The 72089-nt window shown below is 37.8% G+C and overlaps 2 protein-coding genes and 2 gene segments (V, D, J or C); all 4 read right to left on the bottom strand.

Annotated features, from left to right (window-relative positions):
- Nucleotides 1–6128: 6128 nt before the first annotated feature.
- On the bottom strand, nt 6129–10158 carry LOC141381317 (immunoglobulin lambda-1 light chain-like). The segment is given in 4 exon segments: nt 6129–6530; nt 8945–8978; nt 9642–9964; nt 10043–10158. Coding segments are annotated over 4 exon segments (723 nt in total).
- Nucleotides 10159–22076: 11918 nt separating this feature from the next.
- On the bottom strand, nt 22077–25142 carry LOC141381316 (immunoglobulin lambda-1 light chain-like). The segment is given in 4 exon segments: nt 22077–22562; nt 24056–24089; nt 24615–24937; nt 25016–25142. Coding segments are annotated over 4 exon segments (723 nt in total).
- A 7991-nt stretch (nt 25143–33133) lies between these two features.
- On the bottom strand, nt 33134–37465 carry igl1c1 (immunoglobulin light 1 constant 1). The gene is made up of 4 exons (XM_021474765.3): nt 37337–37465; nt 36936–37258; nt 36241–36274; nt 33134–33623 (listed from the first exon to the last, which is right to left on the bottom strand). Exons 1-4 carry the CDS (start codon nt 37374–37376, stop codon nt 33298–33300), a joined length of 723 nt encoding a protein of 240 aa, XP_021330440.2. The 5' UTR covers nt 37377–37465; the 3' UTR covers nt 33134–33297.
- A 12483-nt stretch (nt 37466–49948) lies between these two features.
- Nucleotides 49949–59660, bottom strand: LOC141375070 (immunoglobulin lambda-1 light chain-like). The gene is made up of 4 exons (XM_073945198.1): nt 59525–59660; nt 59125–59446; nt 52865–52899; nt 49949–50433 (listed from the first exon to the last, which is right to left on the bottom strand). The coding sequence occupies exons 1-4, from the start codon at nt 59562–59564 to the stop codon at nt 50108–50110; spliced, it is 723 nt and encodes a 240-aa protein (XP_073801299.1). The 5' UTR covers nt 59565–59660; the 3' UTR covers nt 49949–50107.
- Between the last annotated feature and the right edge of the window lie 12429 nt (nt 59661–72089).

Here is a 72089-nt window from a genome sequence, read left to right as displayed (position 1 = left end):
CACAGATCTGCCCTTGTCTTCAGTCATTATGGAGGGTTTCTGAGTGAGCACTTTCGCACATCTGACACCTGTAAAATAATAATCAATAATATGAATGTGATGAATCTGTCGTCTCTGCTGAGAGATCGGCATGTCTGCAGTGAAATGTGTGACTTACATGACAGAAGAGTGAGGAGAGAGCAGTAGAAGATGATCAGCATGATCTGGCCTGTGAGGAGCAGTTTGAGTTTAGAGACATGAAGACGATCAGAGAGAAGGAGACGCTCATATAGAGAAGAGAAACTCTGACAGAGGGAGGAGCTCCACACTTCACACAATCACTCCATCAGCAAACACCAACTGCTTCATCTAATGTGTCGTATGCTTTATGTCAGAGTTAAATCAACACTAGTCAGTGTTATTCTGCTAACAGTATTATCACTGAAGCTGTGCTGAGCTTAGAAAGGTGGGTATCACTTTATTTTGATGGTCTCTTTAATGCATTTTAGAGACAAATTAATCAATATTTAACCTCATCCCAGTTCAGCCATTTAACTCAAAATCATTAGAGTATGAGTGCATGAATCAAAACAAACACAGTACAGAAGTCTGAATAGTTAATGTAAACTTAGTATTGCAGACACCAGAGAGTGTTGCTGTCTTTACTGTATCTTAAAACCTATAGTCAGATTTAATTGTTATTTTTTTTCTCGTGCTAGTTTTGGATGAAATGCTGAGGTCAGATTTCCTAATCCTGCATTTGTTGATGTTCATATAATGGCTGAGCAGTGTTACTCTGTTTGTGTTGTGCAGGACACTTTGAGGATGTTGGAGAGAGACGTGGCTTATACAGTCACTGGAATTTACATCATCAGACCTGAAGATGCAGAAGTCAATGACCCTCCAGACTTTTCCTTCATCTGTTCATTCTCAAAGTTAAGATGGGCGATTTGAGCATTGCCCAGCACATCAACCAGCAGGACGTGTCTGATGCCTCTTGTAGGGAGTCTCATAGACACTTTGAGTAAAAAAAAAAGTCTGAGCTAAATTCCAGAATATACCAGCATTACAAATGTGGGCACTCTTTTTGGGTATTTAATTGATGCTTTGGATGGTTGTACTGCGTAAATTACTTTTCAGGGGTAATTCAGGTATGGGCCATGATTGGCAAATCAAGAGGACCGGGAGTATTTCTGGGGCATGAGTGCTGGTGTCCCTATAGCTGACTGCACTGTCAACAGTTGTACTTTCTTTCTTTCTTTCTTTCTTTCTTTCTTTCTTTCTTTCTTTCTTTCTTTCTTTCATTCATTCATTTATTTATTTTCCACTCTTTTTAATTACTTTCTTGCAGCCTCATGAGCAGAATGCAGCCTGCAGGTTAATGATGACTCTTGTCCAGTTTGCTGTTAACAGTAAAGAGCCAGGCCCCGTAACGTTACCAAACACCAGTCATGAGCCCAACACACTAGAATGGGCAGGTAGTCATTGAGTGAATATAAGAATACGAATTATTAATATTAATATTATTAAATATTATACCTGCTTAATGAAAACTGCCTTGAGACAATTAATGAAATCAGATGATTCACTAAATTAATAAATCTGACTTAACTTGATCAGAAAGCTAAAAAGGGGAAAAAGATGAAGCCATTATTAGAAAGTAATACTGTGGTTAAAAATATCTGGCAGATAACAGTGCAATACTTGTTTTATTCTTTATTTGTGTTTAAAGACTGGATATCTAAACAATTTTGCACAGAATATATATTCAGATATTGCAGAAAAGGACATTGTGATGTTTTAAAGAATAGTGTTGGAGATTTATTCATTCATTCATTTTCTTGTCGGCTTACTCCCTTTATTAATGCAGGGTCGCCACAGCAGAATGAACCACCAACTTATCCAGCAAGTTTTTACGCAGCGGATGCCCTTCCAGCTGCAACCCATCTCTGGGAAACATCCACACACACACACTCATACACTATTTAGCCAACCCAATTCACCTGTACCACATGTCTTTGGACTGTGGGGGAAACCGGAGCACCCAGAGGAAACCCACGCGAGGGCAGGGAGAACACCAACTGAGCCGAGGTTCAAACCAGTGACCCAGCGACCTTCTAGCTGTGAAGCGAATGTGCTTCCCACTGCGCCTCTGCCTCGCCCCTGTTGGAGATTTAGCTACCATTTAATGCTCTCATATTTATGAAAAACATTTGAAGTTCTAAAGTAGCTTCCTTGAAAAGGACGTGATAGTGTCAATAGAAAATTCAATACATTTAATCTTAATTTTTATTTTTTACATATAGCTTAATATATATTTGTATTTATTTGATATTTCTTCATTTTAAGGTTTGGATATTTATGAGCACTAACTCTTACAGAAAATAGATTCTGATACTGTTAAACATTACATTGTGTAACTGTTCAAATAAACCTTCACTGTGAAGTACTGAATTGGAAATGAGGTTACTTTAATATTGTCAGTCGTGAACTGAATTGGGCCGGTCTAAGGCTTGAAACTCCAGGGCTGAAAAGGAGTTCCACTCCAGCCCTGCATAACATTATATCTAATATTCGTGTGTGAATATGTGTGAACGAAAATAATAATGCCTTTAAACATCACATTTTAAAACATACACCTTTAGGATCGCTCTATTACCGAGTATAGATCATGTCTACTGTGCACAATATGCATTATTTCATAATACTCTAATCATTTTCAAAGCTGCATCCTGTGGCTTGCTCAAATATTACACTTTTCTACTAATTTTTCTTTAGTAGACTTGCTGTAAAGATTGTTAAATTGGTAAAATGATCTGAAAGAATAATATCAGAGTCTCCTATTTGTCTGCCAATCAAGCATTCAATAATGCTGTGCTTATAATATTCCATAACAATTTATATTAACTTATAGCAATGTTTTAGTTTAAATGTAAAACTGAATCTGCTTCATGTTTTTCATCTGTTCTCTGAAAAGCAGAAGTGAATGTGAGCATTGAGGAGGTTTTTGTCATGATGTGAATCACTGTGATACATACTCTCTAACAGAGCTGTCATATGTCTGACAGTAATACACTGCAGAATCACTCACATCCACATTACTGATGATCAGACTATAATCCGAATAAGATGAAGATGTTGATGTGAATTTAGGAGCAGAGAAACCAGATCCATAGCGAGGTGAACTCCAGCTGTGATAAAACACTGTCACATACTGAGGAGCTCCTGCTGGAGTCTGTTTGTACCATCCAGCAACATGAGTCACCGTCCCCAGATTACAGTCCAGTTGAGCGGTTTGTCCTTTACTGACTGTGATTACTGGACTCTGAGTCACTACAGTCACTCCACTGACACCTGCAGAACACAAACACACACACAAACACACACACACACACACACACACACACACACACACACACACACACACACACACACACACACACACACACCATTAATGCCACACAACTCTCACACTCGACAGTCGTATGTGCCTCTGGATCTGCAGTCTAGTGTCGTCTCACATGATAGAGTGATGATGAGGAGGATGAAGAGCGTCAGCATGTTGTGAGTGTGTGTGTGCTGTGAACAGACTGAAGAGGAGACTGATCAGAGAGCAGCTATAAGAGACTGAAGAGACGCTCGGTGACATCATCAGGCATCAGCAGCGCATCATCAGGAAGCAGCGCTGAATGATTGACAGGCGACAGATCGACAGAAGCTGATGAAGACGAAGTCTGACAGATGAAAAGAGCTCAGAGAAGCTGCTGATTTACATGGAGCTGATTAGAAGAGCAGGTGTTTCCTGTGCGTCCCCATGAAGAACATCTCCACACTTCACTGCGTCTGCTAGAAGACAAACTTCAGCATCAACTTCACAGCAGATCCACACGATGGCCGTCACATCTGGAGCATCTCCTCAGAGTTTCCATCAGAACTTTATTCAGACTCATTCATCTCCGCTGTGCTCTTCACTAATGATCTTCACTACACTGTGAGAAAAAAAAATGTTCAAATGTTTACAGAAAAACACTGTTATTATACAGACTTTTCCTAGATTATTAAGATCAAATCTGTTCAATAAAGTTACACACTAAGAGTTTTACAGAGAAACACTGTTATTTTACAGACTTTTCCTAGATTATTATGATCAAACACCATCAATAAAGTGACTGCACTAAAAGTTCAAGAGAAAACAATGTTATTTCAAAGAATTTTCCTTAAATCATTACGATTAAACACCTTTAATAAAATGCCAAGACATGCTCGTGATCATAATTTAACAGTTTAATTTTGGATCAAAAACTTTAGGAAAAAACAACAAACGAGATAAAACTGATTGAATTCTCACAACTTTAAAATTACAGTGTGTTAGATTTTATTGAATAGTGTTTGTGTAAAACATGTAGAGGTTTAAGCTGAATGAGGTTTAAGGTTTAAATGAAATGGAACTGTAACGTGAAGAGGACACTGATAAAGGAGTGCAGATCCAAATGCAGGTTTATTACACAGAGATGGTCAGGCAAACAACAGTCAACACTGGAGCAAACAAACGTAACATTATGCAGGGAATCCAGAGTCATGGTCAAATAACAGGCAAATGGTCAGTCCCGGCAGCAAATAATGTAAACAATTAACAAACAAAGTAAGGCAAAAGAAGAGGAACACGTAATAATGTTCACAGTAACAGTATAACAAGACTTTGTAATTGGTCTTTGCTGCTTTTAAAGTGCTTGTAATCAGTTCATAACGATCCTCCGGCTGTGTGTGTGCAATCAGCAGAATCTGGAAGAGGTGCATGTGAGCGCTCTTAGTGTGTAACTTTATTGAACGGATTTGTTCGTAATAATCTAGGAAAAGTCTGTAAAATAACAGTGTTTCTCTGTAAACATTTTAATTAAAATATCTGTAGATTTATCAGTTTTTGCACTTTATTTCAACAAAGACATTTTACCATAATTTTATGGTTTTTGTTTGGCAGCCGCAGCTGCCAGTCATTTGACCTTTTTTTACATTTTTTTTTTTTTTTACAGAGCAAGTAATTACAATTTTATACTTTAATTTTACGTAATTTAAAAAAAAAAAACATACTTAAAAAAACAGGAAAAACACTGTGTAAATAATACAGCCTGTTTATTGTATAAAACAGACAAATTGCTGTAATTTGTCATTACTTATATAGTTCATAAAATAACAGTCAATCTGTAAATTTACAGATAATTTTTTGTAATTTTTACGGATTTTTAATATAATTTAAAATAACAGAAAAAAATACTGTATAAATAATACTGTAATTTCCCTGTATAAAAACAAAAATGTCAGTAATTTGTCTTTAATGATAAAGTACCTAAAATAAAAGTCAAACTGTAAATTTAGAGAGATTGTTTGTCATTTTACTAAGTTCTACATATAATTTTAAATTACAAAACAATTACTGTAAAAAAATGTAGTGATATTTTCTGTAAAACTAGTTTTTTTTTTACAGTGTAGCAGTGACAGCAGTTTAGTTTGATGTTTGACCCTCAGATGAACAGAGCTTTCTTTGATTTTCAGTCTGAAGACTCGATTTGAGTGTTTGTATCGTCAGATTTTCATCCTTTATTCCCTCATGGATTATTAAAGTCAGTCTTGACTTCATCTTGACAGCAGTTCATACAGTTTAAAGGTTCAATCTCTTCATTCCTTTGCATAATATGTAATGTAATGTGTGTTTATATAGCACATTTGTTGTGTATGGCCAAACACACAAAGTACACATCTCCACACCATCACCAGTGTGCAGCATTCACTTGCATGATGCGACGGCAGCCACAGGACAACAGCGCCAGTGCGCTCACCACACACCAGCTATTGGTGGAGTGGACAGACAGTGATAGAACCAATTCAGTGGATGGGGATGATGATCGTAAGGGCCGATTGAGGAACTTTGCCCAGGATATCAGGGACCCCTACTCTTTACGAGAAGAGCCATGGGATTTTTAATAACCACAGAGAGTCAGAACCTCGCTTTAACATCTCATCGGAAAGACAGTAAGACAATAAACACAAAGACAAAGTTTGTTGAAGATGCAGTTTATTAAAACAGTTGTAAATCAACATTAAAGGCAAAAGATCATCAGCAGAAAATGAGGAGGCTTTATTTGAGCACTCTCTATATTGATGAGCCACTCCAGCAAGAGATATGATCAGCTCTGATAACAGTAGAACAGCACATCCGCTTCTCCAGGTTCAGTCGCTGCATTCAGATTTCCTGATGCTTGCTCTGCTGGTTTTGGAGGCCACAGTGGCTTCACATGTCAGCTCTCTGTCTTTGTCCCACTCGGAGCTCTGGATGGTTAAAGAACTGCTGCTCTTGAATTTGTGATCAGGCTGCTGTTCAGCAGAGCCGGTGAAGACGCCTTCGGTAACCGAGTTCCCGTTCACAAGCCAACGCACATCAGCGAAAGCCACAGACATGTGATTGATCAGACACAGCAGAGTGACTTTACTGGAGCTCAGCTCTTCTCTGGATGATGGACGGAGGATGGTGAGCACAGGAGGAGCAGCAGCAGCGTCTACAACACACACCAACATCAGCATCAGCACACACACACACACTTGTACAGCTATCTTTACGGGGACTCTCCATAAATGTAATGATTTTTATACTGTACAAACTGTATATTTGATCCCCTAAACACAACCCTTACAAGAGACAGTTTTTAAAATACTTTATTCTGTGTGATTTTTGAGCCGTTAACCTCATTAATGTCCCCACAACATCAAAAATGACTAAACACCATGTCCTTATAAAACAAGCAGTAATATACTGTATCATACAAAAATAAGACTGCTAATCGTACTACAGGAGTGAGAATGACTAAATTCTCTACAGCAATATCAGCACAATCTGTGCATTATAATAATCCTTTTATTTACTTTCCTTGACGATGAAGCAATGACGGTGAAATAACGGCATATTTATATTTTGCAGACTCTTCTGCTTGACGCCAGTGAAAATCGCTTGGGCTTTAATCTGACAAAACATCTCGTAAAATGCTGACGATAAACGCAAACGAAAAGGGTTCCAGTGTTTACAAGCCTTTAGGCTCACATAAAAAATAGTGTTTTGGATTGAAGATGAGAGTTTGATCAAAGGTTTACGAGAACTGAAAGGCTGCAGTGCTTCACGTTTTCTTCATGAATTTCTGATTAAAAACTGGACAAAAGGTGGATTATATTACTTACTGGTGAAAATTGCGATCTAATTACAAAATATAATATAAGTGGGATATATTTGTCATTTTAATACTGTATTTGCCTCTTTTTTTAAATTAGATTTTAACCAACAAGTAATGAAATAAATACATACTTGATTTTTGTTTTAACGTAAAGTTTTTCTGCTTTTAAGTTCAAATAAACATTATTTTATTGATTAATTAAATAAACTTGCATTCAAAATAATTCTGAAAGTTTCTTAAAATCATAATATAAGAATGGTTTAATAACGATGATGATGAAAATAATAATAATAATAATAATAATAATAATAATAATAATAAAGCTCATTTAACACACAATCAGTAAATTTAAGATTAAATCTGCAGTGATTTTTTTTTTATTCTTTTAAATGTTTATCCAAGCAACCTAATGGAAAAAAAAACATGACTAACAAAGTAAATTGAATTAAAAAATAAAAGATAATCTACAATGACTTGACCAGCCCAGTCGAGTGATCACTGATATAAAACACATCCAGACAGAAAACTCTTGTGGTTGAGAGTTAAACTTTAGGAGAAAGTATATTTCAGGGTTTGACGCTTGAGGAGCAAAAAATACTGAACTGAAATGTGTTTAACTCTAAATCTACAACATGCTTTCTTAACAGTCCACTAATAAAACTGACTATAGAGCACAGATCAATATATAAAACATGAAGCAGATGAAGAGTAATACAGTAGAGCGATGACTTGATTTTAGTTTACAACATAACTATTTAAAGTACAAATACACTTTTTAGGCTTTTAACTACAAATATACTAGACATTGTTGATTAACTGAATACACTTTTATACAAAATGATTTCTAAAGCTTCCTAAATCACAACATATTACAGGTGAATTTTAAATAAAAAATAATAAATAATAATAATAATATGACTAATAAAGCTCATTTAACAGTGTATTTCAGGGCAGTTGATGGAAAATAATTGTGACTGGCAAAGTAAACGGTCACTCTTTATTTTGATGGTCCTTTTGTTGCAATTAAGTTAGATTGCATCTGCATGCCAACTGATTCTCATTAGATTATAAGAAGACTTTTAGATTGGGGTTAGGGCTGGGGTTAAGAGTTATGGTTATAGTCAGTTAAATGTCTGTTGAAGGAGCGTACCAACAGATATTAAGCAGATCTACTAATACTCAATTGGACCATCTAAATAAAGTGTTAGCAAGTATAAAAACTGAGATAAAAACATAAATATATCTACAATGAGTTCACTATACAGTAACAGAATGAAAGCCCAGTAGAGTGATTATAGGGCCAGACAGAATCTACAGACATTTTTAGCTATTTCTGCACAGAATTTTGCAAAAAATCTGCAGTTTTATGCACTTTAAAAACAACCGATAGAATCTACTCAATAAAACTGAGGCAATAATTTGCACTCACTTCTTTAGGGGTAGATTCTATCATAAATATTCGGGTAAATAGTATCTAAATGTAACAGCGATAACAAACCAAAAGAAATTGGGTAAGATCTAATTAATAATTCTCATTAGTAAATACTTATTAAATTACTTTTAAAATTGAGTAACGGTTATTCTACTTTTAGCAGCAACAGTTCTTCCACTACATTAATGAAATGTGTTTAACTCTAAATCTACAACATGCTTTCTTAACAGTCCACTAATAAAACTGACTATAGAGCACAGATCAATATAATAAACATGAAGCAGATGAAGAGTAATACAGTAGAGCGATGACTTACCCGTCACAATGAGTTTAGTTCCTTGTCCGAATACCACAGTGAAAGATTTGATATGTTCAGCCGTACAAAAACCTCCTCAGTCTGTGAAGAGACACAAACAGAAGTGAAAGACTCACTCAAGCTCAGCTCACCGTGTGCTTTACACACTTCATTCATGGAGAAATGTTTCACACACACACTCACACACACACACACACACTCCTGCTGCTGCGTTACTCTTCATATCAGTGGTATCTGCTGTGTGTTCAAGTGCTTTAAACACAATCTCATTCATGCTTGTTGTTCTTCTGCAGCTGAGAGAGACTGTAGAGACTCCAAACAGCACAAAATCAGCGTAAAACAATAAGAGATGTGGATATATTCAAGCTCAAATCATATTGTATAACTAATATACTCCAGAGGAGAGTTTCCTTTATTATTAACAAGGTATTTTATGGCTTCATTAGTGTCAATCTCACATTAGTAACTACAGTTTCTGATCAGACTCTTATTGTTCAGTATATGGACCGATCAGTCTGGATGTTCTGTTTATTATTTCATGATGACAGACTTTACATTAATATATATTCAGTGATGGAGGGAAATTTCTGTGATGTGCTATTAATCTGTGAAGTTGAGCTCTGATCATCTGTTAACTAAAGCAGAAGTGAATGTTACAGTGAGGAGGTTTTTGTCATGATGTGAATCACTGTGATACATACTCTCTAACAGAGCTGTCCCATGTCTTACAGTAATACACTGCAGAATCACTTACATCCACATTACTGATGATCAGACTATAATCTGAATAAGATGAAGATGTTGATGTGAATTTAGGAGCAGAGAAACCAGATCCATAGCTAGGTGAACTCTTGCCATGAAGAAATCTTAACACATACTGAGGAACTTCTGCTGGAGTCTGTTTGTACCATTTAGCAGAATCATCAGTCGCCGTCCCCAGATTACAGTCCAGTTGAGCGGTTTGTCCTTTACTGACTGTGATTACTGGACTCTGAGTCACTACAGTCACTCCACTGACACCTGCAGAACAAACACAAGCTTTACATGAGATCATGTGTCCAACACTTTAAACTGTCCATCAGACATGAGGAAACTCACAGGTCAGAAGAGTGCAGACAGAGCAGAATATTGAGATCATCTTGTGATTTGGTGTCTGTGACGTGTAAAGATGAGCAGTGCTGTAGAATAAAGCTGAGATGATCAGAGAGAGAAACTTGAAGACTGTAGAGACACTAAAAGAGACGCCCGCCTCAGTTTCACAGTCATTTACATAAACCCTGCTGAGCTAGCAGGTGTCTCATGTGCGTGTGTGGTGTGTGTGCGTCCCTCACCACTAAAAGCCTGCAGTGCATCCCCAGACTCCCCTCACTCACCTTCCAGAAGCCTCCCTCCTGCAAGACTTACTTTTCTTCCTGCACTGCTTCTGGAACACTTGTAAATAAATCACCCTCCGGGGCTTTTGTGTACATCAGGCAACCCAGGCTCATTCTGAAAGCGTAGTCCCGTGGATGTTTTTGGAGGCCGCGAAATATGTCCCAGGAGGTATGTATTTTTGACATTTTTGTTTTAGCGAATCCGCGAGAGGCCGCTCTGTGCGTTTTATCATATCTTGAATGTCTCTCGCGAGTGCTGTTCGACCCCTTGTTCTCGCATAAACCCACAAGAGGCTGCTGTTGACCGACCGTCTGTCTGACTGACTGTCTGGGTAAAAGATTGACTGGGCGACCGGCCAATGTACTGACCCACCCACTTACTTCCCTAAACCCAACCAACGATTTCCAAAAGTCGTCCAGAAAAAGAAAAGCCCTCGTCTGATTTTTACCATGTTTTCAGATTTTACCACATTCTCACCCTGTTAATCACTCGATTGTTTTATTCTGTTTTTGTCTTACCTGATTTCTGGAACCGTTCTTCCCCGGACTCAAACCTGGTCGTCATTGTTGTGGTTAACTCCTCTCAGCGTCTCAAGTCCGCCGACGTACACGACGAGTTAACTGGAAAATCTAGTAGCAGTGGGAAAGCCCTCCACATGGAGGTAAGCGGTCAGCCAGTAAACGGCAAAAGGAACGGCGTCATACCGCCCCATAGTGTTTGCTTAAAAAATGAAATGCAGCCATACATTCCTCTGGCTACATAATTCACGGTCTCCAGAAACGTCCACAGGACTACGCTTTCAGAATGAGCCTGTGTTGACATCAGTCCACTCTTGCCTTGTGTTTTGTTCTTCTTCTCGCCACACATGATACTGGCTGAACCAATGACTGTAAAAAATATGGACGACGCGACAGCCCCTTTTCCCATTGAACGCCTTGAGGGCAAAACGCCTGCTTGACGGGCACAAACTGTCGCAAAAGACTGCTGAAATTGGAGCCTTGACATGCGCAGAAGGATTGTCTGATGGAGCCAGAGGAGGAGCCGTGAAAATGAGCGGAGTCGAGCTTCCAACCAAACGCTTTATGTAAAATCAACTACGCCCCCCGAACTTCTCAGCATGCGTTTGCTGTCATATCAACACAAATGGATGTAATAACGTTAACAAATATGAGGGTTTTATATATTCAATCGCGCCAGCTCCGGGCCGCAGCGCATAACCTACTCGCGGCGTCGCCGGCCGATTCCGGCTCGCATGCGGCAGCACCGGCTCGCTCGGACGCCACATCTGGCTCGATTGACTCGGGCTGGAATCGGGCAGTGAGTCCAGGCATCCGGAGTAGGTCCAGCAGAGGTAGTCAGTCTGAGCTCTGAGGGGTAAGTCTCTGGCAGGCGAGAATCTAGCAGGAACTGGCCCGAGTGTATTTTGCTATCTGCGTGTATCAGCAAACTAATAAAGCCCGAAAAAGCCTTGACCTTAGCGAATAAACAGTGTTCCACCAGATCATGTATGTCAGAAACTGTAGTTTACTGCTGAACTCATTTTGTCATGGTAAAATAACACAGAAATCGAATAATAACACTTCAGTCTCCTGCCGAAGCTCAGACGCGCTGCTTTGAGAAACTGTCAATCACAGCTGTCAATCACGATGACACGCCCAGCATTAAATTACTGCTAAAAACAAACTGTTTACAAAAATGAAGATCTGCACCTATTTCAGCACAAAAACCAGTGCCTTAATCTACCAGAGCCATCTTTCGGGACATTTTATTGCAAGTGTAATAATTTTTTTATTTGGGCTCAAGTCTCCTTCATTAACACGGAGGAGGCGGGCTTTATGACTTGTACTGCAGCCAGCCCCCAGGGGGCGATCTAACGGCCGAGACCTTCACTCAAACGCAGGCTTGCGGCACACTTGGGCTGAACAAATTCAGGAGTACGTGATTCGTTAACCAAACCTAACCAATCCAAACCAAACCAGTGTAATCAGTCTTTGTTGGTACCATGAAACTGATCATCAACATTCTCTGTTAACTCAGAATTTGATCCTGACTTCATGAAGCAAACCAGCCAATCACATTACAACCAAAATATTTAGTTCACAGCACCAAAGATTAAAAAATACAAAAACTTTGAGAACATTCATGAAAAAAAGGTTATAAAAAAGGTTGAAAAAGGTTATTTAACTAAAATTGCTTGTGTGTGATGGATTACAGATATAATTACTATATAAATCATCTATAGTATTATAAATACTCATTGTTACAATCTGAGAAATGTATGTGTAAATGTGTTTGACTTTTTAGTGAAACTCTGTCACTTTGCTTACAGTTAATTTGGTTTGTAAGGTCTCTAAACCAGGACATAATCAGGTCAGCCATAACCCGGGCATAACTCGGAGCATGTTAGCTCTACGGTGTAACATACCAGGGTGACAAAGAGTGAATAAAGCTGAGCAACATTTATGGTACCTAAACACAGGATTGATGCAAACTAAACTCAAACTTAACTCACTAGCTAGGAATGTAGCCAGAAGTCATAGTACAGGACCCAGTTCTTTATGAATCTGAGACGTGAATTTGATCATCTGTTAAAAGCAGAAGTGAATGTGAGCATTGAGGAGGTTTTTGTCATGATGTGAATCACTGTGATACATACTCTCTAACAGAGCTGTCCCATGTCTGACAGTAATACACTGCAGAATCACTCACAGCCACATTGCTGATGATCAGACTATAATCAATACTTGACTGAGCTTTAGATGTGAAGCGGCTGGAGGTAAAACCATCCCCATATCTATCAGGTGAGCTGAGAGAATGATAATATCTCAACACAAACTGAGGAGCTGCGTTTGGAGTCTGTTTATGCCAGCTGACATAATTCTCATCCTTCTCAACATTACAGTCCAGAGTCACAGATCTGCCCTTGTCTTCAGTCATTATGGAGGGTTTCTGAGTGAGCACTTTCGCACATCTGACACCTGTAAAATAATAATCAATAATATGAATGTGATGAATCTGTTGTCTCTGCTGAGAGATCGGCATGTCTGCAGTGAAATGTGTGACTTACATGACAGAAGAGTGAGGAGAGAGCAGTAGAAGATGATCAGCATGATCTGGCCTGTGAGGAGCAGTTTGAGTTTAGAGACATGAAGACGATCAGAGAGAAGGAGACGCTCATATAGAGAAGAGAAACTCTGACAGAGGGAGGAGCTCCACACTTCACACAATCACTCCATCAGCAAACACCAACTGCTTCATCTAATGTTCATATGCTTTTTGTCAGAGTTTACAGCCGAGTGTCTAGAGTTAAATCAACACTAGTCAGTGTTATTCTGCTGACAGTATTATCACTGAAGCAGTGCTGAGCTCTTTAATGCATTTTAGAGACAAATTAATCAATATTTAACCCCATCCCAGTTCAGACGTTTAACTCCAAAACATTAGCGGATGAGTGCAAGAATAAAAACAAACATAGTACAGAACTCTGAATAGTTCATTTAAACTTAGTATTGCAGGCATCAGTGACTGTTGCTGTCTTTACTGTATCTTAAAACCTATAGTCAGATTTAATTGTTATTATTTATTTATTCTTGCTATTTCTAGTTTTGGATGAAATGCTGAGATCAGATTTCCTAATCCTGCATTTGTTGATGCTCATATCATGACTGAGCAGTGTTACTCTAATTGTGTTGTGCAGGATACTTTGAGGATGTTGGAGAGAGACGTGGCTTATACAGTCACTGGAATTTACATCATCAGACCTGAAGATGCAGAAGTCAATGACCCTCCAGACTTTTCCTTTATCTGTTCATTCTCAAAGTTAAGATGGGCGATTTGAGCATTGCCCAGCACATCAACCAGCAGGACTTGTCTGATGCCTTATGTAGGGAGTCTCATAGACTCTTTAAGTAAAAAAAAACCCAAAAAGTCTGAGCTTAATTCCAGAAAATACCAGCATTACAAATGTGGGCACTCTTTAGGGTATTTAATTGTGGCTTTGGATGGTTGTACTGCTTAAATTGCTGTTTGGGGGTACTTCAGGTATGGACCATTTGAGCTCAGTGCCCTCCCATCCCACATCCTGCCAAATACACATAACATTATATCTATATTGATAAATGTGAACATTGAATCAAAACAACAATAATAACGTCTTTGAAACATCAAACTTTAAAACATACACCTTTATTATTGCTCCATTACCGAGTATAGATCATGTTTACTGTGTACAATATTCATATTTTCATAATACTCTAATAATTTACAGAGCTGTGTGTGGCTTGCTCAGATATTACACTTTTCTACTTGTTTTTCTCTGGTAAACTTACTGTAAAGATTGTTATTTGGTCACTGATCTGGAAGATCTTAAATCTCTCTGCCAATCAGAGTCTTATTGAGGCGAGTCAGAAGCTTTAACTTGATAACAGTTTATATAAAATCATAGCAATACGTCATTCACTTATGTTTTGGTTTCCATATTTTAATTTGAATGCAAAACTGAATCTGCTTCATGTTTTTTATCTGTTGTGTAAAAGCAGAAGTGAATGTGAGCATTGAGGAGGTTTTTGTCATGATATGAATCACTGTGATACCCACTCTTTAGCAGTGTCGTCCCATGTTGCACAGTAATACACTGCAGAATCACTCACATCCACATTACTGATGATCAGACTATAGTCAATACTTGACTGAGCTTTAGATGTGAAGCGGCTGGAGGTAAAACCATCCCCATATCTATCAGGTGAGCTGTGAGAATGATAATATCTCAACACAAACTGAGGAGCTGCGTTTGGAGTCTGTTTATACCAGCTGACATATTGACTTTCATCCTTCTCAATATTACAGTCCAGAGTCGCAGATCTGCCCTTGTCTTCAGTCATTATGGAGGGTTTCTGAGTAAAGACTTTCGCACATCTGACACCTGTAAAATAATAATCAATAATATGAATGTGATGAATCTGTTGTCTCTGCTGAGAGATCGGCATGTCTGCAGTGAAATGTGTGACTTACATGACAGAAGAGTGAGGAGAGAGCAGTAGAAGATGATCAGCATGATCTGGCCTGTGAGGAGCAGTTTGAGTTTAGAGACATGAAGACGATCAGAGAGAAGGAGACGCTCATATAGAGAAGAGAAACTCTGACAGAGGGAGGAGCTCCACACTTCACACAATCACTCCATCAGCAAACACCAACTGCTTCATCTAATGGGTCATATGCTTTATGTCAGAGTTAAATCAACACTAGTCAGTGTTATTCTGCTAACAGTATTATCACTGAAATTAAAAGGTGATTAAATGATTCATTGTTGACAGGGTTAAACTCACCCTCTAGATCAGCTCACTGTTACTCCCACACACACTGCACACTCCTGACTGACAGCTCACGGTTTGTCAGATATTTGTTACCGTTTGGTCCATTTCACCATATTGTATAACAAAAATAGGTTGTGTTTGAGAATTGCATGTCTGTTGAAATAGACCATTACAGGTTACTGAATTAATCAGAATCCAATCATTATCACTGACACACTGAAAACGCATATCTCAATCATTAATTATTATTTATTTAACTGCACATATGAATACATGAATGAAGCATGCCTACTGTATGTACAGTATCACACAAACCACTGATAAAGCTGACTACATCACATCAGTACCTGTTTTTGATCTTTTTGTTGTTGTCATTTGTCATTATATGGAAAGATCAGTCTGGATGTTCTGTTAATCAATGCATGCCAAATTAATCTTCATTTTAAGAGTTCACACTTAGCTGATGATTGATTATAAGCAAGTTTGGCATGCTGTCCCGGGAGAGAGCTTTGAGCCCAAAGGTTCTTGAGCCCTGGGTTCCCTCACGTTTATAGGGCGAGAGGGGAGCCTTGAGCTCAGGTAGATCTCGACAACTCCCTCTTGATAAAAACTGATGACTAAAAATTAAATGCTATGAAAAGATATGCTGCAGGGTGAGATATTAATTCACTTGTTGTGCACGTTTTTGGAATGTGGGAGGAAACTGGAGGACCCGGGGAAAACCCACTCAAGCACGGGAAGAACATGCAAACTACACACAGAAACGACCACTGGCCTGTTAAAGGACTAGAACTGGTGACGTTCTTGCTGTGAGGCGACAGTGCTAATCACTGGGCCACCGTGCCGCCCTATAGAAGGAAAGGTGAAGAGGTAGGAGTGGAAGGGGGGATTCTTCAAATCGAAGATGACTGTAGTGAAAAACCCTGACTCTTTATAGTGGGTTAGGAATGACCTGATTGGTGGATCATGCATGCTAATGCAGAACCAGCCGTGTTCAGTCATAATCACAAGATCCTCTCGATATTAGTTTATAAATAAACTTCACTAAAAGTAATTTAATGTTAATTTTAATGATTAAGTGAAATATAATGTAGTGAAAATGCAGAATCTGTGCTGTGTTATTAATCCTAGATGTGAAGTTGAGCTCTGATCATCTGTTGTGTAAAAGCAGAAGTGAATGTGAGCAGTGAGGAGGTTTTTGTCATGATGTGAATCACTGTGATACCCACTGTCTAACAGAGATGTCCAATGTCTTACAGTAATACACTGCAGAATCACTCACATCCACATTACTGATGATCAGACTATAATCTGATTTAGATGAATGTGTTGATGTGAATTTAGGAGCAGAGAAACCAGATCCATATTCAGGTGAACTCCAGTCATGATAATTGTATAACACATACTGAGGAACTCCTGCTGGAGTCTGTTTGTACCATACAGCAGGATAATCAGTCACAGTCCCCAGATTACAGTCCAGTTGAGCGGTTTGTCCTTTACTGACTGTGATTACTGGACTCTGAGTCACTACAGTCACTCCACTGACACCTGCAGAACAAACACAAGCTTTACATGAGATCGTGTGTCCAACACTTTAAACTGTCCATCAGACATGAGGAAACTCACAGGTCAGAAGAGTGCAGACAGAGCAGAATATTGAGATCATCTTGTGATTTGGTGTCTGTGACGTGTAAAGATGAGCAGTGCTGTAGAATAAAGCTGAGATGATCAGAGAGAGAAACTTGAAGACTGTAGAGACACTAAAAGAGACGCCCGCCTCAGTTTCACAGTCATTTACATAAACCTGCTGAGCTAACAGGTGTCTCCTGAGCGTGAGCATGTACAGTTATGTGAGTCAGGGTTCACTGCATCCACTTCAGGTCATAATTCACGTCTCTCTGCTCTTCATTGATGTGTGTTTTATGCAGATAAACATCAGGAAGAGCAGAAAACAGTCACTAATTCTAGAGCAATATCAGATGAATCCCACACACAATCCTCTCTAGCTGTGGTTTGTAATGAAGGTGTAAATGTTTTAGTGAGTTTGTTCTGTATCTGCAGGGCTGAAGATGTGCTGTGAGGATCTGACTTCAGTAAGGATCAGACCCGGGTCTCCTGTGCTCTGACTCTCAGCTCTTCTAAACTGAGCTTCACTTCACAATGACTGAATTCAGGAGCAGAAGATGAAGAAGCCGTCTAAAGCGGTCGAGTTCAGTAAAAGAAGAAACTAATTCTCCAATCAGAGACACAAAATAATAAATGAAGTTACACATGTGTGTTCAGAAGAGTCGAGTTATTGAGTCGTGTGCAGCAGTGTATGAAACAGACTTCATTTCTCAGCATTTCTCCACTAACAGAAGCTCAAAACTGAACTGATAAAGCTTTAGACAGGAGCTGCTCTTCTGCCACTAATAATTCACTGTGTTAAGCACTGATATTAGAGTTATATAAAGACATTTAAGGATGTAATTTGTGATGTCGCATGTTGAAATGTTGATAACACACTGTTAAAATTAACATCTGGAGCAAAAATTCACAAAAAATAAGAACAAATCTCATAAACTCATCATGAGGACTCAAAAAATCTCTATGAGCAGTTTCAGAGTTTCTACAGATTTCATCACATCAAGATTAAGACTTTTAAGACCTTTTTAAAACCATTATGAATGAAATTTTAGACTTAGACAAGGCTAAACACTAAGGATTGTGTCTAATGGCCCAGTTTAAAACATTTAAAACAAATGTTATTGTAAGGAAGATAATTACACCATATTAGTAAAAACAGTTCATAAATAAACTCTTATTGTGATGATTATTAGTGATTGGATGTGTATCAGCCCAATTAAATAGCTTTACATTACAAAATTAAGACCTGTTTAAATTGGTTTTAGTCCTACAACACAATATTTCAGTCAATTTAAGACTTTTTAAGGCCTAAAATTGAGTTTTTGAAATTTAAGACTTTTTAAGACTCACCAGTGAGATCCAGTTCAACACAGCATTAGAGAGTCACTGATATACTGCACTAGTCATGATCAGATATAGGAGCCTTAAAGGATGTTACACCTGTATTGTGTAGGACACACAGAGAGTGAGCAATGTTTGTACAGTCCTGTAATCATTATTAAGTGTTTGTATTCACTTTGATTGTCTGTCTTTGCAATAAAGAGCGAGTTGCTTTAATGTACAGATACTGCTATATAGACTGAGTCAGAAACTGTTCAGATCCAAACAGCACACAAATAAAGGCAAATTAAGAGATAAATTCAATTACAGGACTCAATATTAAAGACATGAAATTATCTGTTTGTCATTCACTGTTAATGTGAAGTCGAGCTCTTACAGTATTATCTGTTGGCCAAAAGCAGAAGTGAATGTGAGCATTGAGGAGGTTTTTGTCATGATGTGAATCACTGTGATACCCACTCTTTAGCAGTGTCGTCCCATGTTGCACAGTAATACACTGCAGAATCACTCACAGCCACATTACTGATTGACATATGACAGTCTGAATTGGTTGGATAAGATACTGAAAATTTAGAAGAGGAGAATCCAGATCCAAATTTTGGAGAGCTCCAGCCATGGTAAGAGTTTAACACAAACTGAGGTGTTCCTCCAGCGAGCTGTTTATACCAGCGTCCACCATCAGTAGAGCTGCCTGTGTTACAGAGCAACGAGACACTTTCTCCTTTACTGACTGAGATTACTGGAGGACTCTGAGTCACTACAGTCACTCCACTGACACCTGCAGAACAAACACACACACACACACACACACACACACACACACACACACACACACACACACACACACACTCACACACAGCATTAATGACACACAACACTCACACTCGACAGTCTGATGTGCCTCTGCATCTGCAGTCTAGTGTCGTCTCACATGATAGAGTGATGATGAGGAGGATGAAGAGCGTCAGCATGTTGTGAGTGTGTGTGTGATGTGAACAGACTGAAGAGGAGACTGATCAGAGAGCAGCTATAAGAGACTGAAGAGACGCTCGGTGACATCATCAGGCATCAGCAGCGCATCATCAGGAAGCAGCGCTGAATGATTGACAGGCGACAGATCGACAGAAGCTGATGAAGATGAAGTCTGACAGATGAAAAGAGCTCAGAGAAGCTGCTGATTTACATGGAGCTGATTAGAAGAGCAGGTGTTTCCTGTGCGTCCCCATGAAGAACATCTCCACACTTCACTGCGTCTGCTAGAAGACAAAATTCAGCATCAACTTCACAGCAGATCCACATGATGGCCGTCACATCTGGAGCATCTCCTCAGAGTTTCCATCAAAACTTTGTTCAGACTCAATTATCTCCGCTGTGCTCTTCACTAATGATCTTCACTACACTGTAAGAAAAAAAATGTTCAAATGTTTACAGAAAAACACTGTTATTATACAGACTTTTCCTAGATTATTACGATCAAATTCGTTTAATAAAGTAACACAATAAGAGTTTTACAGAGAAACACTGTTATTATACAGACCTTTCCTAGATTATTATGATCAAACACCATCAATAAAGTGACTGCACTAAAAGTTCAAGAGAAAACAATGTTATTAAAAAGAATTTTCCCTAAATCATTACGATTAAACACTTTTAATAAAATGCCAAGACATGCTCGTGATCATAATTTAACAGTTTTATTTTGGATCAAAAAATTTAGGAAAAAACAACAAACGAGATAAAACTGATTAAAATTCTCACAACTTTAAAATTACAGTTGTTACATTTTAATGAATAGTGTTTATGTAAAACATGTAGAGGTTTAAGTTGAATGAGGTTTAAGGTTTAAATGAAATGGAACTGTAACGTGAAGAGGACGCTGAGAAAGGAGTGCAGATCCAAATGCAGGTTTATTACACAGAGATGGTCAGGCAAACAACAGTCAACACAGAGGCAAACAGATGTAACATTATGCAGGGAATCCAGACTCATGGTCAAATAACAGGCAAATGGTCAGTCCCGGCAGCAAATAATGTAAACAATTAACAAACAAAGTAAGGCAAAAGAAGAGGAACACGTAATAATGTTCACAGTATAACAAGACTTGGTAATTGGTCTTTGCTGCTTTTAAAGTGCTTGTAATCAGTTCATAACGATCCTCCGGCTGTGTGTGTGCAATCAGCAGAATCTGGAAGAGGTGCATGTGAGCGCTCTTAGTGTGTAACTTTATTGAACGGATTTGTTCGTAATAATCTAGGAAAAGTCTGTAAAATAACAGTGTTTCTCTGTAAACATTTTAATTAAAATATCTGTAGATTTATCAGTTTTTGCACTTTATTTCAACAAAGACATTTTACCATAATTTTATGGTTTTTGTTTGGCAGCCGCAGCTGCCAGTCATTTGACCTTTTTTTACATTTTTTTTTTTTTTACAGAGCAAGTAATTACAATTTTATACTTTAATTTTACGTAATTTAAAAAAAAAAAACATACTTAAAAAAACAGGAAAAACACTGTGTAAATAATACGGCAATTTTATTGTATAAAACAGACAAATTGCTGTAATTTGTCATTACTTATATAGTACATAAAATAACAGTCAATCTGTAAATTTACAGATAATTTTTTGTAATTTTTACGGATTTTTAATATAATTTAAAATAACAGAAAAAAATACTGTATAAATAATACTGTAATTTCCCTGTATAAAAACAAAAATGTCAGTAATTTGTCTTTAATGATAAAGTACCTAAAATAAAAGTCAAACTGTAAATTTAGAGAGATTGTTTGTCATTTTACTAAGTTCTACATATAATTTTAAATTACAAAACAATTACTGTAAAAAAATGTAGTGATATTTTCTGTAAAACTAGTTTTTTTTTTACAGTGTAGCAGTGACAGCAGTTTAGTTTGATGTTTGACCCTCAGATGAACAGAGCTTTCTTTGATTTTCAGTCTGAAGACTCGATTTGAGTGTTTGTATCGTCAGATTTTCATCCTTTATTCCCTCATGGATTATTAAAGTCAGTCTTGACTTCATCTTGACAGCAGTTCATACAGTTTAAAGGTTCAATCTCTTCATTCCTTTGCACAATATGTAATGTAATGTGTGTTTATATAGCGCATTTGTTGTGTATGGCCAAACACACAAAGTACACATCTCCACACCACCACCAGTGTGCAGCATTCACTTGGATAATGCGACGGCAGCCACAGGACAACAGCGCCAGTGCGCTCACCACACACCAGCTATTGGTGGAGTGGACAGACAGTGAACCAATTGGGTGGATGGGGATGATTGGAAGGTCATGATGGTAAGAGCCGACTTAGGAACTTTGGGCAGGACACTGGGGATTACACCCCTACTCTTCACTAGAAGTGCCATGGGATTTTTAATAACCACAGAGAGTCAGGACCTTGCTTTAACATCTCATCCGACAGACAGTAAGACAATAAACACAAAGACAAAGTTTGTTGAAGATGCAGTTTATTAAAACAGTTGTAAATCAACATTAAAGGCGAAAGATCATCAGCAGAAAATGAGGAGGCTTTATTTGAGCACTCTCTATATTGATGAGCCACTCCAGCAAGAGATATGATCAGCTCTGATAACAGTAGAACAGCACATCCGCTTCTCCAGGTTCAGTCGCTGCATTCAGATTTCCTGATGCTTGCTCTGCTGGTTTTGGAGGCCACAGTGGCTTCACATGTCAGCTCTCTGTCTTTGTCCCACTCGGACCTCTGGATGGTTAAAGAACTGCTGCTCTTGAATTTGTGATCAGGCTGCTGTTCAGCAGAGCCGGTGAAGACGCCTTCGGTAACCGAGTTCCCGTTCACAAGCCAACGCACATCAGCGGAAGCCACAGACATGTGATTGATCAGACACAGCAGAGTGACTTTACTGGAGCTCAGCTCTTCTCTGGATGATGGACGGAGGATGGTGAGCACAGGAGGAGCAGCAGCAGCGTCTACAACACACACCAACATCAGCATCAGCACACACACACACTTGTACAGCTATCTTTACGGGGACTTTCTATAAATGTAATGATTTTTATACTGTGCAAATTGTATATTTGATCCCCTAAACACAACCCTTACAGGAGACAGTTTTCAAAATACTTTATTCTGTGTGATTTTTGAGCCGTTAACCTCATTAATGTCCCCACAACATCAAAAATGACTAAACACCATGTCCTTTAAAAAACAAGCAGTAATATACTGTATCATACAAAAATAAGACTGCTAATTGTACTACAGGAGTGAGAATGACTAAACTCTGTACAGGAATATCAGCACAATCTGTGCATTATAATAATCCTTTTATTTACTTTCCTTGACGATGAAGCAATGACGGTGAAATAACGGCATATTTATATTTTGCAGACTCTTCTGCTTGACGCCAGTGAAAATCGCTTGGGCTTTAATCTGACAAAACATCTCGTAAAATGCTGACGATAAACGCAAACGAAAAGGGTTCCGGTGTTTACGAGCCTTTAGGCTCACATAAAAAATAGTGTTTTGGATTGAAGATGAGAGTTTGATCAAAGGTTTACGAGAACTGAAAGGCTGCAGTGCTTCACGTTTTCTTCATGAATTTCTGATTAAAAACTGGACAAAAGGTGGATTATATTACTTACTGGTGAAAATGGCAATCTAATTACAAAATATAATATAAGTGGGATGTATTTTGACGAAATTCTGACTTAATTAATTTTGTTTGGAGTTTTTTGAGACACGGTGTAGCTGTGAGGACTCTTACGACATTTAAGAAATATTTATTAATTGCTCAAAAACTTAAAATATTTGTCATTTTAATACTGTATTTGCCTCTTTTTTAATATAAATATATATAAATACATACTTGGTTTTTGTTTTAACATAAAGATTTACTTCTTATAAGATAAACATTATTTTATTGATTAAATAAATAAACTTGCATTCAAAATAATTCAGAAGTTTCTTAAAATCATAATATAAGAATGGTTTAATAATAATGATGATGAAAATTATTATAATAATAATAATAATAATAATAATAATAATAATAATTAAGCTCATTTAACACACAATCAGTAAATTTAAGGTTAAATCTGCAGTGATTTTTTTTTTATTCTTTTAAAGGTTTTTCCAAGTAACCTAATGGGGAAAACATGACTAACAAAGCAAATTGAAATAAATAAAAGATAATCTACAATGACTTGACCAGCCCAGTCGAGTGATCGCTGATATAAAACACATCCAGACAGAAAACTCTTGTAGTTGAGAGTTAAACTTTAGGAGAAAGTATATTTCAGGGTTTGACGCTTGAGGAGCAAAAAAATACTGAACTGAAATGTGTTTAACTCTAAATCTACAACATGCTTTCTTAACAGTCCACTAATAAAACTGACTATAGAGCACAGATCAATATATTAAACATGAAGCAGATGAAGAGTAATACAGTAGAGCGATGACTTACCCGTCACAATGAGTTTAGTTCCTTGTCCGAATACCACAGTGAAAGATTTGATATGTTCAGCCGTACAAAAACCTCCTCAGTCTGTGAAGAGACACAAACAGAAGTGAAAGACTCACTCAAGCTCAGCTCACCGTGTGCTTTACACACTCAGCAGCTGAGAGAGACTGTAGAGACTCCAAACAGCACAAAATCAGCATAAAACAATAAGAGATGTGGATAAATTCAAGCACAAATTATATTTTATAACTAATATACTTCAGAGGAGAGTTTCCTTTATTATTAACAAGTTATTTTATGACTTCATTAGTGTCAATCTCACATTAGTAACTACAGTTTCTGATCAGACTCTTATTGTTCAGTATTTGGACCGATCAGTCTGGATGTTCTGTTTATTATATCATGATGACAGACTTTACATTAATAAATATTCAGTGATGGAGGGAAATTTCTGTGATGTGTTATTAATCTGTGAAGTTGAGCTCTGATCATCTGTTAACTAAAGCAGAAGTGAATGTGAGCAGTGAGGAGGTTTTTGTCATGATGTGAATCACTGTGATACATACTCTCTAACAGAGCTGTCCCATGTCTTACAGTAATACACTGCAGAATCACTCACATCCACATTACTGATGATCAGACTATAATCTGATCTAGATGAAGATGTTGATGTGAATTTAGGAGCAGAGAAACCAGATCCATAGCTAGGTGATCTCCAGTCATGACGAAATTGTAGCACATACTGAGGAACTCCTGCTGGAGTCTGTTTGTACCATACAGCAGGATAATCAGTCACCGTCCCCAGATTACAGTCCAGTTGAGCGGTTTGTCCTTTACTGACTGTGATTACTGGACTCTGAGTCACTACAGTCACTCCACTGACACCTGCAGAACAAACACAAGCTTTACATGAGATCGTGTGTCCAACACTTTAAACTGTCCATCAGACATGAGGAAACTCACAGGTCAGAAGAGTGCAGACAGAGCAGAATATTGAGATCATCTTGTGATTTGGTGTCTGTGACGTGTAAAGATGAGCAGTGCTGTAGAATAAAGCTGAGATGATCAGAGAGAGAAACTTGAAGACTGTAGAGACACTAAAAGAGACGCCCGCCTCAGTTTCACAGTCATTTACATAAACCTGCTGAGCTAACAGGTGTCTCCTGAGCGTGCGCATGTACAGTTATGTGAGTCAGGGTTCACTGCATCCACTTCAGGTCATAATTCACGTCTCTCTGCTCTTCATTGATGTGTGTTTTATGCAGATAAACATCAGGAAGAGCAGAAAACAGTCACTAATTCTAGAGCGATATCAGATGAATCCCACACATAATCCTCTCTAGCTGTGGTTTGTAATGAAGGTGTAAATGTTTTAGTGAGTTTGTTCTGTATCTGCAGGGCTGAAGATGTGCTGTGAGGATCTGACTTCAGTAAGGATCAGACCCGGGTCTCCTGTGCTCTGACTCTCAGCTCTTCTAAACTGAGCTTCACTTCACAATGACTGAATTCAGGAGCAGAAGATGAAGAAGCCGTCTAAAGCGGTCGAGTTCAGTAAAAGATGAAACTAATTCTTCACTCAGAGACACAAAATAATAAATGAAGTTACACATGTGTGTTCAGAAGAGTCGAGTTATTGAGTCGTGTGCAGCAGTGTATGAAACAGACTTCATTTCTCAGCATTTCTCCACTAACAGAAGCTCAAAACTGAACTGATAAAGCTTTAGACAGGAGCTGCTCTTCTGCCACTAATAATTCACTGTGGTAAGCACTGATATTAGAGTTATATAAAGACATTTAAGGATGTAATTTGTGATGTCGCATGTTGAAATGTTGATAAAACTCTGTTAAAATTAACATCTGGAGCAAAAATTCACCCAAAATAAGAACAAACCTCATAAATTCATCATGAGGACTCAAAAACTCTCTATGAGCAGTTTCAGGGTTTCTACAGGTTTCATCACATCACATTTAAGACTTTTAAGACCTTTTTAAAACCATTATGAATGAAATTTTAGACTTGAACAATGCTAAACACTAAGGATTTTTTCTAATGACCCAGTTAAAACATTTAAAACAAATGTTATTGTAAGGAAGATAAATACACCATATTAGTAAAAACAGTTAATAAATAAACTCTTATTGTGATGATTATTAGTGATTGGATGTGTGTTGGCCCAATTAAATAGCTTTACATTACAAAATTAAGACCTGTTTAAATTGGTTTCAGTCCTACAACACAATATTTCAGTCAATTTAAGACTTTTTAAGGCCTAAAATTGAGTTTTTGAAATTTAAGACATTTTAAGACTCACCAGTGAGATCCAGTTCAACACAGCATTAGAGAGTCACTGATATACTGCACTAGTCATGATCAGATATAGGAGCCTTAAAGGATGTTACACCTGTATTGTGTAGGACACAGAGAATGACCAATGTGTGTAGAGTCCTGTAATCATTATTAAGTGTTTGTATTCAATTTGACCGTTTGTCTTTGCAATAAAGAGCGAGTCGCTTCAATCTGCAGACACTGCTATATAAACTGAGTCAGAAACTGTCCAGATCCAAACAGCACAAAAATAAAGGCAAATTAGGAGATAAATGAAATTACAGGACTCAATATTAAAGATATGAAATGATCTGTTTTTCATTCACTGTAATGTGAAGTCGAGCTCTTACAGTATCATCTGTTAGCCAAAAGCAGAAGTGAATGCAGTGAGGAGGTTTTTGTCATGATGTGAATCACTGTGATACATACTCTTTAGCAGTGTTGTCCCATGTCTGACAGTAATACACTGCAGAATCACTCACAGCCACATTACTGATGATCAGACTATAGTCAATACTTGATTGAGCTTTAGATGTGAAGCGGCTGGAGGTAAAACCATCCCCATATGCACCAGGTGAGCTGTGAGCATGATAATATCTCAACACAAACTGAGGAGCTGTGTTTGGAGTCTGTTTATACCAGCTGACATAATAATTCTCCTCCTTTTCAATATTACAGTCCAGAGTCACAGATCTGCCCTTGTCTTCAGTCATTATGGAGGGTTTCTGAGTGAGCACTTTCGCACATCTGACACCTGTAAAATAATAATCAATAATATGAATGTGATGAATCTGTCGTCTCTGCTGAGAGATCGGCATGTCTGCAGTGAAATGTGTGACTTACATGACAGAAGAGTGAGGAGAGAGCAGTAGAAGATGATCAGCATGATCTGGCCTGTGAGGAGCAGTTTGAGTTTAGAGACATGAAGACGATCAGAGAGAAGGAGACGCTCATATAGAGAAGAGAAACTCTGACAGAGGGAGGAGCTCCACACTTCACACAATCACTCCATCAGCAAACACCAACTGCTTCATCTAATGTTCATATGCTTTTTGTCAGAGTTTACAGCCGAGTGTCTAGAGTTAAATCAACACTAGTCAGTGTTATTCTGCTAACAGTATTATCGCTGAAGCTGTGCTGAGCTTAGAAAGGTGGGTATCACTTTATTTTGATAGTCTCTTTAATGCATTTTAGAGACAAATTAATCAATATTTAACCTCATTTAAGCCCATCCCAGATCAGCCTTTTAACTAAAAAACATTAGAGGATGGGTGCATGAATCAAAACAAACACTGTACAGAAGTCTGAATAGTTAATGTAAACTTAGTATTGCAGACACCAGAGAGTGTTGCTGTCTTTACTGTATCTTAAAACCTATAGTCAGATTTAATTGTTATTATTTATTTCTTCTTGCTATTTCTAGTTTTGGATGAAATGCTGAGGTCAGATTTCCCAATCCTGCATTTGTTGATGCTCATATCATGACTGAGCAGTGTTACTCTGTATGTGTTGTGCAGGACACTTTGAGGATGTTGGAGAGAGACGTGGCTTATACAGTCACTGGAATTTACATCATCAGACCTGAAGATGCAGAAGTCAATGACCCTCCAGACTTTTCCTTTATCTGTTCATTCTCAAAGTTAAGATGGGCGATTTGAGCATTGCCCAGCACATCAACCAGCAGGACGTGTCTGATGCCTCTTGTAGAGAGTCTCATAGACACTTTGAGTAAAAAAAAAAAAAAGTCTGAGCTAATTTCCAGAAAATACCAGCATTACAAATGTGGGCACTCTTTTTGGGTATTTAATTGATGCTTTGGATGGTTGTACTGCGTAAATTACTTTTTAGGGGTAATTCAGGTATGGGCCATGATTGGCAAATCAAGAGGACCGGGAGTATTTCTGGGGCCATGAGTGCTGGTGTCCCTATAGCTGACTGCACTGTCAACAGTCGTACTTTCTTTCTTTCTTTCTTTCTTTCTTTCTTTCTTTCTTTCTTTCTTTCATTTATTTATTTATTTATTTATTTATTTATTTTCCACTCTTTTTAATTATTTTGTCGCAGCCCCATGAGCAGAATGCAGCCTGCAGGTTAATGATGACTCTTGTCCAGTTTGCTGTTAACAGTAAAGAGCCAGGCCCCGTAACGTTACCAAACACCAGTCATGAGCCCAACACACTAGAATGGGCAGGTAGTCATTGAGTGAATATAAGAATACGAATTATTAATATTAATATTATTAAATATTATACCTGCTTAATGAAAACTGCCTTGAGACAATTAATGAAATCAGATGATTCACTAAATTAATAAATCTGACTTAACTTGATCAGAAAGCTAAAAAGGGGAAAAAGATGAAGCCATTATTAGAAAGTAATACTGTGGTTAAAAATATCTGGCAGATAACAGTGCAATACTTGTTTTATTCTTTATTTGTGTTTAAAGACTGGATATCTAAACAATTTTGCACAGAATATATATTCAGATATTGCAGAAAAGGACATTGTGATGTTTTAAAGAATAGTGTTGGAGATTTATTCATTCATTCATTTTCTTGTCGGCTTAGTCCCTTTATTAATGCAGGGTCGCCACAGCAGAATGAACCACCAACTTATCCAGCAAGTTTTTACGCAGCGGATGCCCTTCCAGCTGCAACCCATCTCTGGGAAACATCCACACACACACACTCATACGCTATTTAGCCAACCCAATTCACCTGTACCACATGTCTTTGGACTGTGGGGGAAACCGGAGCACCCAGAGGAAACCCACGCGAGGGCAGGGAGAACACCAACTGAGCCGAGGTTCAAACCAGTGACCCAGCGACCTTCTAGCTGTGAAGCGAATGTGCTACCCACTGTGCCTCTGCCTCGCCCCTGTTGGAGATTTAGCTACCATTTAATGCTCTCATATTTATGAAAAACATTTGAAGTTCTAAAGTAGCTTCCTTGAAAAGGACGTGATAGTGTCAATAGAAAATTCAATACATTTAATCTTAATTTTTATTTTTTACATATAGCTTAATATATATTTGTATTTATTTGATATTTCTTCATTTTAAGGTTTGGATATTTATGAGCAGTAACTCTTACAGAAAATAGATTCTGATACTGTTAAACATTACATTGTGTAACTGTTCAAATAAACCTTCACTGTGAAGTACTGAATTGGAAATGAGGTTACTTTAATATTGTCAGTCGTGAACTGAATTGGGCCGGTCTAAGGCTTGAAACTCCAGGGCTGAAAAGGAGTCCCACTCCAGCCCTGCATAACATTATATCTAATATTTGTGTGTGAACATGTGTGAACGAAAATAATAATGCCTTTAAACATCACATTTTAAAACATACACCTTTAGGATCGCTCTATTACCGAGTATAGATCATGTTTACTGTGCACAACATGCATTATTTCATAATACTCTAATCATTTTCAAAGCTGCATCCTGTGGCTTGCTCAAATATTACACTTTTCTACTAATTTTTCTTTAGTAGACTTGCTGTAAAGATTGTTAAATTGGTAAAATGATCTGAAAGAATAATATCAGAGTCTCCTATTTGTCTGCCAATCAAGCATTCAATAATGCTGTGCTTATAATATTCCATAACAATTTATATTAACTTATAGCAATGTTTTAGTTTAAATGTAAAACTGAATCTGCTTCATGTTTTTCATCTGTTCTCTGAAAAGCAGAAGTGAATGTGAGCATTGAGGAGGTTTTTGTCATGATGTGAATCACTGTGATACATACTCTCTAACAGAGCTGTCATATGTCTGACAGTAATACACTGCAGAATCACTCACATCCACATTACTGATGATCAGACTATAATCCGAATAAGATGAAGATGTTGATGTGAATTTAGGAGCAGAGAAACCAGATCCATAGCGAGGTGAACTCCAGCTGTGATAAAACACTGTCACATACTGAGGAGCTCCTGCTGGAGTCTGTTTGTACCATCCAGCAACATGAGTCACCGTCCCCAGATTACAGTCCAGTTGAGCGGTTTGTCCTTTACTGACTGTGATTACTGGACTCTGAGTCACTACAGTCACTCCACTGACACCTGCAGAACACAAACACACACACAAACACACACACACACACACACACACACACACACACACACACACACACACACACACACACACACACCATTAATGCCACACAACTCTCACACTCGACAGTCTGATGTGCCTCTGGATCTGCAGTCTAGTGTCGTCTCACATGATAGAGTGATGATGAGGAGGATGAAGAGCGTCAGCATGTTGTGAGTGTGTGTGTGAGGTGAACAGACTGAAGAGGAGACTGATCAGAGAGCAGCTATAAGAGACTGAAGAGACGCTCGGTGACATCATCAGGCATCAGCAGCGCATCATCAGGAAGCAGCGCTGAATGATTGACAGGCGACAGATCGAGAGAAGCTGATGAAGATGAAGTCTGACAGATGAAAAGAGCTCAGAGGAGCTGCTGATTTACATGGAGCTGATTAGAAGAGCAGGTGTTTCCTGCGCGTCCCCATGAAGAACATCTCCACACTTCACTGCGTCTGCTAGAAGACAAACTTCAGCATCAACTTCACAGCAGATCCACATGATGGCCGTCACATCTGGAGCATCTCCCCAGAGTTTCCATCAGAACTTTATTCAGACTCATTCATCTCCGCTGTGCTCTTCACTCATGATCTTCACTACACTGTAAGAAAAAAAATGTTCAAATGTTTACAGAGAAACACTGTTATTATACAGACTTTTCCTAAATTATTACGATCAAATCTGTTCAATAAAGTTACACACTAAGAGTTTTACAGAGAAACACTGTTATCATACAGACTTTTCCAAGATTATTATGATCAAACACCATCAATAAAGTGACTGCACTAAAAGTTCAAGAGAAAATGTTATTAAAAAGAATTTTCCCTAAATCATTACGATTAAACACTTTTAATAAAATGCCAAGACATGCTCATGATCATAATTTAACAGTTTTATTTTGGATAAAAAACTTTAGGAAAAAACAACAAACGAGATAAAACTGATTAAAATTCTCACAACTTTAAAATTACAGTTCTTACATTTTATTGAATAGTGTTTATGTAAAACATGTAGAGGTTTAAGCTGAATGAGGTTTAAGGTTTAAATGAAATGGAACTGTAACATGAAGAGGAGAAAGGTGTGCAGATCCAAATGCAGGTTTATTACACAGAGATGGTCAGGCAAACAACAGTCAACACAGGGGCAAACAGATGTAACATTATGCAGGGAATCCAGAGTCATGGTCAAATAACAGGCAAATGGTCAATCCCGGCAGCAAATAATGTAAACAATTAACAAACAAAGTAAGGCAAAAGAAGAGAAACACACAATAATGTTCACAGTAACAGTATAACAAGACTTAGTAATTGGTCTTTGCTGCTTTTAAAGTGCATGTAATCAGTTCATAACGATCCTCCGGCTGTGTGTGTGCAATCAGCAGAATCTGGAACAGGTGCATGTGAGCGCTCTTAGTGTGTAACTTTATTAAACAGATTTGATCGTAATAATCTAGGAAAAGTCTGTAAAATAACAGTGTTTCTCTGTAAACATTTGAATGAAAATATCTGTAGATTTATTATTTTTTGCACTTTATTTCAACAAAGAAATTTTACCATAATTTTATGTTTTTTGTTTGGCAGCCGTAACTGTAGCAGTCATTTGACCTTTTTTTTTACAATTTTTTATTTATTTATTTTTTTTACAGAGCAAGTAATTACAATTTATTACTTTAATTTTACGTAATTTTAAATGTACTTAAAAAACAGGAAAAACACTGTGTAAATAATACGGCAAATTTATTGTATAAAACAGACAAATTGTTTTAATTTGTCATTACGTATATAGTACATAATATAACAGTCAAGCCGTTAATTTACAGATTTTTTTTTGCAATTTTTACAGATTTTTTTATATAATTTAAAATAACAGAAGAAATACTGTATAAATAATACTGTAATTTCTCTGTATAAAAAACAAAAATGTCAGTAATTTGTCTTTAATGATAAAGTACCTAAAATAAAAGTCAAACTGTGAATTTAGAGAGATTGTTTGTCATTTTACTAAATTCTACATATAATTTTAAATTACAAAAGAATTACTGTAAAAAACTGTAGGGATATTTTCTTTAAAACTAGTTTTTTTTTTTTACAGTGTAGCAGTGACAGCAGTTTAGTTTGATGTTTGACCCTCAGATGAACAGAGCTTTCTTTGATTTTCAGTCTGAAGACTCGATTTGAGTGTTTGCATCGTCAGATTTTCATCCTTCATTCCCTCATTGATTATTAAAATCAGTCTTGACTTCATCTTGACAGCAGTTCATACAGTTTAAAGGTTCAATCTCTTCATTCCTCTGCACAATATGTAATGTAATGTGTGTTTATATAGCGCATTTGTTGTGTATGGCCAAACACCAAAAGTACATATCTCCACACCAGCACCAGTGTGCAGCATTCACTTGGATAATGCGACGGCAGCCACAGGACAACGGCGCCAGTGCGCTCACCACACACCAGCTATTGGTGGAGTGGACAGACAGTGATAGAACCAATTCGATAGATGGGGATGATGATCGATTGAGGAACTTTGGCCAGGATATCAGGGACCCCTACTCTTTACTAGAAGTGCCATGGGATTTTTAATAACCACAGAGAGTCAGGACCTCGCTTTAACATCTATCCGAAAGACGGTAAGACAATAAACACAAAGACAAAGTTTGTTGAAGATGCAGTTTATTAAAACAGTTGTAAATCAACATTAAAGGCGAAAGATCATCAGCAGAAAATGAGGAGGCTTTATTTGAGCACTCTCTATATTGATGAGCCACTCCAGCAAGAGATATGATCAGCTCTGATAACAGTAGAACAGCACATCCGCTTCTCCAGGTTCAGTCGCTGCATTCAGATTTCCTGATGCTTGCTCTGCTGGTTTTGGAGGCCACAGTGGCTTCACATGTCAGCTCTCTGTCTTTGTCCCACTCGGAGCTCTGGATGGTTAAAGAACTGCTGCTCTTGAATTTGTGATCAGGCTGCTGTTCAGCAGAGCCGGTGAAGACGCCTTCGGTAACCGAGTTCCCGTTCACAAGCCAACGCACATCAGCGAAAGCCACAGACATGTGATTGATCAGACACAGCAGAGTGACTTTACTGGAGCTCAGCTCTTCTCTGGATGATGGACGGAGGATGGTGAGCACAGGAGGAGCAGCAGCAGCGTCTACAACACACACCAACATCAGCATCAGCACACACACACTTGTACAGCTATCTTTACGGGGACTTTCTATAAATGTAATGATTTTTATACTGTGCAAATTGTATATTTGATCCCCTAAACACAACCCTTACAGGAGACAGTTTTCAAAATACTTTATTCTGTGTGATTTTTGAGCCGTTAACCTCATTAATGTCCCCACAACATCCAAAATGACTAAACACCATGTCCTTTAAAAAAACAACACTAATATACTGTATCATACAAAAATAAGACTGCTAATCGTACTACAGGAGTGAGAATGACTAAACTCTGTACAGGAATATCAGCACAATCTGTGCATTATAATAATCCTTTTATTTACTTTCCTTGATGCTGAAGCAATGACGGTGAAATAACGGCATATTTATATTTTGCAGACTCTTCTGCTTAACGCCAGTGAAAATCGCTTGGGCTTTAATCTGACAAAACATCTCGTAAAATGCTGACGATAAACGCAAACGAAAAGGGTTCCGGTGTTTACGAGCCTTTAGGCTCACATAAAAAATAGTGTTTTGGGTTGAAGATAAGAGTTTGATCAAAGGTTTACGAGAACTGAAAGGCTGCAGTGCTTCTTGTTTTCTTCATGAATTTCTGATTAAAAACTGGACAAAAGGTGGATTATATTACTTATTGGTGAAAATTGCGATCTAATTAAAAAATATAATGTAAGTGGGATGTATTTTGACGAATTTCTGACTTAATTAATTTTGCTTGGAGTTTTTTGAGACACGGTGTAGCTGTGAGGACTCTTACGACATTCAAGAAATATTTATTAATTGCTTAAAAACAGCAAATATTTGTCATTTTAATACTGTATTTGCCTCTTTTTTTAAATTAGATTTTAACCAACAAGTAATTAAATAAATTTATGATTTTTGTTTTAACATAAAGATTTACTTCTTTTAAGTTCAAATAAACATTATTTTATTGATTGATTAAATAAACTTGCGTTCAAAATAATTCTGAAAGTTTTCTTAAAATCATAATATAAGAATGGTTTAATAATGATGATGAGGAAAATAATAATAATAATAATAATAATAATAATAATAATAATAATTAAGCTCATTTAACACACAATCAGTAAATTTAAGATTAAATCTGCAGTGATTTTTTTTATTCTTTTAAAGGTTTTTCCAAGTAACCTAATGGGGAAAAACATGACTAACAAAGTAAATTGAAATAAATAAAATATAATCTACAATGACTTGACCAGCCCAGTCGAGTGATCACTGATATAAAACACATCCAGACAGAAAACTCTTGTAGTTGAGAGTTAAACTTTAGGAGAAAGTATATTTCAGGGTTTGACGCTTGAGGAGCAAAAAATGCTGAACTGAAATGTGTTTAACTCTAAATCTACAACATGCTTTCTTAACAGTCCACTAATAAAACTGACTATAGAGCACAGATCAATATATAAAACATGAAGCAGATGAAGAGTAATACAGTAGAGCGATGACTTAAACACACACATGCTTGATTTTAGTTTACAACAAAACTATTTAAAGTACAAATACACTTTTAAGGCTTTTAACTACAAATATACTAGACATTGTTGATTAACTGAATACACTTTTATACAAAATGATTTCTAAAGCTTCCTAAATCACAACATATTAACAGCTGAATATTAAATTAAAAATAATAAATAATAATAATAATAATAATAATAATAATAATAATAATAATAATAATAATAATAATATGACTAATAAAGCTCATTTAACAGTGTATTTCAGGGCAGTTGATGGAAAATAATTGTGACTGGCAAAGTAAACGGTCACTCTTTATTTTGATGGTCCTTTTGTTGCAATTAAGTTAGATTGCATCTGCATGCCAACTGATTCTCATTAGATTATAAGAAGACTTTTAGATCGGGGTTAGGGCTGGGGTTAAGAGTAATGGTTAGTGTAAGCTGATATGTACTTACAAAGTTTCTTACAGTCAGTTAAATGTCTGTTGAAGGAGCGTATCAACAGATATTAAGCAGATCTACTAATACTCAAATGGACCATATAAATAAAGTGTTAGCAAGTATAAAAACTGAGATAAAAACATAAATATATCTACAACGAGTTCACTATATATAATACAGTAACAGAATGAAAGCCCAGTAGAGTGATTATAGGGCCAGACAGAATCTACAGACATTTTTAGCTATTTCTGCACAGAATTTTACAAAAAATCTGCGGTTTTATGCACTTTAAAAACAACCTATAGAATCTACTCAATAAGATTGAGGCAATAATTTGCACTCACTTCTTTTGGGTAGATTATATCATAAATATTTGGGTAAATAGTGTGTAAATGTAACAGCGATAACACCAAAAGAAATTGGGTAAGATCTAAATAATAATTATCATTAGTAAATACTTATTAAATTACTTTTAAAATGGAGTAACGGTTATTCTACTTTTAGCAGCAACAGTTCTTCTACTACATTAATGAAATGTGTTTAACTCTAAATCTACAACATGCTTTCTTAACAGTCCACTAATAAAACTGACTATAGAGCACAGATCAATATAATAAACATGAAGCAGATGAAGAGTAATACAGTAGAGCGATGACTTACCCGTCACAATGAGTTTAGTTCCTTGTCCGAATACCACAGTGAAAGATTTGATATGTTCAGCCGTACAAAAACCTCCTCAGTCTGTGAAGAGACACAAACAGAAGTGAAAGACTCACTCAAGCTCAGCTCACCGTGTGCTTTACACACTTCATTCATGGACAAATGTTTTACACACACACACACACACACACACACTCCTGCTGCTGCTTTACTCTTCATATCAGTGGTATCTGCTGTGTGTTCAAGTGCTTTAAACACAATCTCATTCATGCTTGTTGTTCTTCAGCAGCTGAGAGAGACTGTAGAGACTCCAAACAGCACAAAATCAGCATAAAACAATAAGAGATATGGATATATTCAAGTGCAAATTACATTTTTATAACTAATATACTCCAGAGGAGAGTTTCCTTTATTATTAACAAGGTATTTTATGGCTTCATTAGTGTCAATCTCACATTAGTAACTACAGTTTCTGATCAGACTCTTATTGTTCAGTATATGGACCGATCAGACTGGATGTTCTGTTTATTATTTCATGATGACAGACTTTACATTAATATATATTCAGTGATGGAGGGAAATTTCTGTGATGTGTTATTAATCTGTGAAGTTGAGCTCTGATCATCTGTTAACTAAAGCAGAAGTGAATGTGAGCAGTGAGGAGGTTTTTGTCATGATGTGAATCACTGTGATATGTACTCACTAACAGAGCTGTCCCATGTCTGACAGTAATACACTGCAGAATCACTCACAACCACATTACTGATGATCAGACTATAATCTGATTTAGATGAATGTGTTGATGTGAATTTAGGAGCAGAGAAACCAGATCCATAGTAAGGTGAACTCCAGCCATGATAAAATTGTAGCACATACTGAGGAACTCCTGCTGGAGTCTGTTTGTACCATACAGCTTGAGAACCAGTCACCGTCCCCAGATTACAGTCCAGTTGAGCGGTTTGTCCTTTACTGACTGAGATTACTGGACTCTGAGTCACTACAGTCACTCCACTGACACCTGCAGAACAAACACAAGCTTTACATGAGATCGTGTGTCCAACACTTTAAACTGTCCATCAGACATGAGGAAACTCACAGGTCAGAAGAGTGCAGACAGAGCAGAATATTGAGATCATCTTGTGATTTGGTGTCTGTGACGTGTAAAGATGAGCAGTGCTGTAGAATAAAGCTGAGATGATCAGAGAGAGAAACTTGAAGACTGTAGAGACACTAAAAGAGACGCCCGCCTCAGTTTCACAGTCATTTACATAAACCTGCTGAGCTAACAGGTGTCTCATGTGTGTGAGCATGTACAGTTATGTGAGTCAGGGTTCACTGCATCCACTTCAGGTCATAATTCACGTCTCTCTGCTCTTCATTGATGTGTGTTTTATGCAGATAAACATCAGGAAGAGCAGAAAACAGTCACTAATTCTAGAGCAATATCAGATGAATCCCACACATAATCCTCTCTAGCTGTGGTTTATAATGAAGGTGTAAATGTTTTAGTGAGTTTGTTCTGTATCTGCAGGGCTGAAGATGTGCTGTGAGGATCTGACTTCAGTAAGGATCAGACCCGGGTCTCCTGTGCTCTGACTCTCAGCTCTTCTAAACTGAGCTTCACTTCACAATGACTGAATTCAGGAGCAGAAGATGAAGAAGCCGTCTAAAGCGGTCGAGTTCAGTAAAAGAAGAAACTAATTCTCCACTCAGAGACACAAAATAATAAATAACAGTCTCTGGGTTTCTCAGCGTTTCTCCAGTAACAGAAGCTCAGAACTGAACAAATAAAGGTTTAGACAGGAGCTGCTCTTCTGCCACTAATAATTCACTCTGGTAAGGACTGGTATTAGAGTAATGTAAAGACATTTAATTATTTAATGATGTAAAGTTGATATAATTTGTGTCATGGGTCTATGTTACATGTTGTGTATGAACACATGGCTCAACCAGTGTATAGGTGTGTTCGACTTCATGCAGCGCTGCACAGTTTGATCGAAATCTGTCAGTCATGTGACATCGGCGCAGCATCAATCCGGACAAAGTTTCTATCCAGCATGCACCGCTTTAAGACAGATTTTGATTGGTCTGTCCAGCGCTGCATGAAGTCGACTGCAGCTTTTGTGTTCACCATGTGCTCCTCTGTTCCTCCACACCCCCTTGTTTAGCCCTCATCTAGTTCTCGTTAGTCTCTGTGTTTACACCTGGTCCTCATATTCTTTCCTCACTTTATAATGTGATCTCTTCACTCTCGTCTTTGTCCGTTCATTGTTACCTGTTGCATCTTGTTGCTGCTTGTGATACTGTTTCTTCTTCGTCGTCGTCGTCGTCTTCTTCTTCTTGTGATTCGACCGTGTTTGTTTCTTTCTGTGATGTTGTTTGTGAGTTTGAGTTGTCTTCGTATATTTGTCGTTTTCAGCAGGCCTTCAGTGTCATCCCCGTCTGGCTTATCCTTATCAATTTTGCTTGGTCAGCTGTGCCTCATAAGGCTGTCACCACCTCCTGTCTGGTCTTGCCATCCCTACTCAGTCTCCTGTCCTGATAAACCGCTATTGCAGTTTGCTGAAGAGTTATTTTCAAAACAAACTCTTGCAAAGACTCAATGCTTCTCTTGATTTAATTGACTGAATTCAGAAAACCAGCTGTGAGTATCAACATCATCACTGCCATTCGATATCAGATGCTTCACCAGTGAGATCCAGTTCAACACAGCATTAGAGAGTCACTGATATACTGCACTAGTCATGATCTGATATATGAGCCTTAAAGGATGTTACACCTGTATTGTGTAGGACACACAGAGAATGACCAATGTTTGTACAGTCCTGTAATCATTATTAAATGTTTGTACTCCCTTTCATTGTCTGTCTTTGCACCAAGGAATGAGTTGCTTTAATGTACAGATACTGCTATATAAACTGAGTCAGAAACTGTCCAGATCCAAACAGCACACAAATAAAGGCAAATTAAGAGATAAATTCAATAACAGGACTCAATAATAAAAAATTAAAATCTGTTTTTTATTCACTGAAATGTGAAGTCGAGCTCTTAAAGTATCATCTGTTGTCCAAAAGCAGAAGTGAATGCAGTGAGGAGGTTTTTGTCATGATGTGAATCACTGTGATACATACTCTTTAGCAGTGTTGTCCCATGTCTGACAGTAATACACTGCAGAATCACTCACATCCACATTACTGATGATCAGACTATAATCAATCTTTGACTGAGCTTTAGATGTGAAGCGGCTGGAGGTAAAACCATTCCCATAGAGATCAGGTGAGCTGTGAGAATGATAATATCTCAACACAAACTGAGGAGCTGCGTTTGGAGTCTGTTTATACCAGTAGATATAACTCTCATCCTTCTCAACATTACAGTCCAGAGTTACAGATCTGCCCTTGTCTTCAGTCATTATGGAGGGTTTCTGAGTGAGCACTTTCGCACATCTGACACCTGTAAAATAATAATCAATAATATGAATGTGATGAATCTGTCGTCTCTGCTGAGAGATCGGCATGTCTGCAGTGAAATGTGTGACTTACATGACAGAAGAGTGAGGAGAGAGCAGTAGAAGATGATCAGCATGATCTGGCCTGTGAGGAGCAGTTTGAGTTTAGAGACATGAAGACGATCAGAGAGAAGGAGACGCTCATATAGAGAAGAGAAACTCTGACAGAGGGAGGAGCTCCACACTTCACACAATCACTCCATCAGCAAACACCAACTGCTTCATCTAATGTGTCATATGCTTTATGTCAGAGTTCACAGCCGAGTGTCTAGAGTTAAATCAACACTTGTCAGTGTTATTCTGCTAACAGTATTATCACTGAAGTTAGAAAGATAATTAAATGATTAATAGTTGACAGGGTTAAACTCACCGTCTAGATCAGTTCATCATTACTGCCCCACACACACTGCACACTCCTGACTGACAGCTCAGGGTTTGTCAGATATTTGTTACCGTTTGGTCCATTTCACCATATTGTATAACAAAAATAGGTTGTCCAAGAGAATTGCATGTCTGTTGAAATAGACCATTACAGGTTACTGAATAAATCAGAATCCACTCATTATCACAGACACACTGAAAACGCATATCTCAATCATTAATTATTATTTATTTAACAGCACATATGAATACATGAATGAAGCATGCCTACTGTATGTACAGTATCACACAAACTACTGATAAAGCTGACTATATCACATCAGTACCTGTTTTTGATCTTTTTGTTGTTGTTATTCGTCATTATATGGAAAGATCAGTCTGGATGATCTGTTAATCAATGCATGCCAAATTAATCTTCATTTCAAGAGTTCACACTTAGCTGATGATTGATTATAAGCAAGTTTGGCATGCTGTCCCGGGAGAGAGCTTTGAGCCAAAAGGTTCTTGAGCCCTGGGTTCCCTCACGTTTGAAGGGCGAGAGGGGAGCCTTGAGCTCAGGTAGATCTCGACAACTCCCCCTTGATAAAAACTGATGACTAAAAATTGAATGCTATGAAAGATATGCTGCAGGGTGACAGATTAACTGTAGTGCAAAATTCAGATTTTATCAATTTACTTGTTGTGCATATTTTTGGAATGTGGGAGGAAACCGGAGGACCCGAGGAAAACCCACGCAAGCACGGGAAGAACATGCAAACTACACACAGAAACGACCACCGGCCTGTTGAAGGACTAGAACTGGTGACGTTATTGCTGTGAGGCGACAGTGCTAATCACTGGGCCACCGTGCCGCCCTATGGAGGGAAAGGTGAAGAGGTAGGGGTGGAAGGGGGGATTCTTCAAATCGAAGATGACTGTAGTGAAAAACCCTGACTCTTTATAGTGGGTTAGGAATGACCTGATTGGTGGATCATGTGTGCTAATGCAGAACCAGCCGTGTTCAATCATAATCACGTGCTCCTCTCGATATAAGTTTATAAATAAACTTCACTAAAAGTAATTTAATGTTAATTTTAATGATTAAGTGAAATATAATGTAGTGAAAATGCAGAATCTGTGCTGTGTTATTAATCCTAGATGTGAAGTTGAGCTCTGATCATCTGTTGTGTAAAAGCAGAAGTGAATGTGAGCATTGAGGAGGTTTTTGTCATGATGTGAATCACTGTGATACCCACTCACTAGCAGTGTCGTCCCATGTTGCACAGTAATACACTGCAGAATCACTCACATCCACATTACTGATAATCAGACGATAATCTGATGTAGATGAGTGTGTTGATGTGAATTTAGGAGCAGAGAAACCAGATCCATAGATAGGAGAACTGCTATGATAATCGTATAACACATACTGAGGAACTCCTGCTGGAGTCTGTTTGTACCATACAGCAGGATAATCAGTCACCGTCCCCAGATTACAGTCCAGTTGAGCGGTTTGTCCTTTACTGACTGTGATTACTGGACTCTGAGTCACTACAGTCACTCCACTGACACCTGCAGAACAAACACAAGCTTTACATGAGATCGTGTGTCCAACACTTTAAACTGTCCATCAGACATGAGGAAACTCACAGGTCAGAAGAGTGCAGACAGAGCAGAATATTGAGATCATCTTGTGATTTGGTGTCTGTGACGTGTAAAGATGAGCAGTGCTGTAGAATAAAGCTGAGATGATCAGAGAGAGAAACTTGAAGACTGTAGAGACACTAAAAGAGACGCCCGGCCTCAGTTTCACAGTCATTTACATAAACCTGCTGAGCTAACAGGTGTCTCCTGAGCGTGAGCATGTACAGTTATGTGAGTCAGGGTTCACTGCATCCACTTCAGGTCATAATTCACGTCTCTCTGCTCTTCATTGGTGTGTGTTTTATGCAGATAAACATCAGGAAGAGCAGAAAACAGTCACTAATTCTAGAGCAATATCAGATGAATCCCACACATAATCCTCTCTAGCTGTGGTTTATAATGAAGGTGTAAATGTTTTAGTGAGTTTGTTCTGTATCTGCAGGGCTGAAGATGTGCTGTGAGGATCTGACTTCAGTAAGGATCAGACCCGGGTCTCCTGTGCTCTGACTCTCAGCTCTTCTAAACTGAGCTTCACTTCACAATGACTGAATTCAGGAGCAGAAGATGAAGAAGCCGTCTAAAGCGGTCGAGTTCAGTAAAAGAAGAAACTAATTCTCCACTCAGAGACACAAAATAATAAATGAAGTTACACATGTGGGTTCAGAATAGTCGAGTTATTGAGTCGTGTGCAGCAGTGTATGAAACAGACTTCATTTCTCAGCATTTCTCCACTAACAGAAGCTCAAAACTGAACTGATAAAGCTTTAGACAGGAGCTGCTCTTCTGCCACTAATAATTCACTGTGTTAAGCACTGATATTAGAGTTACATAAAGACATTTAAGGATGTAATTTGTGATGTCGCATGTTGAAATGTTGATAACACACTGTTAAAATTAACATCTGGAGCAAAAATTCACCCAAAATAAGAACAAATCTCATAAATTCATCATGAGGACTCAAAAAATCTCTGTGAGCAGTTTCAGGGTTTCTACAGGTTTCATCACATCACATTTAAGACTTTTAAGACCTTTTGGAAACCCATTATGAATGAAATTCACACTTAGACAAGGCTAAACACTAATGATTTTGTCTAATGGCCCAGTTTAAAACATATAAAACAAATGTTATTGTATAAGGAAGATAATTACACCATATTAGTATAAACAGTTAATAAATAAACTCTTATTGTGATGATTATTAGTGATTGGATGTGTGTCGGCCCAATTAAATAGCTTTACATTACAAAACTAAGACCTGTTTAAATTGGTTTCAGTCCTACAACACAATATTTCAGTCAATTTAAGACTTTTTAATGCCTAAAATTGAGTTTTTGAAATTTAAGACATTTTAAGACTCACCAGTGAGATCCAGTTCAACACAGCATTAGAGAGTCACTGATATACTGCACTAGACATGATCAGATATAGGAGCCTTAAAGGATGTTACACCTGTATTGTGTAGGACACACAGAGAATGACCAATGTGTGTAGAGTCCTGTAATCATTATTAAGTGTTTGTATTCAATTTGACCGTTTGTCTTTGCAATAAAGAGCGAGTCGCTTCAATCTGCAGACACTGCTATATAAACTGAGTCAGAAACTGTCCAGATCCAAACAGCACAAAAATAAAGGCAAATTAGGAGATAAATGAAATTACAGGACTCAATATTAAAGATATGAAATGATCTGTTTTTCATTCACTGTAATGTGAAGTCGAGCTCTTACAGTATCATCTGTTAGCCAAAAGCAGAAGTGAATGCAGTGAGGAGGTTTTTGTCATGATGTGAATCACTGTGATACATACTCTTTAGCAGTGTTGTCCCATGTCTGACAGTAATACACTGCAGAATCACTCACAGCCACATTACTGATGATCAGACTATAGTCAATACTTGATTGAGCTTTAGATGTGAAGCGGCTGGAGGTAAAACCATCCCCATATGCACCAGGTGAGCTGTGAGCATGATAATATCTCAACACAAACTGAGGAGCTGTGTTTGGAGTCTGTTTATACCAGCTGACATAATAATTCTCCTCCTTTTCAATATTACAGTCCAGAGTCACAGATCTGCCCTTGTCTTCAGTCATTATGGAGGGTTTCTGAGTGAGCACTTTCGCACATCTGACACCTGTAAAATAATAATCAATAATATGAATGTGATGAATCTGTCGTCTCTGCTGAGAGATCGGCATGTCTGCAGTGAAATGTGTGACTTACATGACAGAAGAGTGAGGAGAGAGCAGTAGAAGATGATCAGCATGATCTGGCCTGTGAGGAGCAGTTTGAGTTTAGAGACATGAAGACGATCAGAGAGAAGGAGACGCTCATATAGAGAAGAGAAACTCTGACAGAGGGAGGAGCTCCACACTTCACACAATCACTCCATCAGCAAACACCAACTGCTTCATCTAATGTTCATATGCTTTTTGTCAGAGTTTACAGCCGAGTGTCTAGAGTTAAATCAACACTAGTCAGTGTTATTCTGCTAACAGTATTATCGCTGAAGCTGTGCTGAGCTTAGAAAGGTGGGTATCACTTTATTTTGATAGTCTCTTTAATGCATTTTAGAGACAAATTAATCAATATTTAACCTCATTTAAGCCCATCCCAGATCAGCCTTTTAACTCAAAAACATTAGAGGATGGGTGCATGAATCAAAACAAACACTGTACAGAAGTCTGAATAGTTAATGTAAACTTAGTATTGCAGACACCAGAGAGTGTTGCTGTCTTTACTGTATCTTAAAACCTATAGTCAGATTTAATTGTTATTATTTATTTCTTCTTGCTATTTCTAGTTTTGGATGAAATGCTGAGATCAGATTTCCTAATCCTGCATTTGTTGATGCTCATATAATGGCTGAGCAGTGTTACTCTGTGTGTGTTGTGCAGGACACTTTGAGGATGTTGGAGAGAGACGTGGCTTATACAGTCACTGGAATTTACATCATCAGACCTGAAGATGCAGAAGTCAATGACCCTCCAGACTTTTCCTTTATCTGTTCATTCTCAAAGTTAAGATGGGCGATTTGAGCATTGCCCAGCACATCAACCAGCAGGACGTGTCTGATGCCTCTTGTAGAGAGTCTCATAGACACTTTGAGTAAAAAAAAAAAAAAGTCTGAGCTAAATTCCAGAAAATACCAGCATTACAAATGTGGGCACTCTTTTTGGGTATTTAATTGATGCTTTGGATGGTTGTACTGCGTAAATTACTTTTTAGGGGTAATTCAGGTATGGGCCATGATTGGCAAATCAAGAGGACCGGGAGTATTTCTGGGGCCATGAGTGCTGGTGTCCCTATAGCTGACTGCACTGTCAACAGTCGTACTTTCTTTCTTTCTTTCTTTCTTTCTTTCTTTCTTTCTTTCTTTCTTTCATTTATTTATTTATTTATTTATTTATTTATTTATTTATTTATTTTCCACTCTTTTTAATTATTTTGTCGCAGCCCCATGAGCAGAATGCAGCCTGCAGGTTAATGATGACTCTTGTCCAGTTTGCTGTTAACAGTAAAGAGCCAGGCCCCGTAACGTTACCAAACACCAGTCATGAGCCCAACACACTAGAATGGGCAGGTAGTCATTGAGTGAATATAAGAATACGAATTATTAATATTAATATTATTAAATATTATACCTGCTTAATGAAAACTGCCTTGAGACAATTAATGAAATCAGATGATTCACTAAATTAATAAATCTGACTTAACTTGATCAGAAAGCTAAAAAGGGGAAAAAGATGAAGCCATTATTAGAAAGTAATACTGTGGTTAAAAATATCTGGCAGATAACAGTGCAATACTTGTTTTATTCTTTATTTGTGTTTAAAGACTGGATATCTAAACAATTTTGCACAGAATATATATTCAGATATTGCAGAAAAGGACATTGTGATGTTTTAAAGAATAGTGTTGGAGATTTATTCATTCATTCATTTTCTTGTCGGCTTAGTCCCTTTATTAATGCAGGGTCGCCACAGCAGAATGAACCACCAACTTATCCAGCAAGTTTTTACGCAGCGGATGCCCTTCCAGCTGCAACCCATCTCTGGGAAACATCCACACACACACACTCATACACTATTTAGCCAACCCAATTCACCTGTACCACATGTCTTTGGACTGTGGGGGAAACCGGAGCACCCAGAGGAAACCCACGCGAGGGCAGGGAGAACACCAACTGAGCCGAGGTTCAAACCAGTGACCCAGCGACCTTCTAGCTGTGAAGCGAATGTGCTTCCCACTGCGCCTCTGCCTCGCCCCTGTTGGAGATTTAGCTACCATTTAATGCTCTCATATTTATGAAAAACATTTGAAGTTCTAAAGTAGCTTCCTTGAAAAGGACGTGATAGTGTCAATAGAAAATTCAATACATTTAATCTTAATTTTTATTTTTTACATATAGCTTAATATATATTTGTATTTATTTGATATTTCTTCATTTTAAGGTTTGGATATTTATGAGCACTAACTCTTACAGAAAATAGATTCTGATACTGTTAAACATTACATTGTGTAACTGTTCAAATAAACCTTCACTGTGAAGTACTGAATTGGAAATGAGGTTACTTTAATATTGTCAGTCGTGAACTGAATTGGGCCGGTCTAAGGCTTGAAACTCCAGGGCTGAAAAGGAGTCCCACTCCAGCCCTGCATAACATTATATCTAATATTTGTGTGTGAACATGTGTGAACGAAAATAATAATGCCTTTAAACATCACATTTTAAAACATACACCTTTAGGATCGCTCTATTACCGAGTATAGATCATGTTTACTGTGCACAACATGCATTATTTCATAATACTCTAATCATTTTCAAAGCTGCATCCTGTGGCTTGCTCAAATATTACACTTTTCTACTAATTTTTCTTTAGTAGACTTGCTGTAAAGATTGTTAAATTGGTAAAATGATCTGAAAGAATAATATCAGAGTCTCCTATTTGTCTGCCAATCAAGCATTCAATAATGCTGTGCTTATAATATTCCATAACAATTTATATTAACTTATAGCAATGTTTTAGTTTAAATGTAAAACTGAATCTGCTTCATGTTTTTCATCTGTTCTCTGAAAAGCAGAAGTGAATGTGAGCATTGAGGAGGTTTTTGTCATGATGTGAATCACTGTGATACATACTCTCTAACAGAGCTGTCATATGTCTGACAGTAATACACTGCAGAATCACTCACATCCACATTACTGATGATCAGACTATAATCCGAATAAGATGAAGATGTTGATGTGAATTTAGGAGCAGAGAAACCAGATCCATAGCGAGGTGAACTCCAGCTGTGATAAAACACTGTCACATACTGAGGAACTCCTGCTGGAGTCTGTTTGTACCATCCAGCAACATGAGTCACCGTCCCCAGATTACAGTCCAGTTGAGCGGTTTGTCCTTTACTGACTGTGATTACTGGACTCTGAGTCACTACAGTCACTCCACTGACACCTGCAGAACACAAACACACACACAAACACACACACACACACACACACACACACACACACACACACACACACACACACACACACCATTAATGCCACACAACTCTCACACTCGACAGTCGTATGTGCCTCTGGATCTGCAGTCTAGTGTCGTCTCACATGATAGAGTGATGATGAGGAGGATGAAGAGTGTCAGCATGTTGTGAGTGTGTGTGTGATGTGAACAGACTGAAGAGGAGACTGATCAGAGAGCAGCTATAAGAGACTGAAGAGACGCTCGGTGACATCATCAGGCCTCAGCAGCGCATCATCAGGAAGCAGCGCTGAATGATTGACAGGCGACAGATCGACAGAAGCTGATGAAGATGAAGTCTGACAGATGAAAAGAGCTCAGAGAAGCTGCTGATTTACATGGAGCTGATTAGAAGAGCAGGTGTTTCCTGTGCGTCCCCATGAAGAACATCTCCACACTTCACTGCGTCTGCTAGAAGACAAACTTCAGCATCAACTTCACAGCAGATCCACATGATGGCCGTCACATCTGGAGCATCTCCTCAGAGTTTCCATCAGAACTTTATTCAGACTCATTCATCTCCGCTGTGCTCTTCACTAATGATCTTCACTACACTGCACGAAAAAAAAATGTTCAAATGTTTACAGAAAAACACTGTTATTATACAGACTTTTCCTAGATTATTACGAACAAATCTGTTCAATAAAGTTACACAATAAGAGTTTTACAGAGAAACACTGTTATTATACAGACTTTTCCTAGATTATTACGATCAAATCTGTTTAATAGTTACACAATAAGAGTTTTACAGAGAAACACTGTTATTATACAGACTTTTCCAAGATTATTATGATCAAACACCATCAATAAAGTGACTGCACTAAAAGTTCAAGAGAAAACAATGTTATTTCAAAGAATTTTCCCTAAATCATTACGATTAAACACATTTAATAAAATGCCAAGTCATGCTCATGATCGTAATTTAACAGTTTTATTTTGGATAAAAAAAATTAGGAAAAAACAACAAACGAGATAAAACTGATTAAAATTCTTACAACTTTAAAATTACAGTTCTTACATTTTATTGAATAGTGTTTGTGTAAAACATGTAGAGGTTTAAGTTGAATGAGGTTTAAGGTTTAAATGAAATGGAACTGTAGCGTGAAGGAGACGTCGACAAAGGAGTGCAGATCCAAATGCAGGTTTATTACACAGAGATGGTCAGGCAAACAACAGTCAACACAGGGGCAAACAGATGTAACATTATGCAGGGAATTCTGAGTCATGGTCAAATAACAGGCAAATGATCAGTCCCGGCAGCAAATAATGTAAACAATTAACAAACAAAGTAAGGCAAAAGAAGAGAAACACACAATAATGTTGACAGTAACAGTATAACAAGACTTAGTAATTGGTCTTTGCTGCTTTTAAAGTGCATGTAATCAGTTCATAACGATCCTCCGGCTGTGTGTGTGCAATCAGCAGAATCCGGAACAGGTGCATGTGAACGCTCTTAGTGTGTAACTTTATTGAACGGATTTGATCGTAATAATCTAGGAAAAGTCTGTAAAATAACAGTGTTTCTCTGTAAACATTTGAATGAAAATATCTGTAGATTTATCAGTTTTTGCACTTTATTTCAACAAAGAAATTTTACCATCATTTTATGGTTTTTGTTTGGCAGCCGTAGCTGCCAGTCATTTGACCTTTTTTTTTACAGAGCAAGTAATTACAATTTATTACTTTAATTTTACGTAATTTTAAATGTACTTCATACAGGAAAAACACCGTGTAAATAATACAGCAATTTTATTGTATAAAACAGACAAATTGTTGTAATTTGTCATTACTCATATGGTACATAAAATAACAGTCAATCTGTTAATTTACAGATATTGTTTGTAATTTTTACGGATTTTTTAATATAATTTAAAATAACAGAAAAAATACTGTATAAATAATACTGTAATTTCCCTGTATAAAAACAAAAATGTCAGTAATTTGTCTTTAATGATAAAATACCTAAAATAAAAGTCAAACTGTGAATTTAGAGAGATTGTTTGTCATTTTACTAAGTTCTACATATAATTTTAAATGACAAAAAAATTACTGTAAAAAAATTAGTGATATTTTCTGTAAAACTAGGTTTTTTTTACAGTGTAGCAGTGACAGCAGTTTAGTTTGATGTTTGACCCTCAGATGAACAGAGCTTTCTTTGATTTTCAGTTTGAAGACTCGATTTGAGTGTTTGTATCGTCAGATTTTCATCCTTCATTCCCTCATTGATTGTTAAAGTCAGTCTTGACTTCATCTTGACAGCAGTTCATACAGTTTAAAGGTTCAATCTCTTCATTCCTCTGCACAATATGTAATGTAATGTGTGTTTATATAGCGCATTTGTTGTGTATGGCCAAGCACCCAAAGTACATATCTCCACACCACCACCAGTGTGCAGCATTCACTTGGATAATGCGACGGCAGCCACAGGACAACAGCGCCAGTGCGCTCACCACACACCAGCTATTGGTGGAGTGGACAGACAGTGATAGAACCAATTCGATAGATGGGGATGATGATCGATTGAGGAACTTTGGCCAGGATATCAGGGACCCCTACTCTTTACGAGGAGTGCCATGGGATTTTTAATAACCACAGAGAGTCAGGACCTCGCTTTAACATCTCATCCGACAGACGGTAAGACAATAAACACAAAGACAAAGTTTGTTGAAGATGCAGTTTATTAAAACAGTTGTAAATCAACATTAAAGGCGAAAGATCATCAGCAGAAAATGAGGAGGCTTTATTTGAACACTCTCTATATTGATGAGCCACTCCAGCAAGAGATATGATCAGCTCTGATAACAGTAGAACAGCACATCCGCTTCTCCAGGTTCAGTCGCTGCATTCAGATTTCCTGATGCTTGCTCTGCTGGTTTTGGAGGCCACAGTGGCTTCACATGTCAGCTCTCTGTCTTTGTCCCACTCGGACCTCTGGATGGTTAAAGAACTGCTGCTCTTGAATTTGTGATCAGGCTGCTGTTCAGCAGAGCCGGTGAAGACGCCTTCGGTAACCGAGTTCCCGTTCACAAGCCAACGCACATCAGCGAAAGCCACAGACATGTGATTGATCAGACACAGCAGAGTGACTTTACTGGAGCTCAGCTCTTCTCTGGATGATGGACGGAGGATGGTGAGCACAGGAGGAGCAGCAGCAGCGTCTACAACACACACCAACATCAGCATCAGCACACACACACACTTGTACAGCTATCTTTACGGGGACTTTCTATAAATGTAATGATTTTTATACAGTACAAATTGTATATTTGATCCCCTAAACACAACCCTTACAGGAGACAGTTTTCAAAATACTTTATTCTGTGTGATTTTTGAGCCGTTAACCTCATTAATGTCCCCACAACATCAAAAATGACTAAACACCATGTCCTTATAAAACAAGCAGTAATATACTGTATCATACAAAAATAAGACTGCTAATCGTACTACAGGAGTAAGAATGACTAAATTCTGTACAGGAATATCAGCACAATCTGTGCATTATAATAATCCTTTTATTTACTTTGCTTGACGATGAAGCAATGACGGTGAAATAACGGCATATTTATATTTTGCAGACTCTTCTGCTTGACGCCAGTGAAAATCGCTTGGGCTTTAATCTGACAAAACATCTCGTAAAATGCTGACGATAAACGCAAACGAAAAGGGTTCCGGTGTTTACGAGCCTTTAGGCTTACATAAAAATTGGTGTTTTGGATTGAAGATAAGAGTTTGATCAAAGGTTTACGAGAACTGAAAGGCTGCAGTGCTTCACGTTTTCTTCATGAATTTCTGATTAAAAACTGGACAAAAGGTGGATTATATTACTTACTGGCGAAAATTGCGATCTAATTACAAAATATAATATAAGTGGGATGTATTTTGACGAATTTCTGACTTAATTAATTTTGCTTGGAGTTTTTTTGAGACACGGTGTAGCTGTGAGGACTCTTACGACATTTAAGAAACATTTATTAATTGCTTAAAAACTTAAAATATTTGTCATTTTAATACTGTATTTGCCTCTTTTTTAAATTAGATTTTAACCAACAAGTAATGAAATAAATACATACTTGATTTTTGTTTTAACATAAAGATTTACTTCTTTTAAGTTCAAATAAACATTATTTTATTGATTAATTAAATAAACTTGCGTTCAAAATAATTCTGAAAGTTTCTTAAAATCATAATATAAGAATGGTTTAATAATGATGATGATGAAAATAATAATAATAATAATAATAATAATAATAATAATAATAATAATAAAGCTCATTTAACACACAATAAGTAAATTTAAGGTTAAATCTGCAGTGATTTTTTTATTCGTTTAAAGGTTTTTCCAAGTAACCTGATGGAAAAAAACATGACTAACAAAGTAAATTGAATTAAAAAATAAAAGATAATCTACAATGACTTGACCAGCCCAGTCGAGTGATCACTGATATAAAACACATCCAGACAGAAAACTCTTGTAGTTGAGATGAAGATGAAGAGTAATACAGTAGAGCGATGACTTAAACACACACATGCTTGATTTTAGTTTACAACATAACTATTTAAAGTACAAATACACTTTTTAGGCTTTTAACTACAGATATACTAGACATTGTTGATTAACTGAATACACTTTTATACAAAATGATTTCTAAAGCTTCCTAAATCACAACATATTAACAGCTGAATATTAAATTAAAAATAATAAATAATAATAATAATATGACTAATAAAGCTCATTTAACAGTGTATTTCAGGGCAGTTGATGAGAAATAATTGTGACTGGCAAAGTAAACGGTCACTCTTTATTTTGATGGTCTTTGTGTTGCAATTAAGTTAGATTGCATCTGCATGCCAACTGATTCTCATTAGATTATAAGAAGACTTTTAGATCGGGGTTAGGGCTGGGGTTAAGAGTTATGGTTAGTGTAAGCTGATATGTACTTACAAAGTTTCTTATAGTCAGTTAAATGTCTGTTGAAGGAGCGTATCAACAGATATTAGGCAGATCTACTAATACTCAAATGGACCATATAAATAAAGTGTTAGCAAGTATAAAAACTGAAATAAAAATATAAATATATCTACAACGAGTTCACTATATATAATACAGTAACAGAATGAAAGCCCAGTAGAGTGATTATAGGGCCAGACAGAATCTACAGACATTTTTAGCTATTTCTGCACAGAATTTTGCAAAAAAATCTGCGGTTTTATGCACTTTAAAAACAACTTATAGAATCTACTCAATAAAATTGAGGCAATAATTTGCACTCACTTCTTTAGGGTAGATTATATCATAAATATTCAGGTAAAAAAGTGTGTAAATGTAACAGCAATAACACCAAAAGAAATTGGGTAAGATCTAATTAATAATTCTCATTAGTAAATAATTATTAAATTACTTTTAAAATTGAGTAACGGTTATTCTACTTTTAGCAGCAACAGTTCTTCCACTACATTAATGAAATGTATTTAACTCTAAATCTACAACATGCATGGTTAACAGTCCTCTAATAAAACTGACTATAGAGCACAGATCAATGTATGAAACATGAAGCAGATGAAGAGTAATACAGTAGAGCGATGACTTACCCGTCACAATGAGTTTAGTTCCTTGTCCGAATACCACAGTGAAAGATTTGATATGTTCAGCCGTACAAAAACCTCCTCAGTCTGTGAAGAGACACAAACAGAAGTGAAAGACTCACTCAAGCTCAGCTCACCGTGTGCTTTACACACTTCATTCATGGACAATTGTTTCACACACACACTCACACACACACACACACACACACACACACACACACACACACACAGTTCATATCAGTGGTATCTGCTGTGTGTTCAAGTGCTTTAAACACAATCTCATTCATGCTTGTTGTTCTTCAGCAGCTGAGAGAGACTGTAGAGACTCCAAACAGCACAAAATCAGCATAAAACAATAAGAGATGTGGATATATTCAAGCTCAAATGACATTTTATAAGTAATATACTTTAGAGGAGAGTTTCCTTTATTATTAACAAGGTATTTTATGGCTTCATTAGTGTCAATCTCACATTAGTAACTACAGTTTCTGATCAGACTCTTATTGTTCAGTATATGGACCGATCAGTCTGGATGTTCTGTTTATTATTTCATGATGACAGACTTTACATTAATAAATATTCAGTGATGGAGGGAAATTTCTGTGATGTGCTATTAATCTGTGAAGTTGAGCTCTGATCATCTGTTAACTAAAGCAGAAGTGAATGTGAGCAGTGAGGAGGTTTTTGTCATGATGTGAATCACTGTGATACGTACTCACTAACAGAGCTGTCCCATGTCTGACAGTAATACACTGCAGAATCACTCACATCCACATTACTGATGATCAGACTACAATCTGATTTAGATGAACATGTTGATGTGAACTTAGGAGCAGAGAAACCAGATCCATATTCAGGTGAACTCCAGCCATGATAATTGTATAACACATACTGAGGAACTTCTGCTGGAGTCTGTTTGTACCATGCAGCATAATTCGTCACAGTGCCCAGATTACAGTCCAGTTGAGCGGTTTGTCCTTTACTGACTGTGATTACTGGACTCTGAGTCACTACAGTCACTCCACTGACACCTGCAGAACAAACACAAGCTTTACATGAGATCGTGTGTCCAACACTTTAAACTGTCCATCAGACATGAGGAAACTCACAGGTCAGAAGAGTGCAGACAGAGCAGAATATTGAGATCATCTTGTGATTTGGTGTCTGTGACGTGTAAAGATGAGCAGTGCTGTAGAATAAAGCTGAGATGATCAGAGAGAGAAACTTGAAGACTGTAGAGACACTAAAAGAGACGCCCGCCTCAGTTTCACAGTCATTTACATAAACCCTGCTGAGCTAGCAGGTGTCTCATGTGTGTGTGTGGTGTGTGTGCGTCCCTCACCACTAAAAGCCTGCAGTGCATCCCCAGACTCCCCTCACTCACCTTCCAGAAGCCTCCCTCCTGCAAGACTTACTTTTCTTCCTGCACTGCTTCTGGAACACTTGTAAATAAATCACCCTCCGGGGCTTTTGTGTACATCAGGCAACCCAGGCTCATTCTGAAAGCGTAGTCCCGTGGATGTTTGTGGAGGCTGCGAAATATGTCCCAGGAGGTATGTATTTTTGCCATTTTTGTTTTAGCAAATCCGCGAGAGGCCGCTCTGTGCGTTTTATCATATCTTAAATGTCTCTCGCGAGTGCTGTTCGACCCCCCCATCGTTCTCGCATAAACCCACCAGAGGCTGCTGTTGACCGACCGTCTGTCTGACTGACTGTCTGGGTAAAAGATTGACTGGGCGACCGGCCAATGTACTGACCCACCCACTTACTTCCCTAAACCCAACCAACGATTTCCAAAAGTCGTCCAGAAAAAGAAAAGCCCTCGTCTGATTTTTACCATGTTTTCAGATTTTACCACATTCTCACCCTGTTAATCACTCGATTGTTTTATTCTGTTTTTGTCTTACCTGATTTCTGGAACCGTTCTTCCCCAGACTCAAACCTAGTCGTCATTGTTGTGGTTAACTCCTCTCAGCGTCTCAAGTCCGCCGACGTACACGACGAGTTAACTGGAAAATCTAGTAGCAGTGGGAAAGCCCTCCACATGGAGGTAAGCGGTCAGCCAGTAAACGGCAAAAGGAACGGCGTCATACTGCCCCATAGTGTTTGCTTAAAAAATGAAATGCAGCTATACATTCCTCTGGCTACATAATTCGCGGTCTCCAGAAACGTCCACAGGACTACGCTTTCAGAATGAGCCTGTGTTGACATCAGTCCACTCTTGCCTTGTGTTTTGTTCTTCTTCTCGCCACACATGATACTAGCTGAACCAATGACTGTAAAAAATATGGACGACGCGACAGCGCCTTTTCCCATTGAACGCTTTGAGGGCAAAACGCCTGCTTGACGGGCACAAACTGTCGCAAAAGACTGCTGAAATTGGAGCCTTGACATGCGCAGAAGGACTGTCTGATGGAGCCAGAGGAGGAGCCGCGAAAATGAGCAGAGTCGAGCTTCCAACCAAACGCTTTATGTAAAATCAACCACACCCCCCGAACTTCTCAGCATGCGTTTGCTGTCATATCAACACAAATGGATGTAATAACGTTAACAAATATGAGGGTTTTATATATTCAATCGCGCCAGCTCCAGTCCGCAGCACATAACCTACTCGCGGCGGAGTAGGTCCAGCAGAGGTAGTCAGTCTGAGCTCTGAGGGGTAAGTCTTCGGCTGGAATCTAGCCGGAACTGGCCCTAGTGTATTTTGCTATCTGGGTGGCTAGGCGTACGTGTATCAGCAAACTAATAAAGTCTGAAAAAAGCCCTGACCTTAGCGAGTAAACAGTGTTCCACCAGGATCATGTATGTCAGAAACTTTAGTTTACTGCTGAACTCATTTTGTCATGGTAAAATAACACAGAAATCGCGTAATAACACTTCAGTCTCCTGCCGAAGCTCAGACGCGCTGCTTTAAGAAACTGTCAATCACAGCTGTCAATCACGATGACACGCCCAGCATTAAATTACTGCTAAAAACAAACTGTTTACAAAAATGAAGATCTGCACCTATTTCAGCACAATAACCAGTGCCTTAATCTACCAGAGCCATCTTTCGGGACATTTTATTGCAAGTGTAATAATTTTTTTTATTTGGGCTCAAGTCTCCTTCATTAACACGGAGGAGGCGGGCTTTATGACTTGTACTGCAGCCAGCCCCCAGGGGGCGATCTAACGGCCGAGACCTTCACTCAAACACAGGCTTGCGGCACACTTGGGCTGAACAAATTCAGGAGTACGTGATTAGTTAACCAAACCAAACCAATCCAAACCAGTGTAATCAGTCTTTGTTGGTACCATGAAACTGATCATCAACATTCTCTGTTAACTCAGGATTTGATCCTGACTTCATGAAGCAAACCAGCCAATCACATTACAACCAAAATATTTAGTTCACAGCACCAAAGATTAAAAAATACAAAAACTTTGAAAACATTCATGAAAAAAAGGTTATAAAAAAGGTTGAAAAAGGTTATTTAACTAAAATTGCTTGTGTGTGATGGATTACAGATATAATTACTATATAAATCATCTATAGTATTATAAATACTCATTGTTACAATCAGAGAAATTTATGTGTAAATGTGTTTGACTTTTTAGTGAAACTCTGTCACTTTGCTTACAGTTGATTTGGTTTGTAAGGTCTCTAAACCAGGACATAATCAGGTCAGCCATAACCCGGGCATAACTCGGAGCATGTTAGCTGTACAGTGTAACATACCAGAGTGACAAAGAGTGAATAAAGCTGAGCAACATTTATGGTACCTAAACACAGGATTGATGCAAACTAAACTCAAACTTAACTCACTAGCTAGGAATGTAGCTAGTCATAGTACAGGACCCAGTTCTTTATGAATCTGAGACGTGAATTTGATCATCTGTTAAAAGCAGAAGTGAATGTGAGCATTGAGGAGGTTTTTGTCATGATGTGAATCACTGTGATACGCCCTCACTAACAGAGCTGTCCCATGTCTGACAGTAATACACTGCAGAATCACTCACATCCACATTACTGATGATCAGACTATAGTCAATTTTAGACTGAGCTTTAGATGTGAAGCGGCTGGAGGTAAAACCATCCCCATATCTATCAGGTGAGCTGAGAGAATGATAATATCTCAACACAAACTGAGGAGCTGCGTTTGGAGTCTGTTTATGCCAGCTGACATAATTCTCATCTTTCTCAATATTACAGTCCAGAGTCACAGATCTGCCCTTGTCTTCAGTCATTATGGAGGGTTTCTGAGTGAGCACCTGACACCATCTGACACCTGTAAAATAATAATCAATAATATGAATGTGATGAATCTGTCGTCTCTGCTGAGAGATCGGCATGTCTGCAGTGAAATGTGTGACTTACATGACAGAAGAGTGAGGAGAGAGCAGTAGAAGATGATCAGCATGATCTGGCCTGTGAGGAGCAGTTTGAGTTTAGAGACATGAAGACGATCAGAGAGAAGGAGACGCTCATATAGAGAAGAGAAACTCTGACAGAGGGAGGAGCTCCACACTTCACACAATCACTCCATCAGCAAACACCAACTGCTTCATCTAATGTGTCATATGCTTTATGTCAGAGTTAAATCAACAGTTGTCAGTGTTATTCTGCTAATAGTATGTGTGTTGAATCACTAGCTCTTTTATGGGTAGGTGGACATTAAACAAACCAGCTGCTAAATTACAAAAGAATTTAATTCATTAAAAAATCATGACAATTAGTACAACTATTTTAGTATATTTTGCTGACTCACAATTCTCAAGACTAGTAGGTCAGACTGCAAAATAACCGTGTCCATCAGACGTGAACTAGCTCTCAGGCAAGATGTGAATAAAGACATGCCCTGTTGATTTTAAAAGCAGAAGGCAATGGCTGTTTTGTGAACATGATTTTGTTGGAGTAAATTGTGTCAATAATAGTTCTAAAAGGTTAAACAAACTATCCACTGTGGCACAAACTATTTTCCTTATGCCACGATGTGTTATATTCATGTCTATGCAAATTAAACCTAAATGCTGTTTTGTCCTCAGCTGTCATTCAATAAAGCTAATTAAATTGTCACTTGAATAAAGTATTCACTTGTCTGCTAAATCTGTAGATTGATGCTGAGTTTTCTCAGATTACCGAAGTCCTGCTCATTCACACATCTAGATAAATCTATTAGAAGATGAGTGCAAGAATAAACACAGTACAGAAGTCTAAACAGTTCAGGTAAACCTAGTATCTCAGGCCCAGTGACTGTTGTGTCCTAAAATCTATAGTCAGATTTTATTGTTATTTTTTTTCTCACGCTGTTTTTGGTCAGATTTCCCAATCCTGCATTTGTTGATGCTCATATAATGGCTGAGCAGTGTTACTCTGTTTGTGTTGTGCAGGACACTTTGAGGATGTTGGAGAGAGACGTGGCTTATACAGTCACTGGAATTTACATCATCAGACCTGAAGATGCTGAAGTCAATGACCCTCCAGACTTTTCCTTTATCTGTTCATTCTCAAAGTTAAGATGGGAGATTTGAGCCTTGCCCAGCACATCAACCAGCAGGACGTGTCTGATGCCTTATGTAGGGAGTCTCATAGACACTTTAAGTAAAAAAAAAAAACCCAAAAAGTCTGAGCTAAATTCCAGAAAATACCAGCATTACAAATGTGGGCACTCTTTAGGGTATTTAATTGATGCTTTGGATGGTTGTACTGCTTAATTTGCTGTTTGGGTTTACTTCAGGTATAAACCATTTTAAGCTCAGTGCCCTCCCATCCCACATCCTGCCAAATACACATAACGTTATATCTATATTAGTAAATGTGAACATTGAATCAAATAAAAAATAATAATGCCTTTTGAAACATCATACTTTAAAACATACACCTTTATTATGGCTCCATTACTGAGTATAGATCATGTTTACTGTGTACAATATGCATATTTTCATAATACTCTAATAATTTACAGAGCTGTATGTGGCTTGCTCAAATATTACACTTTTCTACTTGTTTTTCTCTGGTAAACTTACTGTAAAGATTGTTATTTGGTCACTGATCTGAAAGATCTTAAATCTCTCTGCCAATCAGAGTCTTATTGAGGCGAGTCAGAAGCTTTAACTTAATAACAGTTTATATAAAATCATAGCAATACGTCATTCACTTATCTTTTGGTTTCCATATTTTAGTTTAAATGTAATACTGAATCTGCTTCAAGTTTTCATCTGTTGTCCAAAAGCAGAAGTGAATGCAGTGAGGAGGTTTTTGTCATGATGTGAATCACTGTGATACCCACTCACTAGCAGAGCCGTCCCATGTCTTACAGTAATACACTGCAGAATCACTCACATCCACATTACTGATGATCAGACTATAATCTGATTTAGATGAATGTGTTGATGTGAATTTAGGAGCAGAAAAACCAGATCCATAGTAAGTTAACCTCCAGTCATGACGAAATCTTAACACATACTGAGGAACTCCTGCTGGAGTCTGTTTGTACCATACAGCAGGATAATCAGTCACAGTGCCCACATTACAGTTCAGTTGAGCGGTTTGTCCTTTACTGGCTGTGATTACTGGACTCTGAGTCACTACAGTCACTCCACTGACACCTGCAGAACAAACACAAGCTTTACATGAGATCGTGTGTCCAACACTTTAAACTGTCCATCAGACATGAGGAAACTCACAGGTCAGAAGAGTGCAGACAGAGCAGAATATTGAGATCATCTTGTGATTTGGTGTCTGTGACGTGTAAAGATGAGCAGTGCTGTAGAATAAAGCTGAGATGATCAGAGAGAGAAACTTGAAGACTGTAGAGACACTAAAAGAGACGCCCGCCTCAGTTTCACAGTCATTTACATAAACCTGCTGAGCTAACAGGTGTCTCCTGAGCGTGCGCATGTACAGTTATGTGAGTCAGGGTTCACTGCATCCACTTCAGGTCATAATTCACGTCTCTCTGCTCTTCATTGATGTGTGTTTTATGCAGATAAACATCAGGATGAGCAGAAAACAGTCACTAATTCTAGAGCAATATCAGATGAATCCCACACATAATCCTCTCTAGCTGTGGTTTATAATGAAGGTGGAAATGTTTTAGTGAGTTTGTTCTGTATCTGCAGGGCTGAAGATGTGCTGTGAGGATCTGACTTCAGTAAGGATCAGACCCGGGTCTCCTGTGCTCTGACTCTCAGCTCTTCTAAACTGAGCTTCACTTCACAATGACTGAATTCAGGAGCAGAAGATGAAGAAGCCGTCTAAAGCGGTCGAGTTCAGTAAAAGAAGAAACTAATTCTTTACTCAGAGACACAAAATAATAAATGAAGTTACACATGTGGGTTCAGAATAGTCGAGTTATTGAGTCGTGTGCAGCAGTGTATGAAACAGACTTCATTTCTCAGCATTTCTCCACTAACAGAAGCTCAAAACTGAACTGATAAAGCTTTAGACAGGAGCTGCTCTTCTGCCACTAATAATTCACTGTGGTAAGCACTGATATTAGAGTTATATAAAGACATTTAAGGATGTAATTTGTGATGTCGCATGTTGAAATGTTGATAACACACTGTTATTAAAATTAACATCTGGAGCAAAAATTCACCCAAAATAACAACAAACCTCATAAACTCATCATGAGGACTCACAAAATCTCTATGAGCAGTTTCAGAGTTTCTACAGGTTTCATCACATCACATTTAAGACTTTTAAGACCTTTTTAAAATCATTATGAATGAAATTTTAGACTTAGACAAGGCTAAACACTAAGGACTTTTTTTCTAATGACCCAGTTAAAACATTTAAAACAAATGTTATTGTAAGGAAGATAATTACACCATATTAGTAAAAACAGTTAATAAATAAACTCTTATTGTGATGGATTATTAGTGATTGGATGTGTGTCGGCCCAATTAAATAGCTTTACATTACAAAATTAAGACCTGTTTAAATTGGTTTTAGTCCTACAACACAATATTTCAGTCAATTTAAGACTTTTTAAGGCCTAAAATTGAGTTTTTGAAATTTAAGACATTTTAAGACTCACCAGTGAGATCCAGTTCAACACAGCATTAGAGAGTCACTGATATACTGCACTAGTCATGATCAGATATAAGAGCCTTAAAGGATGTTACACCTGTATTGTGTAGGACACACAGAGAGTGAGCAATGTTTGTCCTGTAATCATTATTAAGTGTTTGTATTCACTTTGATTGTCTGTCTTTGCAATAAAGAGCGAGTCGCTTTAATGTGCAGATACTGCTATATAGACTGAGTCAGAAACTGTTCAGATCCAAACAGCACACAAATAAAGGCAAAGTAATAGACATTAATAATAATAAATAATAATAAAAAATAATAAAGACATGAAATTATCTGTTTCATTCACTGTTAATGTGAAGTCGAGCTCTTACAGTATCCTCTGTTGTCTAAAAGCAGAAGTGAATGCAGTGAGGAGGTTTTTGTCATGATGTGAATCATTGTGATACGCCCTCACTAGCAGATTTGTCCCATGTCCCACAGTAATACAATGCAGAATCACTCACATCCACATTACTGATGATCAGACTATAGTCAATACTTGACTGAGCTTTAGATGTGAAGCGGCTGGAGGTAAAATCATCTCCATAGAGATCAGGTGAGCTGCGAGAATGATAATATCCCAACACAAACTGAAGAGCTGCGTTTGGAGTCTGTTTATACCAGTTCACATAATAAAAACCATCATCTCTTTCAATATTACAGTCCAGAGTCGCAGATCTGCCCTTGTCTTCAGTCATTATGGAGGGTTTCTGAGTGAGCACTTTCGCACATCTGACACCTGTAAAATAATAATCAATAATATGAATGTGATGAATCTGTCGTCTCTGCTGTGAGATCGGCATGTCTGCAGTGAAATGTGTGACTTACATGACAGAAGAGTGAGGAGAGAGCAGTAGAAGATGATCAGCATGATCTGGCCTGTGAGGAGCAGTTTGAGTTTAGAGACATGAAGACGATCAGAGAGAAGGAGACGCTCATATAGAGAAGAGAAACTCTGACAGAGGGAGGAGCTCCACACTTCACACAATCACTCCATCAGCAAACACCAACTGCTTCATCTAATGTGTTGTATGCTTTATGTCAGAGTTCACAGCCCAGTCTCTAGAGTTTAATCAACACTTGTCAGTGTTATTCTGCTGACAGTATTATCACTGAAGTTAGAAAGATAATTAAATGATTAATAGTTGACAGGGTTAAACTCACCGTCTAGATCAGTTCATCATTACTGCCCCACACACACTGCACACTCCTGACTGACAGCTCAGGGTTTGTCAGATATTTGTTACCGTTACAAAATTAGGTTGTCCAAGAGATTTGCATGTCTGTTGAAATAGACCATTACAGTTACTGAATAAATCAGAATCCACTCATTATCACTGACACACTGAAAACGCATATCTCAATCATTAATTATTACTTATTTAACTGCACATATGAATACATGAATGAAGCATGCCTACTGTATGTACAGTATCACACAAACCACTGATAAAGCTGACTATATCACATCAGTACCTGTTTTTGATCTTTTTGTTGTTGTCATTTGTCATTATATGGAAAGATCAGTCTGGATGTTCTGTTAATCAATGCATGACAAATTAATCTTCATTTTAAGAGTTCACACTTAGCTGATGATTGATTATAAGCAAGTTTGGCATGCTGTCCCGGGAGAGAGCCCTGAGCCCAAAGGTTCTTGAGCCCTGGGCTCCCTCACGTTTGAAGGGCGAGAGGGGAGCCTTGAGCTCAGGTAGATCTCGACAACTCCCCCTTGATAAAAACTGATGACTAAAAATTGAATGCTATGAAAGATATGCTGCAGGGTGACAGATTAACTGTAGTGCAAAATTCAGATTTTATCAATTCACTTGTTGTGCATGTTTTTGGAATGTGGGAGGAAACCGGAGGACCCGAGGAAAACCCACGCAAGCACGGGAAGAACATGCAAACTACACACAGAAATGACCACCGGCCTGTTAAAGGACTAGAACCGGTGACGTTCTTGCTGTGAGGCGACAGTGCTAGTCACTGGGCCACCGTGCTGCCCTATGGAAGGAAAGGTGAAGAGGTAGGGGTGGAAGGGGGGATTCTTCAAATCGAAGATGACTGTAGTGAAAAACCCTGACTCTTTATAGTGGGTTAGGAATGACCTGATTGGTGGATCATGCGTGCTAATGCAGAACCAGCCGTGTTCAATCATAATCACAAGATCCTTTCGATATTAGTTTATAAATAAACTTCACTAAAAGTAATTTAATGTTAATTTTAATGATTAAGTGAAATATAATGTAGTGAAAATGCAGAATCTGTGCTGTGTTATTAATCCTAGATGTGAAGTTGAGCTCTGATCATCTGTTGTGTAAAAGCAGAAGTGAATGTGAGCATTGAGGAGGTTTTTGTCATGATGTGAATCACTGTGATACCCACTCTTTAGCAGAGCTGTCATATGTCTAACAGTAATACACTGCAGAATCACTCACATCCACATTACTGATGATCAGACTATAATCTGATTTAGATGAATGTGTTGATGTGAATTTAGGAGCAGAGAAACCAGATCCATAGCTAGGTGATCTCCAGCCATGATAAAATCTTAACACATACTGAGGAACTCCTGCTGCAGTCTGCTTGTACCATCTAGCTTCAGAACCAGTCACAGTGCCCAGATTACAGTCCAGTTGAGCGGTTTGTCCTTTACTGACTGTTATTACTGGACTCTGAGTCACTACAGTCACTCCACTGACACCTGCAGAACAAACACAAGCTTTACATGAGATCGTGTGTCCAACACTTTAAACTGTCCATCAGACATGAGGAAACTCACAGGTCAGAAGAGTGCAGACAGAGCAGAATATTGAGATCATCTTGTGATTTGGTGTCTGTGACGTGTAAAGATGAGCAGTGCTGTAGAATAAAGCTGAGATGATCAGAGAGAGAAACTTGAAGACTGTAGAGACACTAAAAGAGACGCCCGCCTCAGTTTCACAGTCATTTACATAAACCTGCTGAGATAACAGGTGTCTCCTGAGCGTGCGCATGTACAGTTATGTGAGTCAGGGTTCACTGCATCCACTTCAGGTCATAATTCACGTCTCTCTGCTCTTCATTGATGTGTGTTTTATGCAGATAAACATCAGGAAGAGCAGAAAACAGTCACTAATTCTAGAGCAATATCAGATGAATCCCACACATAATCCTCTCTCGCTGTGGTTTGTAATGAAGGTGTAAATGTTTTAGTGAGTTTGTTCTGTATCTGCAGGGCTGAAGATGTGCTGTGAGGATCTGACTTCAGTAAGGATCAGACCCGGGTCTCCTGTGCTCTGACTCTCAGCTCTTCTAAACTGAGCTTCACTTCACAATGACTGAATTCAGGAGCAGAAGATGAAGAAGCCGTCTAAAGCGGTCGAGTTCAGTAAAAGAAGAAACTAATTCTTCAGTCAGAGACACAAAATAATAAATGAAGTTACACATGTGGGTTCAGAATAGTCGAGTTATTGAGTCGTGTGCAGCAGTGTATGAAACAGACTTCATTTCTCAGCATTTCTCCACTAACAGAAGCTCAAAACTGAACTGATAAAGCTTTAGACAGGAGCTGCTCTTCTGCCACTAATAATTCACTGTGGTAAGCACTGATATTAGAGTTATATAAAGACATTTAAGGATGCAATTTGTGATGTCGCATGTTGAAATGTTGATAACACACTGTAAAAATTAACATCTGGAGCAAAAATTCACCCAAAATAACAACAAATCTCATAAATTCATCATGAGGACTCAAAAAATCTCTATGAGCAGTTTCAGGGTTTCTACAGGTTTCGTCACATCACATTTAAGACTTTTAAGACCTTTTGGAAACCATTATAAATGAAATTCACACTTAGACAAGGCTAAACACTAAGGATTGCGTCTAATGGCCCAGTTTAAAACATTTAAAACAAATGTTATTGTATAAGGAAGATAATTACACCATATTAGTAAAAACAGTTAATAAATAAACTCTTATTGTGATGATTATTAGTGATTGGATGTGTGTCGGCCCAATTAAATAGCTTTACATTACTAAATTAAGACCTGTTTAAATTGGTTTTAGTCCTACAACACAATATTTCAGTCAGTTTAAGACTTTCTAAGACCTAAAATTTTGCTTTTGAAATTTAAGACATTTTAAGACTCACCAGTGAGATCCAGTTCAACACAGCATTAGAGAGTCACTGATATACTGCACTAGTCATGATCAGATATAGGAGCCTTAAAGGATGTTACACCTGTATTGTGTAGGACACACAGAGAGTGAGCAATGTTTGTACAGTCCTGTAATCATTATTAAGTGTTTGTATTCAATTTGACCGTTTGTCTTTGCAATAAAGAGCGAGTCGCTTCAATCTGCAGACACTGCTATATAAACTGAGTCAGAAACTGTCCAGATCCAAACAGCACAAAAATAAAGGCAAATTAGGAGATAAATAAAATTACAGGACTCAATATTAAAGATATGAAATGATCTGTTTTTCATTCACTGTAATGTGAAGTCGAGCTCTTACAGTATCATCTGTTGTCCAAAAGCAGAAGTGAATGCAGTGAGGAGGTTTTTGTCATGATGTGAATCACTGTGATACAAACTCTTCAGCAGTGTCGTCCCATGTCTTACAGTAATACACTGCAGAATCACTCACAGCCACATTACTGATGATCAGACTATAATCAATCTTTGACTGAGCTTTAGATGTGAAGCGGCTGGAGGTAAAACCATCCCCATAGAGATCAGGTGAGCTGAGAGAATGATAATATCTCAACACAAACTGAGGAGCTGCGTTTAGAGTCTGTTTATACCAGCTGACATAACTGTAATCCTTTTCAATATTACAGTCCAGAGTCACAGATCTGCCCTTGTCTTCAGTCATTATGGAGGGTTTCTGAGTGAGCACTTTCGCACATCTGACACCTGTAAAATAATAATCAATAATATGAATGTGATGAATCTGTCGTCTCTGCTGAGAGATCGGCATGTCTGCAGTGAAATGTGTGACTTACATGACAGAAGAGTGAGGAGAGAGCAGTAGAAGATGATCAGCATGATCTGGCCTGTGAGGAGCAGTTTGAGTTTAGAGACATGAAGACGATCAGAGAGAAGGAGACGCTCATATAGAGAAGAGAAACTCTGACAGAGGGAGGAGCTCCACACTTCACACAATCACTCCATCAGCAAACACCAACTGCTTCATCTAATGTGTCATATGCTTTATGTCAGAGTTCACAGCCCAGTCTCTAGAGTTAAATCAACACTAGTCAGTGTTATTCTGCTGACAGTATTATCGCTGAAGTTAGAAAGGTGATTGGATTAATTATTGACAGGGTTAAACTCACCCTCTAGATCAGCTCACTGTTACTCCCACACACACTGCACACTCCTGACTGACAGCTCAGGGTTCGTCAGATATTTGTTACCGTTTGGTCCATTTCACCATATTGTATAACAAAAATAGGTTGTGTTTGAGAATTGCATGTCTGTTGAAATAGATCATTACAGGTTACTGAATAAATCAGAATCCAATCATTATCACTGACACACTGAAAACGCATATCTCAATCATTAATTATTATTTATTTAACTGCACATATGAATGAAGCATGCCTACTGTATGTACAGTATCACACAAACTACTGATAAAGCTGACTATATCACATCAGTACCTGTTTTTGATCTTTTTGTTGTCATTTGTCATTATATGGAAAGATCAGTCTGGATGATCTGTTAATTAATGCATGACAAATTAATCTTCATTTCAAGAGTTCACACTTAGCTGATGATTGATTATAAGCAAGTTTGGCATGCTGTCCCGGGAGAGAGCCTTAAGCCCAAAGGTTCTTGAGCCCTGGGCTCCCTCACGTTTGAAGGGCGAGAGGAGAGCCTTGAGCTCAGGTAGATCTCGACAACTCCCCCTTGATAAAAACTGATGCCTAAAAATTGAATGCTATGAAAAGATATGCTGCAGGGTGACAGATTAACTGCAGGGGCGCCTCCAAGGGGTGGCCAGGGGTGGCCACGGCCACCCCTCGGTAAACTCTGGCCACCCCTGTGGCCACCCCTTTGGCCACCCCAATATAATTTTGCGGTTGACATTATTGATTTAAATTAACTCATAAATTCCCAATATTTAGATAAATAAATAAATAAAATGCAGTCACTAAATTATTGTTGGTGTTACTGACGTAGCTCTCCCCCTCTGGTTCAATGCTGGTGAAAGCAAACTGACGCATGCGCGCGGAAAACCATTACCGCGCGCCTTACGCACTCCTGTGTGAATCCCGGTTGGTTGTTTGCATGCACGCCGACATAATAGGCACCGCTCATGCGCCGTGAAACCGGAGTAACAGCCTTTTGTGCAGAGGTGTCGGCACGCAGCGAGTTTTGAAAGTCGTTTAAAGTTTATATAATAATATGATGATGATGATGATGTTACTTTTACTAAGCATGCCTTTAAAGCAGAAAGGAGGGATAATGAGTCAGGGAGGTAAGACTTCATAACATGATTTCTCAGCCATGATCTGGTCTAAGATCACAGATAATTCTATAATACATTTTTTGTATTCTTTAGAATTGTCATAATTAATTTTCATGCAAAAGGTTTCTTAAGTGATGTTGGCATATCACTCCAGTTGTTGTTTTCCAGTAATATTTAGGACTGATTTCTGTTATTTATTTAGAATAATAATTTTATATTAATATTAATTGTATTTATTTAGAATAAATATAAATAAATTGTTATATTTATTGAATAACAAATTTAACAATTCAAGAGAGGTGGGGGTGTATAGGGTGGTTAGCCCAGGGTGTCATTTAAACTAGAACCACCACTACCCTCCCCGATCGTCCTTGACAGCACGCACACACCTTCAATAGACAGCAATGGCTATTTAATATTTACCTTAAGCTACAGTATATCAATAGAAGAAGCTGCATTAATAAAATGGTTCAAAAAGCAATATGGATAAATAATATTATTAGGTATAGTGAGTGTGTATAGTAATGCCTTTTGTTCAGTTTGTTCATTTGTTTGGGTAATTAATAAACTTATTATTCTTTCATTCATTTTCTTTTCGGCTTAGTCCCTTTATTAATCCAGGGTCACCACAGCAGAATGAACCGCCAACTTATCTAGCACATTTTTACACAGTGGATGCCCTTCCAGCTGCAACCCATCACTGGGAATAATAAACTCATTAATCTTCATTAATTTTAGACATGGTATATCTCGTATGATGTACAATAAAGGCACGTAAAAAAAGAAGTTATTTATACAGTATATAAAAAGTGTTTTTAAACTAAACATAGATTTTTATTTGGTTTGCACATGTACACTGAATTATTTCAAATAATAAATTGCAATATTTCAAGTGGAATTAATTAAATGAATAAAAACTACATTATTTCATTTACCAGAAACAAAAATATAACATTACACTGAATTTATTATTTTTTTTGTGTGCCACCCCAAGATTTGGTGCGGCCTCTTCTGGCCACCCCTAAGAAAATTTTCTGGGGGCGCCACTGATTAACTGTAGTGCAAAATTTAGATTTTATCAATTTACTTGTTGTGCATGTTTTTGGAATGTGGGAGGAAACCGGAGGACCCGAGGAAAACCCACGCAAGCACGGGAAGAACATGCAAACTACACACAGAAATGACCACCGGCCTGTTAAAGGACTAGAACCGGTGACGTTCTTGCTGTGAGGCGACAGTGCTAGTCACTGGGCCACCGTGCTGCCCTATGGAAGGAAAGGTGAAGAGGTAGGGGTGGAAGGGGGGATTCTTCAAATCGAAGATGACTGTAGTGAAAAACCCTGACTCTTTATAGTGGGTTAGGAATGACCTGATTGGTAAATCATGCGTGCTAATGCAGAACCAGCCGTGTTCAATCATAATCACATGATCCTCTCGATATTAGTTTATAAATAAACTTCACTAAAAGTAATTTAATGTTAATTTTAATGATTAAGTGAAATATAATGTAGTGAAAATGCAGAATCTGTGCTGTGTTATTAATCCTAGATGTGAAGTTGAGCTCTGATCATCTGTTGTGTAAAAGCAGAAGTGAATGTGAGCATTGAGGAGGTTTTTGTCATGATGTGAATCACTGTGATACCCACTCTTTAGCAGAGCTGTCATATGTCTAACAGTAATACACTGCAGAATCACTCACATCCACATTACGTATGATCAGACTATAATCTGATTTAGATGAATGTGTTGATGTGAATTTAGGAGCAGAGAAACCAGATCCATAGCTAGGTGATCTCCAGCCATGATAAAATCTTAACACATACTGAGGAACTCCTGCTGCAGTCTGCTTGTACCATCTAGCTTCAGAATCAGTCACAGTGCCCAGATTACAGTCCAGTTGAGCGGTTTGTCCTTTACTGACTGTGATTACTGGACTCTGAGTCACTACAGTCACTCCACTGACACCTGCAGAACAAACACAAGCTTTACATGAGATCGTGTGTCCAACACTTTAAACTGTCCATCAGACATGAGGAAACTCACAGGTCAGAAGAGTGCAGACAGAGCAGAATATTGAGATCATCTTGTGATTTGGTGTCTGTGACGTGTAAAGATGAGCAGTGCTGTAGAATAAAGCTGAGATGATCAGAGAGAGAAACTTGAAGACTGTAGAGACACTAAAAGAGACGCCCGCCTCAGTTTCACAGTCATTTACATAAACCTGCTGAGATAACAGGTGTCTCCTGAGCGTGCGCATGTACAGTTATGTGAGTCAGGGTTCACTGCATCCACTTCAGGTCATAATTCACGTCTCTCTGCTCTTCATTGATGTGTGTTTTATGCAGATAAACATCAGGAAGAGCAGAAAACAGTCACTAATTCTAGAGCAATATCAGATGAATCCCACACATAATCCTCTCTAGCTGTGGTTTGTAATGAAGGTGTAAATGTTTTAGTGAGTTTGTTCTGTATCTGCAGGGCTGAAGATGTGCTGTGAGGATCTGACTTCAGTAAGGATCAGACCCGGGTCTCCTGTGCTCTGACTCTCAGCTCTTCTAAACTGAGCTTCACTTCACAATGACTGAATTCAGGAGCAGAAGATGAAGAAGCCGTCTAAAGCGGTCGAGTTCAGTAAAAGAAGAAACTAATTCTTCAGTCAGAGACACAAAATAATAAATGAAGTTACACATGTGGGTTCAGAATAGTCGAGTTATTGAGTCGTGTGCAGCAGTGTATGAAACAGACTTCATTTCTCAGCATTTCTCCACTAACAGAAGCTCAAAACTGAACTGATAAAGCTTTAGACAGGAGCTGCTCTTCTGCCACTAATAATTCACTGTGTTAAGCACTGATATTAGAGTTATATAAAGACATTTAAGGATGTAATTTGTGATGTCGCATGTTGAAATGTTGATAACACACTGTTAAAATTAACATCTGGAGCAAAAATTCACCTAAAATAAGAACAAATCCCATAAATGCATCATGAGGACTCAAGAATATATCTCTATGAGCAGTTTCAGAGTTTCTACAGGTTTCATCACATCAAGATTAAGACTTGTAAGACCTTTTTAAAATCATTATGAATGAAATTTAGACTTAGACAAGGCTAAACACTAATGATTGTGTCTAATGACCCAGTTAAAACATTTAAAACAAATGTTATTGTAAGGAAGATAATTACACCATATTAGTAAAAACAGTTAATAAATAAACTCTTATTGTGATGGATTATTAGTGATTGGATGTGTGTCGGCCATATTAAATAGCTTTACATTACATTACATTCTCTTTAGCAGAGTTGTCCCATGTCTGACAGTAATACACTGCAGAATCACTCACATCCACATTACTGATGATCAGACTATAGTCAATACTTGACTGAGCTTTAGATGTGAAGCGGCTGGAGGTAAAACCATCCCCATATTCATCAGGTGAACTGTGAGAATGATAATATCTCAACACAAACTGAGGAGCTGCGTTAGGACTCTGTTTATACCAGCTGACATAACTGTAATCCTTTTCAATATTACAGTCCAGAGTCACAGATCTGCCCTTGTCTTCAGTCATTATGGAGGGTTTCTGAGTGAGCACTTTCGCACATCTGACACCTGTAAAATAATAATCAATAATATGAATGTGATGAATCTGTCGTCTCTGCTGAGAGATCGGCATGTCTGCAGTGAAATGTGTGACTTACATGACAGAAGAGTGAGGAGAGAGCAGTAGAAGATGATCAGCATGATCTGGCCTGTGAGGAGCAGTTTGAGTTTAGAGACATGAAGACGATCAGAGAGAAGGAGACGCTCATATAGAGAAGAGAAACTCTGACAGAGGGAGGAGCTCCACACTTCACACAATCACTCCATCAGCAAACACCAACTGCTTCATCTAATGTGTCATATGCTTTATGTCAGAGTTATTCTGTTAACTGAGTTATTCTGTTATTAAGTTATTCTGTTATTCTGCTGACAGTATTATCACTGAAGCTAGAGAGATGTTTAAATGATTAATAGTTGACAGGGTTAAACTCACCGTCTAGATCAGTTCATCATTACTCCCACACACACTGCACACTCCTGACTGACAGCTCAGGGTTCGTCAGATGTTTTGGTAACACTTCAGAATAATGGTCTTTGTTAACAATTAACTATGCAGGAAATAATCAGTAGTACTACATTAACACTTAGCTTAAAGCAAAATGAAATAAGCCGAAAGTAATTTAGCACAATGATAGTTCTGGTAGCACTTTATAATAACTACACACCATGAATGATTTAATAAGCATTAGAAAACAGTGAATCCATCATTAGTTAAGCATTAACTCTACATTAATAGATGTTAGTAGGCAGTTTATAAATACATCTATAAATGCAGTTCTCTTAACTTATATGAACATGTATAATGTGCTTAATGATTGTGTTTTCATAATTTGATGTTTCATTTTTCGTTACTAAATTGAGTATTACATTATTTACAAAGCATTTATTTTAAAATAGGTGTCTTTTCAAGTTCATTCAAATTGTGTAAGTTAATAATTTAAAAAAGATGATTGATGATTAATGTGATTAAACGATGATTAAAATGATAAAATATTCTCATTTATTTGTCTTATTATTCAGGCATATATTATTAGTTAGTTTGCATGTTAATAAATGCTTCAATAACATAACCCCATGCATTTATGTGACCTAATCTAAAGTGAGGACTGTTT

Source organism: Danio rerio, chromosome 3 (genome assembly GCF_049306965.1).
Source record: "Danio rerio strain Tuebingen ecotype United States chromosome 3, GRCz12tu, whole genome shotgun sequence".
NCBI lineage: Eukaryota > Metazoa > Chordata > Actinopteri > Cypriniformes > Danionidae > Danio > Danio rerio.
Note: the sequence above shows the minus strand (reverse complement) of the source record. Positions and strands in the feature narration are given on the sequence as shown.

What these genes read in the sequence shown, in the direction of transcription:
- igl1c1 (XM_021474765.3), bottom strand. Translation starts at nt 37,376, where the DNA reads ATGATCTCAATATTCTGCTCTGTCTGCACTCTTCTGACCT. An exon ending in ACAGCTCTGTTAGTGAGTAC is followed by an intron (nt 36,275 to 36,935) that starts ATATCACAGTGA and finishes TCTTTCACTGTG; the next exon opens with GTATTCGGACAAGGAACTAA. An exon ending in AACTAAACTCATTGTGACGG is followed by an intron (nt 33,624 to 36,240) that starts GTAAGTCATCGC and finishes TGTGTGTTGTAG; the next exon opens with ACGCTGCTGCTGCTCCTCCT.
- LOC141375070 (XM_073945198.1), bottom strand. Translation starts at nt 59,564, where the DNA reads ATGATCTCAATATTCTGCTCTGTCTGCACTCTTCTGACCT. An exon ending in GACGGCTCTGCTAGTGAGTG is followed by an intron (nt 52,900 to 59,124) that starts GGTATCACAGTG and finishes ATCTTTCACTGT; the next exon opens with GGTATTCGGACAAGGAACTA. An exon ending in AACTAAACTCATTGTGACGG is followed by an intron (nt 50,434 to 52,864) that starts GTAAGTCATCGC and finishes TGTGTGTTGTAG; the next exon opens with ACGCTGCTGCTGCTCCTCCT.